Source organism: Vanessa cardui, chromosome 30, assembly GCF_905220365.1.
Source record: "Vanessa cardui chromosome 30, ilVanCard2.1, whole genome shotgun sequence".
NCBI classification, from domain to species: domain Eukaryota; kingdom Metazoa; phylum Arthropoda; class Insecta; order Lepidoptera; family Nymphalidae; genus Vanessa; species Vanessa cardui.
Window position 1 is genome coordinate 4265293 of NC_061152.1, and position 72089 is coordinate 4337381.

The 72089-nt window shown below is 37.0% G+C and overlaps 4 protein-coding genes across 4 annotated transcripts; 3 read left to right on the forward strand and 1 right to left on the reverse strand.

The window, feature by feature from the left end:
• Positions 1-2427: 2427 nt before the first annotated feature.
• On the reverse strand, positions 2428-5668 carry LOC124542212. Its single transcript, XM_047120157.1, has one exon. It carries the CDS (start codon positions 5471-5473, stop codon positions 2447-2449), a length of 3027 nt encoding a protein of 1008 aa, XP_046976113.1. The 5' UTR covers positions 5474-5668; the 3' UTR covers positions 2428-2446.
• A 295-nt stretch (positions 5669-5963) lies between these two features.
• LOC124542157 lies at positions 5964-11634 on the forward strand. Its single transcript, XM_047120092.1, has 3 exons — positions 5964-6096; positions 7656-10235; positions 11513-11634. Exon 2 carries the CDS (start codon positions 7928-7930, stop codon positions 10232-10234), a length of 2307 nt encoding a protein of 768 aa, XP_046976048.1. The 5' UTR covers positions 5964-6096; positions 7656-7927; the 3' UTR covers position 10235; positions 11513-11634.
• Positions 11635-23799: 12165 nt separating this feature from the next.
• On the forward strand, positions 23800-40757 carry LOC124542204 (heart- and neural crest derivatives-expressed protein 2). Its single transcript, XM_047120149.1, has 7 exons — positions 23800-23884; positions 25686-25793; positions 26438-26527; positions 27189-27373; positions 30305-30397; positions 32772-32912; positions 40301-40757. Exons 1-7 carry the CDS (start codon positions 23800-23802, stop codon positions 40391-40393), a joined length of 795 nt encoding a protein of 264 aa, XP_046976105.1. The 3' UTR covers positions 40394-40757.
• Positions 40758-52896: 12139 nt separating this feature from the next.
• Positions 52897-66641, forward strand: LOC124542160 (uncharacterized transmembrane protein DDB_G0289901-like). Its single transcript, XM_047120096.1, has 19 exons — positions 52897-52972; positions 54589-54622; positions 56747-57158; positions 57285-57459; positions 58216-58341; positions 58594-58719; positions 58846-59097; positions 59980-60105; positions 60232-60406; positions 60533-60735; positions 60988-61190; positions 61443-61869; positions 62122-62247; positions 62500-62552; positions 62679-62877; positions 63004-64011; positions 64264-64316; positions 64695-65271; positions 66028-66641. The coding sequence occupies exons 1-19, from the start codon at positions 52940-52942 to the stop codon at positions 66409-66411; spliced, it is 4692 nt and encodes a 1563-aa protein (XP_046976052.1). The 5' UTR covers positions 52897-52939; the 3' UTR covers positions 66412-66641.
• Positions 66642-72089: the final 5448 nt, after the last annotated feature.

The following is a 72089-nucleotide window of genomic DNA, read 5'->3' on the forward strand; positions in this document are numbered from 1 at the left end:
GTTTTTCTTCACCGCCGAGCACGAGATGAATTGTAAACACAAATTAAGCATATATATAGTGGTGCTTGCCTGGGCTTGAAGCCAAAATCATCGGTTAAGATGCACGCCTTCTAACTACTGGGCCATCACGGCTCTTCAACAATGTGTCAACTTATTAATAAATGTTTGAGGTTATTTTGGTGGGTTATGATGATGGTTTGGTGGGATTTGGTGGTTATATAAGTTTTTCGACAGTAAATGCGACAAAATAGTATGAAACGAAAGACAAAAAGCAAATACAATCTTCAATATTATTTATTATTAACACGTTCACTGCCACCTAAATTTTTCCTATGCTCATAGCGATGCCGCCATACATAATGCCGCGAACACGCTAGGCGTGTCCCCGGCATCGCTAGATAAATTGTATGGACAAGCGTAGCGTGTCCACTGGCACAGGAACAAAAAAATGATAATTTTTTTGTTAAAACGGTCTTTGTTAGTTAATATTTCTTGTGTTATGCAATAATTAAGGTGTTTAGAATAATGTTGTCAGTGTTTTATCCTGGAATTATGACAAAAAACCGCTTTTATGGTAAGTAAACATCATAATGTAATCAGTGGTTGTAAAACTATTTAATAAATTCCCACATATCATATTTATATTGGTGTCGAATTTGATATATACTTTTTATCGCGTTATGATTTAGTTCGTATTTCAATAAAAAAATTGTTCATGATATATACTGTTACCTGTTATCTACTGTTGTATCCCTGCAAAGGACGCGGGTCAGTTTGAAAGTAGCAAGGTATAATCAAATAAAATAAAATAGAACTTTCAATACAAATTAAAACAGAGTTTAAATTTCGCTTCATAAAGTGTCCCTAAAAATCCACCTTCTTTTTTTGTTTTCTCAAATACATACTTATTAATTTCTAAAATCAATTTTTATCTCACTTGTTTCGTTCACTTTCTTATTAGTTGCTAGAAATGTTCAAAGGTCATAGGATATCGATTCGGTGCACATGTCTTGATATAATAATAAAGAACAATTAAATAAGTAATAATTAATAAACAAATAATTAAAAAATAATCAAGCTTCTTGTAAGCTAAACTCGTTTTATTGTTTCATTACTTCAATTCTTGTAACACGAATTTGAAGTTGACATGAGTTTACATTTTTAAGGTAAATCAGCCTTATTTAGTGTTTAATTTTATATATTTGGTGTATGTATGTGGTAGTTAATGATTAATCGAACTAACATATAGGTACTTTGTAATACATAATCAGTATCAACATAACACAAAGTAAGACAATTTAGTATAAACTTTGTCATTAAATAGGAATGGCAGAATTACGGCTTATATAGTTTTCAACCGACTTCCAAAAGGAGGAGGTTATCAATTCGATTCAATAACTATAACTACATGATATAATCGTAAATCGACTTTTAAGTAGTCTAATATTTTTCATTTCATTTAACTTAGGAAGACTCTAAAAAATATGTTGAATACGCAAATATTTTTATTACTTTTTCGTGCATTTATACTTTTATACTTTTACGTCATCCTGTTCTTATAACACACGAATATTCTAATAGTTTTTTAATACAGTTTTGATTATAAGAGAAAATAAAATATGAGTTTGGTATATAAACATTTATTCGCCAACTTAAGATTAATTTAACATAATTACCGCAATATTTAAAAACCAATTAATACTCGATAAAATTTATTTGATAACACCGCACTAGTATACAATAATATTCTTTTAATATACGTTTTTATAAAACATAATTCAAAATTATCTTTTACGAATCTCAAATTCTTTCTGAACGATTTAAGTTTAGGCTTAAATAATCTTTACAAGCGTTACTCCATGATAATAAATGTAATAAAAAATTTAGAACAAAAAACTGCAGAAAATTCTAGGTCTCATAAATACCCATTTAAAAGAAGCTGTACAATTTATCTAGAATAGAATATTTGTTATGTTTCAATAGTTTACTTTCCTTATGAATTGTTTATTATTTTTATTATGTATGTTTTAATGGTACGGGGGAAAAACCATATCATAGTACCATAACCCTTTTTATACTGTAGTTTATCAATATGACAGATCAGTAGTGGCGCATTTACAAATCTGCCGCTAGTGGGCTATTAAATTTTTGGCGCCCCTACTTTTTTTTGCAACAATTATGATTTGTGTTGTATCGTCCTCATTACATCGGTTTTTTCCCGTTATTAGTATGATTATAAACTAGGTGATATTTCTGTCAGTTACTAGTTTATTTTTCCAATCCGCTATATAGTGACGAGTATACGGATTACGGACGTTTGTATGCATAATTATAAGTTTCTTTTTTTATTACTGTAAGATAATAACAAATTTGGGCTATATTTGCCGCCCCTCTTAATCTGCCGCCCTAAGCTCCAGCCTAATTAGTGCAAATTCAGCTGACTGGATCAATTCTTCTTTGTAGATTTTCTCTTCGCGGGCGTTTTATCCAAAACCTTCATAGCTTTAACTATCGCTTGTCCAAAATCTTGCATTTTCGGCTTGTAGCTGTATGACTTATTTTTATACGGATTCGATTTCGGAATATCCGAAACGCTCTTGTTACCCAAGAGGTGAGCCAAGGGATTCACGCTGACTAACTTCGTTCCATTCGGTAATGTTATATTCGTCTGTTTTGGCGGTTCGACAGTTGGCTGTTGTTTCTCGTGTAAGACCTCGTCGATTTTGACGATTTTATAGAAAGGCGCTTTGGGCGCCAGGTGACCTATCCTCACGTTATTATACGACAACAGATCTTTAAGAACGATTGTCCTTTTCAAATGATTTACTTTAGTTGGATCTTCTAAGAGTACTTCGCGCCCAACTTCCGGTATTAATTCAGATTTATTGCGGACCTCATCGTCGTAGGACTCATCGAAATAAGATCGATCGTTTGTTTTATTGAAATTAGCACTTTCATTTTCAAGGTTTAATGTTGGTGCTACATAATCACAATAAACTAATTTTATACTTACTTTGTGTTCTTGCCTTTCTTCCTCTTTGAACTTAACTGGCATTTTTAGTTGCGGACGCTGCGCTATCACCGTGGGTTCTGGTTTAAACTTTGTCATTTTTATAAGTGATCTCGTTTCATCTTTCTCAACCGGCCGTATGGAAAGGCTGTTGGATATGGATATCTTCTTAGCTGAAGGATCGTTTGCATCCGGTTTGAAAGTCTCTAGAAACTTTTTGACTGATATTTTGTCACTTTCGACCCTCGTTATCGTCGCTTGTGTGTTATTTGTTTCGAAGGGTACCCTCTGAATTGTCTTCGATATTATATTATCCGCTGCTTTAGCTGTCATTTCTTTGTCGCTCTTGCGTTTATCCAGTAATTTCCTGAGTGTTTCTGTTAATTTCGAACTGGAATGTTCAGTTTTCATGTGATCGTTAAGTTCATCTTTCGTTTTGAACTTTTCGAAACATTTCACGCACGTCTTGTGACCTTTCTTCATATGCAAACTCATATGTCGATGGTAGTTTTGGTATGTGTAACAGTTGCGATCACATTTGAAACAAATGAACTTCATTTTCTTCCGACCGTACTGTATGGCGTCCTTCGATGGTTTCCTACGTTTAATTTTCCGTTTTCTTGTACGTTTAGGTTTCTTGTTTACGATTTTCGATAAAGGAACATCGGAATCGTCCGACGAATCAGATACGTCGCATGTTTTCTGTCTCTTTCTAGATCGCGTCGGCTGAGCTTTCGTTTTACGTTTCTGCACGCGCGCTTTTCGTTTCACTTCCGTTTCCGTTTGATCTGCTTCCGTTTCTGTCACGGTCATGAAATCTGAATTAACATTAACTAGTTTGACACTGGGCTTTTCATGATTATCATTTGGATTAGTTTGATCATTATTCATTTGTATCGCAGCTTCATCTTCTACTTTACTATTCGATAATTCGCAAGATTCTTTTGTTTTTTCATTTCCAACAGCAGTTGTTTCTTTCAGATCTTCATTTACACTTGATTTCTCTTTATCTAAATCAGCATTTGTTTTTTCATTCACAATAGCAGTTGTTTCTTCAAGTTTTTCAGTTACTTCTGATTTCTCCTTTTCTAAATCTGCATCAACATTAGCTTCAGATTCTACTTTACTCGAGACTTCAGTAGCATTGATATTTTCATTTATATTTCTTTCACTATCTCCAATCTCCTCACTTTCATTATCATTCTCATTTTGTATTTTTTTTAAATCGTTTTCAGCATTATTTGTACACATTTCATTATCGCTCTCCTTGTTCGTTGATTCTGCAATATCCATGTTTCTCGGTTGGAATGGCTTCTCAGACTTTTTATCGGTGAAGAACACATGGTAATTGCTGTTGAACTCCACAAAGCCAACGCTTTTATGATCCAATTTTATATGAAGAGTAAAATTCTTACGTATCCTGTAATCTATATTACATATTTTGCACGTATATGGGTTAATATCTCTGTGTTTTGTGAAAAAATGCCCAAATAACAATTTCGGATGCTTAAAAACAATATTGCAATATATACAATTATATTTATAAAGGTGCAAGTTATGCTTATGAGATCTATCTATATGTTTTTTGAGTGCATTCAACCCGATGAACGGTCTGCGGCAGTATTTACAGTTCTCAAACTGTACAGGAGTTCGGTGCGAATGCGTTGTGACATGATGAGCGAATTTTTCCACAGAATCAAACAACTCATTGCACGGTATACACTTCATACTAGAACATTCTTTCAAGTGTGATTTCAGTTTTGTAAAATGAAAGTATTTATCACACTTCGGGCATTGCTTTTTTCCATTATTAACATCAGTTTCCTTCTTCTTGTGAGATTTACAGTGATGTTCGAGTCTGGACTTCCAGGCGTACACATTACAGCATGTATTACACGATAGAGATTTGCATTTGTTCGTCACAAGATGATCTATGTACTCGGAAACTTTTGGAGTTGATAATTCACACACAACACACTTGTATAAGTAATTTTCGTGCAAACCTTTGAAGAATTTACGTATATTTATGTTGATTAGTGACGACAGCTCCGGAAAGCAGTGCTGCAACATCAAACCGTCTTCACTATCGCGATGTTTTTCGTACTCATGGTACTCCAAGTCTTTTTTGTTCTTAAATACTTTTATACAGTTCGAACATGCGATTTTTGGATAGTAAAATGAACTTTTGTGTTTTTTCTCGTGTCGTGATACACTTTGGGCATCATTAAACACTCTAGTACAATATTTACAAATCTTCAAAGTACTTAAATGCGCATTCCTAATGTGTAATGAATAGGCTTCAATATCACTGAAAATACGGGAACAGAAGTCACAAAATCTATGTTTGCTGGTTTCGTTCAAGTGATATTGAATAATATGTAGTTTCAAGTCATCAATATCAAGGAATTCAGCGTAACAAATACCGCAAATGTTATCATTGTCCAAATCTATATATTCATCCATATTTATTTAACCTGATTATCTCCGCTTGTGTACGTTCATAATTATTACATGTCAATAAGTAAGTTTTTTATTAACATGGAATTCTTTCTTATTTCCTTGCTATTATTTTATTTTTTCATAAATATTGAATTTTATACATAAATCTCAATTGACAGTTTTCATTGACAATCGGAAAAATATTTCTTTTTTCAATTCATCTGTTAGCACAGAATAAACGGGTTTACGATCGCTTATTTTTTCAACGTCAAAATCAAAACAACCTGTTAATAATTATACAAAGAAATAATTTTCACTCTTTCTAAGTGCATAGTATTATTCCATTTTATTGATAACATTATTGATTAAATTTCAAAATTATGATAAAATACAAAATACGAATTATTTTAATTTGAAAATTACGTTCGTAATTCTAATCTATCTACGAAATATATATTTTTTTCAATATCTTTATTTACATGATATATAATATATATAATCTGTAGAAGTTGTCTATAGCGTACAGACTACAGTGGTTCCTATTCTCTATATCTAATATCTATCATGTCACCAAAAGACTGTCACCGAATGCCCGTACTGATTTTATAGGCGGTTTTCGCTGCCATGCACAAATTCAAGATTTACAGGTAATTATTATACATATCCCAGTAGTTATCTGCATCTAGAGCATATAAGCATATAATTCAAATATTAATTATTTGCACAATCATTATAACCTAACTTTTTGTATGTTCGTCGCTACTGGTTATTTTGATTGTAAATAATTATTTTATCGTAATTCAACTCATAAGTATATTTAGTTTCCTTTTAATAATACAAAATGTTAGTTAATCTTTTTTACATAGTGCTTAGAACAGGAAAACTTTGTGATTTCCATTTATTTGCGTTATCCTTTTAAGTAGGCTAAACGATATATAACGATACATTGTTTACTTAACTAGCTACGTGTAATGTTAATTTATAAATATATAACATCTATAATGTTTAATTTCAAAGATTTATGTGTTTACACAAGGAAAACATTCATATTTTTATTTTATAGTAAATATTATTGTAAGAAAAATACTTAAGATTGATTTATAACTGTGAGCTTCGTAAAGGAATATTAGTTATAAATATCATCACTTTCAATACAACAAAAGACAAAGATATATAAATATAATTTACCCTATAGCATATATATAATGCATATAATGTAAATTTATAATTTTTATTAGTATTAGATCCTTTGGAGAGGTTTTCTGTAGATTACCCTCAAAACAAAAAAATAAATCTTTACAATATTAGTACAGATTGAAATGAACATATATATTATATAAAAGCCTTTTAATATCCCACTGTTCGTTTAACATCTTCATTTGTCAGAGCATCTTCCATCATGCAGCTCCAGTGCTGGCTGATGGATACACAACTAACAGATTTTCACCTGTCACATGTTCGTTTCCTCACAATATTTTCCTAATAAAGATATGGAAATAGAAGATTATATTATATAACAAGTATTCTGATAAAAGAATTTCATTTAAAATGATATACCTTTGTTTAGCTAACGATTAGTCCTACTATATTAATATCATAAATAAACATTGTACTTTATAAATATTTATATGAATGTCTTGATAAGAAAACATTGTTTAATAAGATCTATTGCTTGATTAAAAGATTATGGGTGATACAAAGTGCCGAGTGCTCGTTTGTTGATATGACATTTATTTATGCATTCAAGTTTTGAACCGTCAATACTTTAACTCCAGTTGGTACTGTTTTAGCGGAATGGCCCCCAATATATTCATTTTTCCTAGGCGAGCAACCTAGCGTAGATTGATCAAGCTTGATTGATCAATTTGCTGTTGAATGTTGTTTATTTGACTGTTTTACTCTTATGGTTGGAATAGATTACAAAATATTAAACGACATTAGGAATGATTCCGCATAATTCACCTTTTACTGTCAGATCAATCTTAGATCATTATGAATAATAAGTAAGGTAGTTAATTTGTAAACTCTATCTTAAAAATTAACTATTTTTAAGGATATGAGGATTAATGGCATATTCCACGTTGTTTTAATACAATGTAAAGTGTGGGATTGTAAATATATTTATAGCCTTTTTTTGTAGTCTAGCCCGTTTCATCTCGTTGAAAGTAAATTTCGTATTTTAAAATATTTTTTGTTTGCATTACAGATCTTGAAATGCGGTGATAGTCTTCAGATCAAACCAGTTCAAAACAAATAAAAAATTCGACCCAACCTCTCTTGGATAACAAAATCAAAAACAAAGCACAAATTACAAAAAAAAAAAAAAAAACAATCGTACGGGCACCGCATCACGTCGAATTATTCGCGTGCGACATTATTCTCGGCGAAAACCGAGATTGGTCTATGAAACAGTTTACAGATATATTTTATTTTGTATAACCTTTACCGCGAGGGTGCGACTAATTATATAAATCAAATATGTCCGAATCAAATGACAGTTTGGATGTGTTGTGCGAAGGCGTGTCGGAACTCACCGTTCTTTCGTTCCGGAAGCTTGACGACGTGAAACGATTGGCCAAGCACTTCCGCAATGTCATAAACGATCCAAAAACGCAACAGAGTGCGGTTATTTTGCGTTATTTGAAGAACTTGGACGAAACACATCGCAAGATATTCCTCAAGAAACGTGAGGGCGTTGAAGTGGAGTACATATTTACGACGGAGAAGAAGAGCAGCTTGCAGAGGCAGCGTTTCAACAGCTTGCCCGTAAGCGATGTGCCGGACATACTTAAAACTGAGTTCTCGATCGCCGAGACAGCAAAACAGAGCCATATATGTACGGATTGTCAGGTCGAAATCGAGCTAAACGATGACGAACCTCTGCTGGAATCCCTTCAGAAACACTTCAATCTCGATGTCCATTTACCCAAGTTGAAAAGGGAGAGCATCGATGTGGCTGAACCAATTATTTTGCCGAAAATGTCGAGGCGTCTCTCCGCTATGGAGAGCGGTGATAACCCAGGACAAAGCATCGAACACATTATACAGTTAGTGAAGCCAATGGAAAAGTTGGAGAAGACATTCCTAAGTAAGTTGGAGACGTCGTTGATAAGAAACATGCCGGATAACTCGGAGGCAAGCATAGACGCAGCGATAAAATTCTATCAGACGTTGTACGATAAGCTCTGTCAAGATATGATGTCTATTGATTTTTCGACTCAAACGAGCTCGGTCGCGCCGATAATTATGAGCATCAAGGACAATGTGAATCAGAATTTCGCAGCTGACGCTAACAAGAACTTCGATAATGACGACGGCGACCAGAATAACGAGAGACCGCTCAAGAATCAAGTCAAGAAATATCGTTACTACGGACCTATAGAGAATTTAATTGTTAAGCTATTGACGAATCACAAACTGTTGACTCTAGTTGACGATCGTACAGGGAAACTTGCATTTTTTTGCATGGCGTGCGAATACTACACGTTAAGATTTCGTTACGACAGCGTCTTGAACCACGTGTTTAGCGAGACACATATACACAACCTCGCTTGCATTCTCGAATCAGACGAAAATATATCGCAGTTCGCTAAGAACGAACCGACCATCGAAAAGATTAAAAGGTTCAACGCCCATATGACCAAACAGCTTTTATGTGACTATGGAAGGAACACTCGTGAACAAGTGCAGGAATATTGTAATCTTTGCAAGGTTGTTCTTGAAACGAATGAAAAGTTAATCTTGCATATATTGGACGAGAATCATCTCTCTAGACTATCGGATAGGCTGTACCGGACGATGAAAACGAAGAATCTTGACGGCCCGGTGCCTGATGAATGGGGGCCGAAGAGTTTGGACTGGGCGAAGTTTTTGGCCAGTGTCGGCAAACCGCTGAATAATCGCGATCACGTCGTGATTGAGAACTTTATAAAACCGTCTGGGAAGATCGCTAATTACTGTTCCTGCTGCGACATGACCCTGCGCGGTCCGCGACAGGTTTTGTTCAATCACATCCGTCAAAAGAAACATTTGCGCAATGCGGCACCGCACAAATTATCCCTTTTGTACAAGAATCAGTGCCGTCCAGCCGAATATTTCGCGAGCTTCGGTAATTATTACGTTTGCGCCATTTGTCCGACTTACATCGCTCTGCCGTCATTCGCGGCGACTGTGGAACACTTCGAGAGCACGCTGCATATCGAGACGATATCGAAATTGATAAATACGGCCTTAAATTCTGACTACGATAAGAAATTGTTGGATATGAACAAAATAATCGTCGATGGCGGCTTCAAATGCGAACTATGTGATGTATCATTCGCTGATATCAGCGAAACAGTGACGCACATCCTTTCGAATTTCGAGCACCAGAATTCGATGGTCGAATCGAGAGTGAAATCGAACAAAGGTGACATCATCAGCATATACATGCAAGGCAATTATGTTTTGCACAGCGAAGGCGCGAGTTTCACGTGCGTTCCGTGTAAAGGCGTTTTCAATTCGATACGATCTCTGCTCTTCCATTTGGTGTACGCGGACCACTTCAAACACAAGCCGTCAGCTGAGAACGTCTTTCGTTTCTATTTGGAGTTAAAGCATAACGTGAATATGCTGTCGAGGAATAAATACGTTTACTACGATTTCGGTAAACTGAAGTGCGGTGTCTGTGACGCGGACGTCGACGACGGTGAAAACGCGAAACGTCATGTTTTGTCGCCTCGCCACCGGGATAATATGGGGGCCAGTTACGTTAATATTAATTTAGATGCATCTGCTATGGAATGAGGTTAGTATTTTGTGGATTACTGTATTGTTTAACTAGTGTGTATGGCAATGATATCTTACACACACATGGGCCGTTTTCTGTGAATATGTGTCCAAGAAAGAATTCTATTATGTTCGGTTTTATCTCACTTTCGCGTACATTGCCGGACTGTAATTTCCCCATGTTGGATTAAGGCCTCCTCTCCCTTTGAGAAGGTTCTGAGCCTATTCTAACATGCTGTTCAAATTCGGGTTGTAGGATACATATGTAGCAGAATTGAGTTTAAATTACAAATGCAGGTTTCCTCACGATGTTTTATGTTACCGCCGAGCACGTGATGAATTATAAACGCAAATTAAGAATACGAAAGTTTAGTGGTTTTCGTCAGTTTGAACCCGCAATCAATTTAAGGTTAAAATGCAAGCGTTCTAAAAACTGGACCATCTCGGCACTTTCGCATTGTATCCTGCATTTGTCGACAGTTTGACTGAAATCTATTCTCTTCAAGCGATCTAGTGCTGAATGTTTTAATATATTGCTTAGATGAGACTAATACTTATTGCTGCAGCGAATTTTTATTGTTGTTGATCTCTTTTTCGAATAAATTGTTTACATTAATGTGCAACCTCTTTAAATTTAGACTATTGATGTTAAATGTACAGTCAGACAAAGAAAACCTTCGTCACTTTTCAAATACATTCCTTTATCAAGTCGTAAACTCTTAGTACCTTTTGTAACTAAAGCACTGAACTGACAACTGAATATAAAATTAAACTTACATAGTATGATAACATGATTCCAAATAGTGTAACATCTTTGGACTACGTAGTTTTATATAAACATGAAATTTTTTAACGGTGTAATTAATCATTACAAATTTAAGTTAGATATGATATCTTCTACTGAATTGTCAAAATATGTCTGTCAGTTATAACGGATTTGAATCGTGTATATTAATTATTTTTGGCATCCCGACGTTTCGAGCACTTTACAACGTTCGTGGTCACAAACTAGTTATAACGGATTTGAATTGCGTACATTAATTATTTTTGGCATCCCGACGTTTCGAGCACTTTACAGCGTTCGTGGTCAAATCCGTTATAACTAGTTCGTGACCACGAACAGAGATTTGGTCGAGATGCCAAAAATAATTAATATACGCGATATCTGTCAGTGTCATATATTCTCGATCCAGAAGGCAGATTATCGCTCACACTGAGCACGCGAAAATAGATCTTAAGGACGAATCTTTTCCTACCCCTGTACTTGTTTATAAATGTTTTGTATTTTTCTTCCAGTTATGAATGTATTGCGACACCCTGCGTCGCTCGACCTCGAGTTTTAATCATGTTATACCAATATTCGCGGGTGGAGTTCTACTGAGTGAAATTTTAATAAATGAAATAATTTTCTAATTTTAGTATTGTTTTATTTACATGAACACATCCTTGATGATCGAATTTAGTTAATTCAGTATTTGAATTGACTTCAAAAAGGAGGAGGTTATCAATTCGTCTGTATTTTTTTTTATGTTTGTTATCTCAACTTTTCACTGGGTGGACCGATTTTGATATTTTTTTGTTTGAAAGGTAGTGTTTCCGGCTCCAAATATTACAATAACTATAACTACGCTATATAATCGTAAATCAACTTTTAAGTAGTCTAATATTTTTCATTTCATTTTACCTAGGAGAACTCTAAAAAATATGTGAAATATGCAATTATTTTTATTACTTTTTAGTGCATTTTTATTTGCTTTGTTTGAAGTCGGTTTTTCTTTTTGTTAAAATTTATATTTATATAGACTAGAGTTACAGGGTAACCCTAGCTTTCAATACGATTTTATGACATTTGATTCTGTATCATAATTTATATCTCATTATTATTGCATATTATTAATATAGCAGAGGCTATTGAATTTAGTTTATTATATATATATATATATATACAATTATTATTGTAATTAATTCAATCAATAATTTGTAAAACTGTAATTCATACTATTTTATACGGCACAGCATTTAATACATCACCTTAGAAACTTCAACACATATTAGTATTTGTTTACTATATTGTATATGTCTTACACATATAAATCTACCTCTTGAATCTTACTATTAAAAATAATGGAAGCAAATTCCGTTCTGTAATTTTAAAGATCTAAGCATACATAGGGACAGACAGAGGTCAGCAACTTTGTAATTATACTTTATATACCCCAAACTATTATGCCATGTGACATAACACTGAAAGTAACCAAAATATACTAAACGAGCAGTGTCAATATCAGTTAGCTGTCTAACTTTTCTGACCGCATATACTGCGGAGCTGATTTCCTGGAAAGGGCGATAAATGAGGACTCCACTGAAGTCTGTAGTCCCATGCCATTCCTTAAAATACCGTAGAATCGGCGTCAAGACGATCACCGTTTTAATATATATCATTTGCCTTCTAACATTGGGTAGGGTAAAATAATAATAATATTTAATTTATTTCAGACTTATTTTTAACTTAAGAACTATTGTTAGTACTTGAAATAAACATAAGAAAATAAAAAAAATAATTAATTAAAACTAAATAAAATTACATCAGTCAGGTGTAGTAGTAAACTAGACATTTTGTTTTTTGAACATTTTGAGTATTAACTGTAAACCAATATTAGATATATCTGTGACAATGCGCCGTTCACATCATAGTCTGTTTATTTCCAGCAATTGTAAATATAAAAATAATTGTAAATCTGGTTATTTAACAGAGAAATTTTGCGAAATGTTGACGTTTAAATTTTGACGATTTAAAAATTCTCGCGATCTGCTTGTATTGGTCAGTGGTTTGTAAAGTGTGAGCTCGCTGACAAAACAATTTAAACCTTGTCTACCTAAGAATAGAGCAGTTATAGTTTTTTAGGGTTTTTATTCCATAGATAAAGATTTTTATCAACCAAAAAAAAAGTGATTTTCATTTTATAAATAAAGTTTTGCGCAAAAAGTGACGTCACAAAGCTAGGGCATAGACTATAACATAGTTTATGGATAGCCCTAGTTTCTGCTTGCGGCGTCGCTTGCCTTTTGATAAGTGGAAGACTTAATATTAAATATGATATGAATTATAATTATCTATTCCATTCAATTCTTAGTTTGGCTTTTAGTTGTGCCGACAGGGCACAAATTATTTCGCCAATGTCACATAGGATGGAGAAGACACGAAAGTGATTGATTGGTACGGTTGAGAATTCTGTAAATTTCGCACTGCTGGGATAAGGCGTCCTCTTCCATTAAGGAAAGGGTGAGGGCTTGGAACATATTGTTGGTCGAATGCACATGTGGCAGAATTTCGATGAAATTAGACACATGCAGGTTTCCTCACGATGTTTTCCTTCACCGCCGGGCACGAGATGAATTATAAACACAAATTAAGCACATATATATAGTGGTGCTTGCCTGGGTTTGAACCCACAATCATCGGTTAACTAACCACTGGGCCATCTCTCGATCTCAGCTCGAGAAAATAAACACAATTAAACTTTAAAGCCAAGAATAGTAGTCGTAATTTCCCTGTTAATCCTTTGTATAATTATCTATGAACTACAGACGTATATCTGTTATTTTGTAAAATCATTATTGAATTGACTTTTTAATCTGACATTGACAGATACTCGTTATGGCGGCAAAATTGACGGATACCTTTTTCTCATTTGGCGTCGTATAAAATCTATAATAATTTTATGAATATGAAAGTAACTCTGTCTGTCTGTTGCTCTTTCACGACCAAACCGCTCAACCTATTTTGATGAAATTTGGTATGAAGCGAACTTGAACTCCATGAAAGGAAATAGGCTAGATACTTTTGCCTAACAGATGACAACCAACATTCTAAAACGGCGGGTGACTACTAGTATTAACTATAATTATTATAAAATACTATGGGATATAGAAAAGAGTCGAGATGGCCCAGTGGTAAGAACGCGCGCATCTTAACCGATGATTGCGGTTTCAAACCAAGGCAAGCACCGCTGATTCATGTGCTTAATTTGTCTTTATAATTCATCTCATACTCTGCGGTGAAGAAAAAAATCGTGAGGAAACCTGCATGTGACAAATTTTCATAGAAATTCTGCCACATGTGTATTCCACCAACCCGCATTGGAACAGCGTAGTGGAATATGTTCCAAACCTTCTCCTCAAAGGGAGAGGAGGCCTTCAGCGCAGCAGTGGGAATTTACAGGCTGTTGATGATGATATATGACTACAGGATACACAAGTAACATCGTTTATTTCTGAGTTAAAAGATTTTTCAATCACGATTACCTAAAGTCGTCAATACGCCACCAACCGAAGTAAGATGATGACTTAGATAATTGAATTTTAATTTAAAAATATATATATAGCTACGTATATGCCGATCAGGACCGTATTTAGGGGAGGGCAACCGGGGCAACTGCCCTGGGGCCTCCACATGAGAGGGGACTACAGTTTTCAGCAAGTTAACAAATACTGAGATATAGTCAAATTATAATAATGTTACTATTTAATATTTTAAAAGTTACCGATACAAATACGAAAAAATTCATAGCTTACTGATTGAAATAAAAAAAACTAATTAATTCATAATAATATAATTATTAGGATGTTCACGCTTCTGTTTGTTTAGGGCCCTCACTTCTTTGTGGCCCCGGGGCCTCCACATCTTTAAATCCGACTCTGATGCCGATAGCTACTTGAGTGTTGGACCTTCTTCCACATATTCAAAAACCGTTTAAAAATATATTAAGTAAAATCTTTTAAGTAACAATTATCATTAATCAAATCAAAAATAATTTTAAGAGCCTAAATTTTTAAAAATAATTTGTTACGAACATGTAAGTACTTAAAATAACGCCCAAGTGTAGTTAACGTTATATTATTTTTTAATTTTACTAAATTGTTGGTTCATAATTTATAAAACACATATTTTTTTTTTATATTTGTCAACCAAAATACATGTGAAGAAATTTTTAGGTTATAGCAGAAAAAAAATAAAGACTCCTAATATGTCCGTGATATTTTTTTTACAGCCAAGATAATTAGGCTGAATTTAAAAACATAAATTAAAAAACAAATCGACATAATATAATGTGTTAAACATGTCACTGAAAATATTAATCTTTAAGAAAAGTCAAATAAAAGAAAGTTATAAAAATATTCTAGGCATTCAAAAATGTTCCATAGCCATATTAAAGTTATTATAAATGCATTCAAGAACGATAGCGAATTGATTGAAAAATTGAGATTACAAATACTCCCATAAAATCTCTTTGCTCTGATTGGCTAACGAACCGACCAATGACGTGAGTTTCTATCCCTTTCCGTTTGGCTTGCTTTTTTCTTTTGTTTGAAATTAGAACGATATTTCATTGCCTCTACTAAGGCAGATATTTAGAGCTTTTCTTTTTATGTATGTAGGGAAAATTATTAAAGACTTTTTACTAATAATACCATTAGCTAAGAACTATTAAACTTGTAAGCGATTATACACGGTTAGTAAATCTTTTGTGTATTGAATACTTACGCTTTTAAACCGGGATCAATAAACGTTCGAAAGAGAAAAAGTGAGCTGCGATGGCCCAGTGGTTAGAACGCGTGTATCTTAACCGATGATTTCGGGTTCAAACCAAGGCAAGCACCACTATATATATATGTGCTTAATTTGTCTTTATAATTCATCTCGTGCTCGGTGGTGAAGGAAAACATCGTAAGGAAACCTACATGTGTCTAATTCATCGAAATTCCACCAACTCGCATTGGAACAGCGTGGTGGTATATGTTCCAAAGCCTCTCCTTAATGGAAGAGGCACCTTAGACCAGCAGTGGGAAATTTTCAGGCTGTTACTTTACTTTTAAACGTTCGAAAATATTCAATTGTAATATTTATAAGATTCGTTACGGAATATTTGTGTGCTATAAAAATTTTACGAATTTTTAGACGATTGCAAACTTCGGGAATAAAACGATTAGATCCAAGCTACATCATGATAAAAAATTACAATTTGTCGTAACTCCATGATTTCAGAAAATTTCGATAGAGTCGGAATAGTATCGGAAATATACCTACTGATACCTAAATGTCTAAATTATCAGTGTTTCTTTACTATATTTTCTTTTTTTTTATGCTTTTGGTTTAAATATGATTCAAGAGGAAGATTTATATGTATAATAGGTATCTACCTACATGTATATTTTGGAGGGAAATACTGATAAAATCAAAATCAAAATAAACTATTCAAGTAGGCTTTTACAAGCACTTTTGAATCGTCATTTAACAATTAAGTGAAGCTACCACCGGTTCGGAATGTAGATTATATCGAGAAAAACCGGTAAGAAACTCAGTAGTTACCTACTCTTTTTCAACATTTAAAAAAATACAAAGTCATGTTAGTTAATACAATTATTTAAATTAATATATCCTGCCTGGAAGTCAACAGGTTTTAATTCTACGCTTTTTTATCATCTACAAAATCTTATCGAATAATACGTATGCCTTTTTTACCAATGTATTTCGAAAGCCAGGGGGGCTTCAAATCTTTCCAAATTTTTTTCTAATTTGGTATTTCAACAAATCATTATTTTCAAGAATAATGAAAGTTTCTTTGTCTATTCTAACAAATGCGTGTTCTGTCTAATTCATAGGGGCTTCATTAACCTAATGTGCCCAGGGGCCAGGGCCTCCAATAGAGACGTCCCTACATCTTAGACATAGTTAATGTTCCTTACAGAATTGTCTATGGGTGGTGGTGAACACTTACCATCAGGTGGTCCATTTGCTCGTCTACCTTCTACTAATCTACTAATATTATAAATGCGAAAGTTTGTGAGGATGTGTGTATGTTTGTTACTCTTTCACGATAAAACTACTCTACAAATTTGGATGAAATTTAACAGTAATATAGGTTATACATCAGAATAACACATAGGCTACAGTTTATAACGATTTTATGTAATTTTAGTCATAATATAACGATATAAGTAACCGTGTGAAGCGTTAGTATATCATAAAATTAAAATCAAAATAAACTTTATTCAAGTAGGCTTTTACAAGCACTTTTGAATCGTCATTTTACAATTAAGTGAAGCTACCACCGGTTCGGAAAGTAAATTCTACCGAGAAGAACCGGCAAGAAACTTAGTAGGTAGTTACTGTTTTTCAACATTTAAAAAATACAATCATATTAGTTAAATATAATTATATATGTATGTAATGTATCCTGCCTGGAAGTCAACAGGTATTAATTCCAAGCTTTTTTATCATCTACAAAATCTTGTATCGAATAATCTAGGCACGAGGTAGCGTGTCAGCCAAGTTCAGGTATATGCTTTACCTACCAATGTATTTGTTTGTAAAAACAAACGATTAGCATTTACTAAACGCCAAAGTTAAAAATATCTGATTAAAACAAACTCGTTGAATCGATTTTGATGATTTCTTAAAGAATGAAGCTAGTTGTACCCTTCACATCTGATGACCAACCCCTAAAACAGGGGGAAGGCCACTAGCTGAAAATATATCACTTCATAATACGGATAATCTATCTCTTTCATTCTTATGAATGCTTAATATATTCCGTCTCTTTCTTACCAAACTCCGCCCTGAAGAGGCGGATCCTCTTACAAATTCAGTTTAACAGTGATTCTCGCAACATAAGGACGTGTCTGGAGTTAATTCGCATAATAATACGTATATTTTTGTGTCAATATTTCGTTATATTTAAAAATAGAATACGTTTTTGTGTAATTAATTAAAGATTGTGTGATGTGATTTTGTTTTTGTGTCTGTGGTTTCAAATAAAAAAGTAAGTTTGTTTTTTTTTTGAATAACTGTTATATTACCCTTTTTAAGGATTTACTAATACTTCGAATTATTCTAAATTATTTTATATATTGTTTATTTCAACCATCTACAGTTTGTTACGTATCAATTGGTCATAAGTGTCATAGCTTTACTATGAATAGTTTGTTGTTTTAGATTTAAGAACAAAGAAATAAAAATTATTAGATACTAGCGACCCGCCCGGCTTCGCACGGTGCAATTCTGATACTAGTAGATACTACAGAATGTCTTAAGACATTCAAAGTTTTTCATTCTTTAGACAATACACACCGTTACGTCTTACAACATTAAAAACTAAAATAACCTGAGTTTATCTACTATATTGTGCGTGTATTATATATATACACGCACAATATAGTATAAACTTAAACTTTCCTCTTGATTCAATCTATCTATTAAATAAAAAAAATTAACAAAACGAAAAACCGACTTCAAACGAAACACTATTAACAAATGAATATGCAGTAAAAAGTAATAAAAATAATTGCGTACCTATTCAAAATATTTTTTAGAGTCCTCCTAAGTGAAATGAAATGAAATATTAGACTACTTAAAAGTCGGTTTAGTTGTTGTTATTGTTGTATATGTAGTTATAGTTATTGTTATATTTGGAGCCGGTGTCAATAAAAAAATTATCATAATCAGTTAAAAGTTATGAGGTAACAAACATAAAAAAGAAATACAGACGAATTGATAACCTCCCCCTTTTTAAAGTCGGTTGAAAAACATCAAAATCCGTTGCGTATTAAAGATCAACACATAGGGACAGACAGCGGTAAGCGACTTTGTTTTATACTATGTTATGATTATGATATGTCATATAGAAGATCATCTTATAAGCTATTCGAATCGAAGTAGGAATAAAGATTAAAAACCTGCGATTAACGTATTTCATGCGTTTTGTTAATAACTATATGTTGTGCTCTACTATATGTTTATGATTAATATATCTTTATTCATAACAGGACTAGATTTAATGGTCTTTAGACCCTGGGGGCAAAAAAAGTGACCCTGGAGAAAAAGAGAATACGCTCCTAATTATTAAAGTGCATAAAGTAAAGTAACAGCCTGTAAATTTCCCACTGCTGGGCTAAGGCTTCTACCATGGAGGAGGCTTGGAACATATTCCACAACGCTGTTCCAATGCGGGTAGGTAGAATGCACATGTAACAGAATTTCGACCTTTCCTTCACAAAGCGCATATTAATTTGTTTTGAAATAGTATGTTTGTATTCGGTTTTTGTTAAATACTAGCGACCCGCCCTGCCTTTACAAGACTGATACTAAATACACTACAGAATTTGTTTATTTATATCACATAAGAAACATCTAAAATCATCAGTGTATCTTTACTATGTTGACTATGTATTACATACGAAAACCTTCCTCTCGAATCAATTCATCTATTAAAAAAAACGTCATCACAATCCGTACAAACATAGTTACTTGGTGGATAGGGCTTTGTGCAAGCCCGTCTGGGTAGGTACCACACACTTATCAGTTATTCTACCGTCAAATAACAGTACTCAGTATTGTTGTGTTCCGGTTTGAAGGGTGAGTGAGCCAGTGTAACTGCAGGCACAAGGGACATAACAACTTAGTTCCCAAGGTTGATGGCGCATTGACGATGTAAGGAATAGTTAATATTTCTTACAGCGTCATTGCCTATGGGTGATGGTGACCACTTACCATCAGGTGGCCCATCTGCTCGTCCGCCAACTTATACCATAAAAAAAGGGACAGAGAAAGCGACTTTGTTTTATACGATTTTGTTTACTTTCATAAGACGCCAAAATAATTTAACAAGGAAGTGAAAATATTTCCATAAAACATTGTGATGATGAACTTCAAATATACATAAACGAGTAATAAAGTATCCGTGTGTTCGTAACGTAATATAAACATTACGAACGAATGTGGTCCACACGTGTAGAGTTACAGTTCCTTAATAAAAATTACGAGTTGCCAGACTGGAGTTGCTATCGGAAGTAACATGAAATGATATTCGTATATGTCAATAAATCCTTCTTTTTTCTTGGTATAGGTTGGCGGACGAGCAGATGGGCTACCTGATGGTAAGTGGTCACTATCACCCATAGACAATGACGCTGTAAGAAATATTAACTATTCCTTACATCGTCTATGTGCCACCAACCTTGGGAACTAAGATGTTATGTCCCTTGTGTCTGTAGTTACACTGGCTAACTCAGCCTTCAAACCGGAACACAACAATACTGAGTACTGTTGTTTGGCGGTAGAATAACTGATGAGTGGGTGCTACCTACCCAGACGGGCTTGCACATAGCCCTACCACCAAGTATTCTTGGGGCAAGGTATCCGTTTCTATAATAAAATTTCAAAAGGAAAATTCAAATCTAATAAACTGTCATTGTCTTGGGAACGAGTGGTGTTTTATACACAATCCTTCTCCTCAAATGGAAAGGAGACTTTCACCCAGCAGAGGGAAATTTACAGGCTATTATTGTTGTTGGTATACAACCGATGTAACGAAATTCGGATATCCTATGCCCATGCCGTAACGGAAGTGAAGTGAGAGGCAGTTGTTGAAAAAGAGACGTTAGTAGCAGTGTGAGGTACGGGTTGAGGAGAATTGGATAGTTAAAGAGAATTGCGTGGGCTATACCATAAAATTCCGCAGACATTTTTAAGTTTGCCGTTTCGTAAAGTCAAATCGTTTGTAAGAAATACATTGGTAGAAAAAGCATACATATTATTCGATACAAGATTTTATAGATGATAAAAAAGCGTGAAGTTAATACCTGTTGACTACCAGGCAGGATATACTAATTTAAATAATTGTATTTAACCATCATGACTTTGTAGTTTTTAAATATTGAAAAAGAGTAACTACTGAGTTTCTTGCCGGTTCTTCTCGGTAGAATCTACTTTCCGAACCGGTGGTAGCTTCACTTAATTGTAAAATGACGATTCAAAAGTGCTTGTAAAAGCCTACTTGAATAAAGTTTATTTTGATTTGATTTGATTTTATAAGTGAAGCTATCACCGGTTCGGATTGTAGATTCAACCGAAAAGATTCGGCAAGAAACTCACTAGTTACTTTCCTAACATTTGAAGTACTTGACTGTTACTATGACTGTTAAATAAATATATATTCATATATGAAAGTCAACAAGAATTTTTAACAGATTTCAAAACTGAGGAGGTTATCAATTCGTCTGTATTTTTTTATATGTTTGTTACCTCATAACTTTTCACTGGGTGAACCGATTTCTATAATTTTCTTTTTGTTTGAAAGCTAGTGCTTCCCATATGACCCCATATTAATTTGGTCTAAGTCTTAAATTAACATTATATATGTTCGCGATAATTGGATGACTCAAAATCACGCCAAACAAATTTTGTTGATTCTTTTTTTATAAGAAAGGAGGGTAGTTTGGAGAAAGTTTATATTCTGAGCATGGGATCCGAAGTAAGGGAACTCTTCAATTCTTAGGAGCACGTTAACGATACTCGACCGATTATTTTATAGGGTACTTGGTGGTAGGGTTTTGTGCAAGCCCGTCTGGGTAGGTACCACTCACTCATCAGTTATTCTACCACCAAGTAACAATACGCAGTATTGTCGTGTTCCGGTTTGAAGAGTGAGTGAGCCAGTGTAACTACAGGTACAAGGGACATAAAATCGTAGTTCCCAAGGTTGGTGGCACGTTGACGATGTAAGGCATAGTTAATATTTCTTACAGCTTCATTGTCTATGGGTGATGGTGACCACTTACCATTAGGTGGCCCATATACTCGTCCGCCAACCTACACATAAAAAAAGATCATAAATGTTGCAAAAAAACGTAGGGGTGGCAAAAATTGAATAGCCTACTAGCCTACTAGCGGCAGATTTGTAAATCCGCCACTGCTGAGCACACGAAAATAGATCTTAAGGTGACGAACCTTTCCTTACGACTGTACATACATGTGTACTAGTTAAATCTTTAAATCAAGCACGTTATCTTTATAAGAATAAAATAACCTTTTAAGATTCAATACTTGGAGATGAAAGGCTGGTCTATTTTAAGTGAAATGAACAAGTTATTATATTGAACATTTGAAGTGTTTCATTGACTGCGACCCACTGAACACGAGAATAAAATAATCTATATAATAAAATTGGAGTGTCTGTTTGGAAAATTACAATAGCTCTTTTTTACTCAATGCATATGTATGTAATGTATACACGTTACATATACCAAAATATTTTTTTTACAATTTTTGTCTGTTTTGTTCCGGCTAATCTGGACGGCTGGACCGATTCTGACGGGACTTTCACTGGTAGATAACTGATATAATAAGTAACTAAGGCTATAATAACAATTTTTTTCTGTTAAACCCAATCGCGTACAAGGTCGTCACACAGCTAGTAGGAGATACAAATCGTTTGTTTTTTAACCGACTTCAAAAAGGAGGTTATCAATTCGTTTTTCTTTTTTTTTATTTCTGATTTGATTTGATTTTGAATCTGATTGACAAAGTATATTGTCGTATAAAAGTTAATTTGTAAAAACATATTTCTTAAAGTATTATATTTAGCTACTTATAGTAACAGTCTGTAAATTTCCCGCTGCTGGGATAAAGCCTCCTCTTCCATTAAGGAAAGGGTTTGAAACATATTCCACCACGCTGTTCCAATGCGGGTTGGTGGAATGTACATGTGGCAGAATTTCTATAAAATTAGACACAGGCAGGTTTCTTCACGATGTTTTCCTTCACCGCCGAGCACGAGATGAATTATAAACACAAATTAAGCCTATATATATATATATATATATATATATATATATATATATAGGCTTAATTTGTGTATATATATATATATATATATAGTAGTGCTTGCCTGGGTTTGAACCCGCAATCATCGGTTAGAATGCACGCGTTCTAACCACTGGGTCATCTCAGCTCTTAGTTATATTGTATATCTAAATATAACAATAATTGCAACTAAGTACATTATATAATCGTAAATCGACTTATAAGTAGTCTAATACTTTGCGTGTCTTCTTACATAGAACAACTCTAAAAAATATTTTGAATACGCAATTATTATTATTACTTTTTAGTGCATATTAATCTGTTTTGAAATAGTGTATTGTTTGATGTCAGTTTTATTTTGTTAAAATTTTTGCATTCTCGTTGGAAAAAATCTATTACGCGTTTCCCCCACGTTAAGTGGTGAGGTGGTATGTGTCACTCGCTGATGGTGAGAAGCGCTGGTACCCTAGCTAGCTAGCCACTACTTCATTTCATCGTTTTACTTATTAACTATCCTTTGCGGATATCTAGCTTCATTACACAGTATAAAACAAAGTCGCTTACCACTGTCTGTCCCTATGTATGCTTAGATCTTTGATACGCAACGGATTTTGATGTAGTTTTTTATAGAGTGATACGAGATGAATGCTTTTATAAATAATATATAGTATAGTAAAGATATATAGATTGATTCAAGCGTAAGGTTTATATGTGTACATGCACAATATAGTAGAAAATGACTGAAAAACTGTGAACATTGTAAGCCATTCTGTAGTGTTTTTAGTATCAGCATTGCAACCGTGCGAAGCCGGGGTCGCTTGTAAATTTAATTAAGATTTTATATTCGACGGTGGTAGGTGGTAAGTGGACGGTACCTAGATGGTGATGCAAGAAGTCCTACCACTCGCTGATTGTCCGTTTTGATATTGTTGCAGATCAAATGTCCAGTTATGGCAGCACTTCACCATCTGACGAAGGATTCGAGAGATACGAGCCACCGTTCTACTGTCCACCATCGCATCAAGGTATTTTCTTTTGGTTTTATGCTACCACCACCTGATGGTAAGTGGTCACCACCGCCCAAAGACAATGGCGCTGTAAGAAACATTAACCATGACTTTCATCACCAATGCACCAACCTGGGAACTAAGATGCTATGTCCCTTGTGCCAGTAGTTACACTGTCTCACCCTTCAAACCGGAACACAACAATACTGAGTACTGTTGTTTGGCGGTAGAATATCTGATGAGTGGGTGATACCTAACTGAGCTTGCACAAAGCTTGGTTTGGTTTTTTCTTGAATAATAAAAAAAAACAAAATCAAAATAAACTTTATTCAAGCAGGCATTTACAAGCACTTTTGAATCGTCATTGAACAACTATATTAAGTGAAGCTACCACCGGTTCGGAAAGTAGATTCTACCGACAAGAACCGGCAAGAAACTCAGTAGTTACTCTTTTTCTACATTTAAAAAATACAAAGTCATGTTAGTTAAATACAATTATTTAAATTAATATATCCTGCTTGGAAGTCAACAGGTATTAACTGCACGGTTTTTTATCATCTAAAAAATTTTGTATCGAATAATATGCTTTAAGAAAATGCTACCCTCACAGTCCATGATGTTCTAGTAAACAGATATGTCATTAACGCGCAAAAAGTGAAGACTAGAAAATGTCCTAATTGGGACGTTTGCCTTTAGTCTTTTTCATCATAATTATGCCAGTAATACGTTATAATACATCATAATTATCTAGTAATACGTTTTGCGTAATTAAAACATCTAGTTATCCCTTTTACTTATTGTTTTTTCAAGCTATCCTTTTTACTTGTAACGAAATGTAAAATAAATGGTCCCCGGCGCGGCACACTTTTTTCTGTTGTTTAGTATGGGTATAACATATCTGTTTATTAGAATATTATTGCTCACAGTACTTACAAATCATTAAATTATCGTTTAAGATGCCCGCGTTCTAAACACGGGCCTGTTCGGGTCATAAATAAATGATATATAGGTACTTTTAGTTTATTGGTCACATTATTGTGTCCTAAAATTATTTCAAAATTAACATATAGGTAGGTACTTTATTCAAGTAGGCTCTGAAAGCACTTTTGAATCGTCATTTAACAACTATATTAAGTGAAGCTACCACCGGTTCGGAATGCAGATTCCACCGAGAAGAACCGGCGAGAAACTCATTAGTAACTCGTTTTAAACATACTGTCATTTTAGTTAAATGCAATTATATATGTATGTATGTAATATAGCCTGGAAGTCAACAAGTACTAATTCCACGCTTTTTTATCGTCTGTATAATCTTGTATTGAATAATATGCCTTCTTTACCAATGTAGTTTTTCAAATGATTTGAATTTATGACATAAATAAGTTAATAAATAAAAAAATTATCAAAAAGAAAAACCGACTTCAAAGAAAACAATATTTCAAAACAAATAAATATACACCAAAGTGATAAAAGTAATTGCGTATTCAATATATTTTTAGTGTCCCCTTAAGTAAAATGGAATGTAAAACATTAGACTACTTAAAAGTCGATTTACGATTATATAACGTAGTTACAATTATTGTTATATTTGGAGCCGGTGTCAGTTCTTGGCTGGCTTGGTTTTTTTACGATAACATACTGGGTCAATCTAATCTAAAATGGGACCACAAGGGATGCACTTGCTTTCTAACAAAAAAAAAATATCAAAATTAATTTACCCAGTAAAAAGTTATGAGGTGACAAACGTAAAAAATACAGACGAATTGATAACCTCCTTTTTGAAAATGTGTACTTTATGTATTTTTTTTTCTATTCCTAGGTAGCCCAATGGACGGTGGAGTGTACTGGCCGGCAAATAGCGAAGCACACGAGTTCGATGCCCAGGATATGTACCATGACAGCAGCCATTACATAAGCAGGAATTATGGTGCGTTTTTAAAAAGTCTGTTTTACTTTTAACCAGCGACCCGCCCCGCCTTCGCACGGGTGCAATGATACTATTTATTTTATTTGAACTGTCAAAGTAACAGCCCGTAAGTTGCCCACGGCTTCCTTTACCATTAAGTAGAGGGCATGGAACACATTCCACCACGCTGTTCCAATGCGGATTGGTGGAATGCACATGTGGCAGAATTTCAATGAAATTAGACACATGCAGGTTTCCTCACGATGTTTTCCTTCACCGCCGAGAACGAGATGAATTGTAAAAACAAATTAAGCACATATATATATAGTGGTGCTTGCCTTGGTTTGAACCCGCAATCATCGGTTAAGATGCACGTGTTCTAACCACAACGCCATCTCGGCTAAAACTTGCAAACTGACAAACTTCTAAAATTTATTATTGTTTCTTTTCTATATTCTCCACGTATCATATACAAAAACCTTCCTCTCGAATCACTCTATCCATTAAAAAGAAGCACATCAAAATCCGTTGCGTAGTTTTAAAGATTTAAGCATACAAATGGATATAGGGACAAAGAAAGGGACTTTGTTTTACACTATGTAGTGATGTTTCCTTGTATTTTCCACTTTGATGATTGAGGATATAATAAAAAAAACTTGTTGCAGGTTACGACGAAATGCAGCTATCAAGCAACGAGCCCTACGAAATCTATCACAGTAACATGATACACCACAATTACACGCAAAACAACCCAGGTAATGATAGTTATATAAGGGAATATAGTTTAAGACTTTGATACAAAATTTTATTCACAGACAAACAATAATAACACAATATTTATTTAATATTTATACTGGCAACAATTTTGTTAATTGTGACTTACTAGTACAATACAACAACAGCCTTCCCACTGCTGGGCTAAGGCCTCCTCTCCGTTTGAGGAGAAGGTTTGGAACATATGGCCACTCTGTTCCAATGAATGTTGGTGGAATACATATGTGGCAGAGTTTCTATGAAATTAGAGACATGCAGGTTTCCTCACGATGCTTTCTTTCACCGCCGAGTACGAGATGAATTATAAATAAAAATTAAGCACATATATATAGTGGTGCTTGCCTGGGTTTGAACCCGAAATCATCGTTTAAGATGCACGCGTTCTAAACACAAATTAAGTACGTTAAAATTTAGTGGAATTTAAAAGTAAACTATGATTCGTCGGGCCTTTTTATTAAGAATATAATCTAATTCAATTTTTTTTGTGGTATATTTTGCTCAGATTTCAAAGTGGTTGGAAAGCGTGCATCTAAATAATAAAATAAATAAGTTTTGAGATCAATTTCGAGATACTTCACAGTAAATGATTTAGGGAGTATTTCCAAGTCATCACAGCAATACAATCTTTATAATTATTCCTAGGTATGGATTGTGAGATGCAAACACTACCGCGCTACGATCGGGCGCCGCCATCTTTTGTCAGAGTTGTCAAAAGGAGAACAACAGCGAATAAGAAAGAGAGGAGACGTACACAAAGCATTAACACCGCTTTCACTGACCTGAGGGAGTGCATCCCAAACGTACCCCCAGACACAAAACTATCAAAGGTAAGTTAAAGTTAATTTAAGTAATAAAAAATGACGACCTCCTTGGTCGATTGTGTACACCGGTTTTATTGGGTACGCCACTCCGATATCCCGGGTTCGGTGTAGAAAAATTAGTTTTCTGTGTAGTCTTTGGTCTGATGTTTGTGGTATCGTTACTTCTGATTTTCCACAACACAAGTGCTTTAGCTACTTACATTGGGATCAGAGTAGTGTATGTGATGTTGTCCAATATTTATGAAAATAAAAAGGTATCAAAAATCAACGACAGGGCGATTTTTAAGACATTTTCTGCCGCACAAACGCTGTGGAATCAGCTTTCGCCGACGATTTTCAACCGACTTCAAAAAAAGGAGGAGGTTCTCAATTCGACCCGTATGTTTTCTATGTTTGTTACGCGATAACTCCTCCAATTATGAACCGATTTGAACAAATCTTTTTTCGGCGTATAGGTAATACCTCAAGGGTCCCATTTAAATTTAATGATAATAAAAAACAACCCCCAAGGGTGGAAAATTGGGGATGAACTTTTTTATACACAATAAATAATATCTCCGCCGATTATAAACCAATTTGAACTATTTTTTTTTGTGTTCACGCATTTGAAGTCTGTTTTATTTTTTCCAAACCGATACGACTTGGGAACCTTAAAAAAGAGCGTAAACTTTCTTTAAATGCCGGTAACGCATCTGAAATCCCGGTGTTGCCATTCCATGGACGGTGGTAGTCACTTTCTATCAGGTGAGCTTCTTGTTCGATTACCACTTTACTACATAGTATACAACGAAGTCGCTTTCTTTGTCCCTATATCCCTATGTATGCTTAAATCTTTAAAACTACGCAACGGATTTTGATGCGGTTTTTTTAATAGATAGAGTGATTCGAGAGGAAGGTTTTTGTATATAATACATAGACAATATAGTAAAGAAACACTGATAATTTTAGAAGCTTCTACTGTGATGTCATATCCATGGGCGGTTTCATATAAATTAATAAGTTACATAATTGATGAAATAAAACAATACATGTACTGTAGTAATAAAAATACTAAAAGAATATATTTATAAATCATTGTAATCAGTGGCAGATTTACCAATAGGCTAAGTAGACTGGAGTCTAGGGCGGCAGGTTTAGAGGGGCGGTAAACTTAGCCCAAATTTGTTATTATCTTACAGAAATAAACAAAAAATCTTTTAACTATATGTATACACACTACGTCCGTAATCCGTATACACGTCACTACACAGCGGGTTGGAAAAATAATCTAGTAACTGACAGAAATATCACCTAGTTTATAATCATACTAATAACGGGAAGAAACCGATGTAATGAGGACGATAGAACTCAAATCATAAATGTTGCAAAAAAAGTAGGGGTGGCAATAATTGAATAGCCTACTAGCGGAAGATTTGTAAATCCGCCAATGATTATACGCAGAGGACCAGAGATAAAAGATCTCTGGTGGAAAACACAGGGGACAGAATTTGAGGTGTCCAAAAAGTGCGAACGCTCCCCACAATACTTTTTTTGACAATGCGAAAAATAAATTGTCAATTATTGTAATCAGTATATATTATGAGTTTAGAAATGGTTATTTATTAATGAAAGTTGAAAATAATACTTAATTTACTTGAAAATCCATGAATAAAAATTGATTATTGTAAACGTTTGTCACGTGACACAAAACGGGCCTCATTGGCCGGGCTTATTATGAAGTCACTTGCTTGTCAACTTTGCTTGCGTACTATATGTACCACAGATTAAAATACAGGCCACTCACGTCACCGACCCCATTGCAGCGCCATATTGTTAAAGTAGCGTTTCGCGTGCTATTTCAATGTGGAATTTTTAAAATGATATTCTTCGGCAAATATGTACTAGAAATAAAACAACTTTCACTGGGTTCCTTAATCTCTACTATGTAATATTAAATGGAATTTAAAAACCAGTCAAATAGCCTATCCCTAATATCTGGTGTACATATACAAAAGTCAGTCGGAAGCTAAAATATTCTAAATTTATATTAAACTAGAGATCCGCCCAGCTTCGCACGAGTGCAATGCTGATACTAAATATACTACGAAATATCTTACAACGTTTACAGTTCACAATACAAACCGGTCTCTCTTCCGGTTAATCTCTGGAATGGCTCGACCGATTTTAATGGGACTTTCACTGGGAGATAGCTGATGTAATAAGGAGTAATTTAGGCTCTTTCAATTTTAGGAATGTGTATTAAATAATACTAAAGTGACGCTGCAATGAACAAATACCGTTCAGTACTCCGCAGTCATGTCGGGTGCCTCCCACCAATGACGTTACTATTTATATTAATACTATAAATGTGAAAGTAACTCTGTCTATCTATCTGTCACGAGCAAACCGCTGAACCGATTTTCATGAAATTTGCTATGAAGCAAACTTATATGTATATTAAAATATATATATACAACAATAACAACAGCCTGTAAATTCCCACTGCTGGGCTAAAGGCCTCCTCTCCCTTTAAGGAGAAGGTTTGGAACATATTCCACCACGCTGTTCCAATGCGGGTTGGTGGAATACACATGTGGCAGAATTTCTATGAAATTTGTCACATGCATGTTTCCTCACGATGTTTTCCTTCACCGCTGAGCACGAGATGAATTATAAAGACAAATTAAGCACATGAATCAGCGGTGCTTGCGTGGGTTTGAACCCGCAATCATCGGTTAAGATGCCATCTAACCACTGGGCCATCTCTGCTCTTATAAATAATATATATAAACGATTACATTTTTTTTTTCAATTCAAATATCGCGGGCGAAACTAGTTCATACATAAAACCATATGAAATTACAAAATTTACAATACGGACCTATTGATATTGATTATGTTTTAAAGTAGAATTTACATTAAATATATCTGTCTCACTTTAACTTATACGATTGTCAGATGGTGCGACCGAGATCGCAGAGCATCAATACAGCCTTCTCTAAGCTTAGAGATCGCATCCCAAGCGTCCTACCTGACACAAAGATGACTAAGGTTTGTGGTCATAAATCCTAATTTAAATGATCGTTGGTCAAAATTTGATTGATTAAAATAATTAAATATGTGTTCTTATGGTGATACTAGCTGTGCCCGCGACATTGTACGCGTTTTTTAACAAAAAAAATATTGTAGCCGAAGTTACTCCTTATTATATCAGTTATCTGTCAGTGAAAGTCCCGTCAAAATCGGTCCAGCTGTTCCAGAGATTTGCCGGAACAAACAGACCGACAGACAAAATTGTAAAAGTGTTATTTTGGTATAGATCGTTTAAAAATACTTTTTACGCCCATTTCTAAATGCGACTACAATATCATTCAAATCAAAATCAAAATAAACTTTATCCAAGTAGGCTTTTACACAGGGGCGTAGCTACCGCCGTATCTGCCGTATCAATTATACGGGGCCCCCGGGCCACGGGGCCCCCAACTAGCGTAAGCAAAAATTAATAAAATCTTCCCAACCTCTTTTTTTATTTCACAAATGACAAAATTAAAAAAAAATAATACTTATTCCCGCGTAATGGCCTCTGCACACTGTGCGCGAACGACGGGCGTCGAGCGATATCTAATGATAGCTCTGCTTTTAAGAACGGTTCCGGGGGAAGCGAAGTTCTCATTGGACTCATTGTCCATAGAAGCAGAAACTTTAGAAAAACTAAAGTCATCATCAGCTATAAATAAATGGGAACATTCACTCTATAACTAATAACTATTCACTGTAGAACATGCTGTGTGTGCTGTGCTTTGTTACAAAGAGTTTCTCGAATTTGCTTGTTAATACTTTATTTAGGCTGTTTTACAAAATGTCTTACTTTTAACTTAGCTATTGAACTGTTTGTTTCTAAATTTTATCTTAATATTTAATTTCTATTAAGCAAGTTAAATAAGTTAGTATTTTATTTTCATTGGATGTTTTTTTTTAGTTTTTTGTTTTTAAGGTATTTTTGAGGAAAAAGGCAATTAAAAAAAATCGTTTTCCATCCCGAATTTTTAAATTTGGACCGATAATTATTATTTAAATATTGAAAAATTTCCATTGTTTAATTTTTTTTTATAAATCAGAAGACAACAGTTGATTTAAATGATACTTTTTTAAAAATAAATATTTGAAGTTGCATTTTCCACCTATGTCATAAAAATATATAAAATATTTAATTTAAAATTTTAGTTACCGAAAAAAAAGCAAGGAGAATGTGTATTTAATTTAAATTATTTATAAAAATTTTGGAAAAAGTTACAGACAGATAATTATGATGAATAAATATTTCTATTAATTTTATGCATTTTTTTGTGAGAAATCTTTACCCTTCCTAAGGGCCCCCAAACAAATTTTTATACGGGGCCCCGCTAAGGCACGCTACGCTTCTGCTTTTACAAGCACTTTTGAATCGTCATTTTACAACCAAGTGAAGCTACCACCGGTTCGGAAAGTAGATTATACCGAGAAGAACCGGCAAGTTAATATTTATGACATTAAAATACAGTCATGTAACTCATGTTACACAATTACAATTATATATGTATGTAATATATCTTGCCTGGAAGTCAACAAGTATTAATTCCACGCTTTTTTATTGATGCATAATCTTGTACTGAATAATATGCCTTCTTTACCAATGTATTTTTACAAACGATTTAAATTAAAAAAAAAATATTAGTTTTATTACATAACACAAAACAAATGAATTCAAAACAAACAAATCGCTCTTCAATTCCCGAGTGAGACTCGAAGTGAAATCGCTCAGAATCTTATTACTTAAATCTTTGTTGATTATTTTATGAAAAGCTAGTGACTCGACCCGGCTTCGGTTGCAATGCTGATACTAAATATACTGCAGAATGTCTAACAACGCTCACAGTTTTTCAGTAATTCTCTACTACATTGTTCACGTATTATACATATTAAACGACCCATTATATTAAAAGACCCGCTGAGTTTCTTTCGCCGGTTCTTCTCAGGTCAGGGTGTTCCCTTTTCCAAACCGGTGGTAGTGTTTATTTGACAATCAATAAGTAAGTGTAATGCTTCTATATTGAATAAAGGAATTTGAGTTTGAGTTTGAAACTTCCTCTTGAATCAATCTATCTATAAGTAGTAATATTTTTTTAAAGTAGTAGTAAATATAAACATCTAAACATACATAGGGAGAAACAGCAGTAAGCGACTTTTTTATACTATGTAATGATATTATTCTTATTAAGAAGAGAAGGCCAGCAGTGGGAAATTTACAGGCTGCTGTTGTGGAATCATTTACAGTACAAGCGAATACTCCTTTCGATGATTCGAGCCCCCTAGAGCGCTAGGCCCCCAGTGGATAAAGCCGCTTGGATCAAGTTTCCATGTTAATCAAGGAAATCTTTGTCCACAGATTAAAACGCTCCGCCTCGCCACATCTTACATCTCCTATCTCCTGAAAGTCCTGGAGACGGATGGGGAACCAGCTGGTGGGTTTCGAGCTGAGTTACATCACACCCCCCCAAGGAGGAGGAATGCTGAGCACACGTCACAGGTTTGTGATACAGTAAAATCTTTTGAAAGAAGCGTAGTTTTCAGACGATCATTCCTTCTCTTTTCTTTCTATCTGTCTCTTTCTATTTAAACGAATTAATAAAATAGTAGTTGAACTATAACTAATATTTGGTGTCGAAACGCTTGGCCCTTGGAGTAGTGGTGCAAAAAGCTTCATCAAAAGTATAACACCTCGCCTCATTGCCTCCGCTGGTGACAGGAGGGCTGGTTCGTTTTTTGCCCAGAGGATCGGAATCGCGATTCAACGGGGTAAATGCTGCTAGCATTCTTGCCACCATTCCACGCGGTCAAGATTTATTAACGGCACTGGACGAACTATTTCTGAAAGGTTTTTCAAAAACCTAAAAACAATATATTATCGTTCAATTTAAAAAAAATATATAATAAATAACTTATATATTTCTAGGTCTTATAAATTATAATAAATTATAATTTAAATAAATGTCAAAATCTAATTAGAAAAGGTTTTTTTATCGTGCATATTTCACTTGGTGGTAGGGCTTTGTGCAAGCCCGTCTGTATAGGTACCACCCACTCATCAGTTATTCTACCGCCAAATAACAGTACTCAGTATTGTTGTGTTCCGGTTTGAAGGCTGAGTGAGCCAGTGTAACTACAGGACATATCATCTTAGTTCCCAAGATTGGTGGCACATTGACGATGTGAGAAATAGTTAATATTCCTTACAGCGTCATTGTGTATGGGTGATGGTGACTACTTACCATCATGCGGCCCATATGCTCGTCCACCAATCTATACCATAAAAAAACCACTTTAGTGCATATTTGCATGCATATTTTGGCGTTTTGATAGTGCAAATAATCCGATGTCTAGCTGATCAAAAACAACCATATGTTACATCTTTACAATTTTACTTTCGACTACAACGGTATTACTCTTAAAATCAAAGCATTCCATTTGTACAACATTATATATAGATAATTTTGTCTGTACGTCTGGCGCCCGGTGCACTTGAACGCGTTCCCTTGTGAAATAAATTTCAAGTGGATTCTTGCATCTGAAGTTTGATAAGCTTAGAAATGGCGTCGAACTATTTATAAATGCCCTAAGATACAATAAGGATTTGTAGATAATTTAGTTTTGTTTTGTTTCCTGAGTGAACTCACAATAATATTCTATTTGACTGGTTTTTAAAATTCAACAACAACAACAACAACAGCCTGTAAATTCCCACTGCTGAGGAGAAGGTTTGGAACATATTCCACCACGCTGTTCCAATGCGAGTTGGTGGAATACACATGTGGCAGAACTTCTATGAAATTTGTTTCCCTTCACCGCTGAGCACGAGATGAATTATAAAGACAAATTAAGCACATGAATCAGCGGTGCTCGCCTGGGTTTGAACCCGCAATCATCGATTGAAATGCACGCGTTCTAACCACTGGGCCATCTCGGCTCAATTTAAAATTCATTTTAAATTGAGCTTCTTATTTAGTCCTCTACTAAATAATGTAAAATGAATTTTAAATTTAAGGAACCCAGTAAAAGATGATTTTTTTCATTACTAGTACATATTTGCCGAAAAATATCATATTAAAAATTCCATATTTAAATAAAAAAAAAATGAAATGATGAAAACGCTACTTGGACAATGTGGCGCTGCATTGCGGTCGGTGACGTCACTTGTCTGTATTGTAATCTGTGTTACATATAGTACGCAAGCAAAGTTAACAAGCAAGTGACTACATCATAAGCCCGGCCAATCAGGAACGTTTAGTGTCACGTGACTAACGTTTGAAAAAATGCATTTTTATTCATGGTTTTTGAATAAATTAAGTGCTATTTTCAACTTTCTTTAATAAATAATCATTTCTAAACTCATAATATATACTGATTACAATAATTGACGCTTTATTTTTCGCATTGTCAAGTAGCCTATTGCTGCTTGAAAAGTATAATTTACAATAAAGATAGGATTATATTATAACAGTAGCTGTGCCTGCGACCTTATACGCCTTTGAATATAACAAAAGAAACATTATTGTAGCCTAAGTTACTCCTTATTTTACAGTTATGTGCCAGTGATAGTCCCATCAGAATCTGTCCAGCCGTTTAGCCGGAATAAACGGTCACACAAAACTTGTAAAAATGCTATTTGGGTATGTACACATACCCAAATAGTGCCAATGCATATGTACGTATACACAGTACACTGTGTATACGTACATATGCATTGAGCATAAAAGGGCTATTTTAATATTACAAGCAGACACTCCAATTTTATTACACGATATGATATATGTATAGATAAATAAATAAATTGAAGATTAGAAGGAAAATTGACAAATTTTCCCGGAAAGGCTAAGAAAGTAGGCATGGCTGTATTCTCTGTAATAATATGCAATGTAAACCTTCCTTTTGAATCGATCTGTAAATTGATGTAACCTCAACAGCCTGTATATTTCCCACTGCTGGGCTAAGTCATTTTCTCCCTTTTAAGAAGTGGATGGTGGATTAATATCTAGCAAAATTTCGTTGAAATTAGCCACACGTAGATTTCCTCACGATGTCTCAAAATCAATACCAAAATATACTTTATTCAAGTAGGCATTTACAAGCACTTTTGAATCGTCATTTAACAATTAAGTGAAGCTACCACCGATTCGGAGAGTAGATTCTACCGAGAAGAACGGGCAAGAAAATCAGTAGTTACTCTTTTTCAGCACTTAAAAATACAGTCATGTTAATTAATTACAATTATATATGTATGTTTTCCTTCACTGCCGAGCAAGAGATGAATTATAAACAAATATTATTGAAATAAAACTAGTTATAACGGATTTGAATCGCGTATATTAATTATTTTTGGCATCCCGACGTTTCGAGCACTTTACAGCGTTCGTGGTCACGGGTAGACTAAGGTGGCATTTTTTCTTCAAATAGAACTAGTTTTATTTAAATGTGTAATAATCGCGAAAATTTAAGACAACATTAAACAAATATTATGCACATATATATAGTGGTGCTTGCCTGGGTTTGAACCCGCAACTATCGGTTAAGATGCACGCGTTCAACCACTGGGCCATCTCGGTTCGAAACGCATTTTATCTCTTAGTATAAGTTTTATGTATATCGCTTTAGTATTTTATTTAGTTAAGTATTACAAAAATAAAGTCATTTATGAGTAATTATAAATTGTTTCCCAGAGTTAATGTATAAATTACTGAATAAACTAAATGGAATAAAATCAGTGTTGTAACAAAATGAGTGTTGATCTGAGGCCCCCCACGAGAGGGGCCCACGATAGTGATTCACATAACGACGACTTAAAGATTTAATGCAATACATGTATTTATTAATGCTTTCTAAGTAACCAAAATAACAACTAACAGAAGTGAAATTGTTCAGATGAAATAAAATAGTCATAAGGGGGCCTCAGCTTCTTTGTTACCCCAGGGCCTTTGAATTCGGCCCTGTATTAAATACAAATGTATATAGTATAGCGGTATATCAAACTCTCCTCGTTCTATTTGTGTTACTCCGACATTTTATAGGGCCACGTGTTTTTCCGATATTAAATTAGCGGCAATAAACTGCGTCTGTTTCGTAGCGAGATAAACGTGTAATTTGATTAAATATATCTCGTGGTTTCAAGTAATGATAATATCAAGAGTTGCCATATGAATAAAATCAGTATTAAAAAAAAAGATGTTGAATTTTTGTATTGGAAATTCGAAGGGGTTGGTTTCTGAATCGCGCTAACGATTGGTTCGTTTCATTGTATATAGGGTCTCGATACTAATTATACGATAGTTCTTTGCCGACTCGTCGGCGCTTAGGCGTGCGACGATGAATGTACAAGTCATTCCTTCCTACAGACTACAGTCGACGATGGCGCCCTAAGTCGAGGTCCGGCTCTCACAGGAGGCACCCTTAGGATGCGCGTATTCTGAGCCCTTCAGTGGGCTCCCATCATTAGGCTCGAGACCTACCTCGCCCGGTGACGCTGTAGATGCCAATAGGGCCAACAGTAGTACACAGTTCGAAAATAAATGTATATATATATATATATATATATATATATCACAATCCCTTACACAATCCCTTAGTACTTAATACATGAAAGTATAGCCCTCATTGGCACTGTAGTCCGATGCATTGACGTTCTAAGGACGTACTAAGCGCTTCCGTCGATGCTATCACATCGGCGAACCCCGGCGGGGTCCATTTCCCTCGTACATTATATACTGTCCGCGCTTAGGCGCGTGACGGGATCCTGAGCACACACTGTCCTCCCTCCAAACGTCGACGGCGTCCTAAGCCGAGGTCCGGTCTCACAGTAGGCACCCTTAGGACGCGCGTACTCTGAGCCCTATAGAGGGCTCTCAACATCCGGCAGAGTCTTCTGTGACTCGCGCCCCCGCCCGGTGTCGCTGTAGAGGCCAGTCTGGCCAACAGTAACTGACAATTCGAAAAAAAAAAAACGATTTAGTAATTTTTGTGTAATATTAATACAGTGTGATATGTCAAATGACACTTACATTAAATACTAAGTGTAGCAAGTCAAATATTATACCTATAATATAATACACGAGCTGAGATGGGCCAGTGGTTTGAACGCGTGCATCTTAATCAATGATTTCCGGTTCAAACCCAGGCAAGCACCGCTTTATAAAAGTGCTTAATTTGTGTTTTAAATTCATCTCGTGCTCGGCGGTGAAGAAAAACATTATGAGGAAACCTACATGTGTCTAATTTCAAAGATATTCTGCCACATGTAAATGCACCAACTCGCATTGGAGCAGCGTGGTGGAATATGTTCCAAACTCTCTTACTCCTCCTCTTCTTAACTCCTCCTTAATGGGAGGGAGGCCCAGATGTGGGAAATTTACAGGCTGTTACTTAATACAAGGTCGTACATTAGTGATTTATATCTTATTTAAGGAGTTTTTAATGTTAATGTGACTATGTAGTAATGGTCCATTGCCCTGGTCATATAAATCTAACTCAAAGGAGATAAGCCAACTACACCAATGCACAGGGATATACCATCTTCCAATACCCAAACTCCAACTGACAGAAACAAAATTAAGAAAAAAAATTCAATTTTTTTTTATTAGTCAGACTTGCGATTTGAATCTAAGATCTCAGGATATCCGGCTTTCTATTCAAAAAGAACAATAATAAAAAGCAAATTATTGTTATATATGAACATTTATTTTTATTTATCTCGTGCTAAGGAAGTGTTAGGGCATTAAAAAAACCAGATGCCGATACGCAGACGGGAAGACGTTAAACATTGTTTACGAAACGAAAATGTAAGCAATCAGGTAAAAAAAAAATGACCTAGTTCAAACTTCGTGTAAATATTTCGTTCCTTTTTACGGTATTCGAGGAATTCTCTGGGTTTTTTTTTTAATTCACCTGTTGATGTGTGTGTCAAAAGTTATAAACAGATTTCATCCGGTTTGTACTAAAATTGGTGTTTATAGGTTAAAATATTTTAATTATCTATATTTAATATAATAAATGCGAAAGTAACTCTGTCTGACTGTCTTTTGTTTCCTGATGATTCTCGAGCCCTTAAACCGATCGAAGTCTCGGGCGTCAATATAGATAATTAATTTAATCATAATAATCGCATTTTTTATTATGGCAGTATGTATTGCGGTTTTAGTCCAAAAAATACAGTTAGACAAATAAATTAGAACATACTTCTTTAATCTTAAGACATTTTAATGCTGTCAAAGACTTTCTGTAGAGTTTTTTAAGATTATAGGCTATTTGACGATGCGAAAAATAAATTGTGAATTGTTGTAATCAGTGTATATTATAAGTTTAAAAATGGTTATTTACTAACGAAAGTTGAAAATAAGACTTAATTTATTCAAAAATCAATAAATAAAAATGCATTTTTTCAAACGTTTGTCACGTGACACAAAACGCTCCTGATTGGTCGGGTACCACATATTAAAATACAGGAAAGTGACGTCACTGACCCCATTGCAGCGCCATATTGTCAAAGTAGCGTTTTTGCGCGCTATTTAAATGTGGAATTTTTAATATGATATTTTTCGGCAAATATGTACTAGAAATAAAAAACACGACTTTTACTACTGGGTTCCTTAACTTCTACTAAATAATATAAAATGGATTTTAAAAACCAGTCAAATAGCCTATTTTATGTCATTTGTTCATATGAACCAATTTATCTTAGTAAACTATATTTTAAACAGTATATAAATATATAAACAAACTATGTTCTCCCTTCGTTCCGAAACTATAAATTAAAACAATATAAAAAATCCACATCAATCACATTAATCGCTTTCGCGTGAATTCAAAATAAACAATTTATGCAACTATGTAAAATACTATTAATAGATTTTATATTTTTTGTAAACTAAAGATTTGTAAACGGTTTAAAGTTATGAAAAAACTGTAAACGGGAGCTCTTGAACTTTTTTTTTTCGTTTCGCGTCATCTGCTTGCAATCATGCGTTTAACAAAAAAAACATGTAACCTTTTTTGTATTATCTGTTGTATGCGGTTACACGGATTTTTTATGACGCATTAGAAATTGATATTTTTAATCTGTTATTGATTGATATTTTGTTACAAGATTATCTGTGTCTGTGATAATAATGACATTAGTGTTTTTTTTAACAATACTAATATTATAATTTTACTGAAAAAAGTGACTTTATCTTTAGTGTTTACTATTTATTTATCTATCTGCCTGTTAATACCTTTTTTTAAATTTAATTTTAATTGTTTTTAAATTAATTAAAAAAATACTAATATTTCTATTATCTTCTTTTAAGCTAAGGGATCAGGATCCTGCGACTTTTACATCGCTAAAACATTGCGCCATTGCGCTTTAAATGAAATACCTATGATATTATTTATAAATATATAATAATAATATATATATAAATTTTTAATTGTGTTATGTTATCTGTATGAATAGGAAGACTATTCAGTGCACAGAAGGGATCCTCTTAGCGGTTTTATGTAGAATCTACATTCCGAACCGGTCGATGGTAGCTTTACATTTTTTATTAAATGTAAAATGACGATTTAAATGTGCTTCTAAAAACCTAAAAAGTAAGTGGTCACCATCACCCATAGACAATGACGCTGTAAGAAATATTAACTATTCCTTACATCGTCAATGTGCCACCAACCTTGGGAACTAAGATGTTATGTCCCTTGTGCCTGTAGTTACACTGGCTCACTCACCCTTTAAACCGGAACACAACAACACTGAATACTGTTATTTGGCGGTAGATTAACTGATGAGTGGGTGGTATCTACCCAGACGGGCTTGCACAAAGCCTTACCACCAAGTATCATATTTAAGTTCCCGCCAATTTTCTATGTTTGACATTTGTTTTCTTTTCACAGAACTCTTCAGAAAAGAAAGGCAAAGGACGCACCGGTTGGCCTCAACACGTCTGGGCTTTAGAATTAAAAAGTGAACAGAATTTGCAAACATAACTCAAATTAATATTGAATTGTAAATACAATTATAGTCAAATTATATTAATTTTAGAACCACTTTAATATTATTGATTTTTTTTTGTATGTAATATCTCAAATCATATTTTAAGTTACTAGTGCCCAAATATTTGGTTCAATTTATGTAAGCCTTACAGAGTTTTTATTGTTAGAACACATTCGAAAATTTTGTTTTATTTTTCTGGAATAGTAATACAACAATTTTTTTATCTGTGATTCTTAATTTTTCACTTTAACATTGTTATGATCTTATACCGTAAGTATTTACTAGTTTGAATGTAAATAAAGTTTAGTTTAAAATTTAATTGTGTATGTACATAATATAAAAAAAATAAAATAATTTAAATAAATATTATCATAATATGGTAGATAATCTTTAATGTAATTGAAATTTAAATAAAGATTTATGTTAAGTTCCTGAGGGCAACACTTAGTCGATGAAAAAAAAACAAAAATTAAAAATGAAATAGTATAAATTAGTATTAATCTCTCTTACATTCTAAATTTAAAATAAAAAAAAAATGTTTGTATTTAATTTCAATGTTTAACTTTTCCTTATTTTTTTGTGTTAAATTCCACCATAAAAATATTATTCATCTGAAAAGACCTCAGACTCGAATAATAAAATACAAATTTTATTGCTTTGGCTGAATATAATTAAGCAATTGACACGCTTACTGAATAATACTGCATACATTTTTTTTATCAAACTAGCCTAAGAAATAAATGTCAGCTTTAAGAGTTAATTATATTTAAGCATTTTTATATTATTATATCGAAAAAAACTTCGCGGGACTTCGATTAAAAAACGGGACGTCTTATAATATTGTTTATTCCATATAAGTATGTAAGAGTTAATGTATATTTTTACGTCTAGTCTCTACTATTATTGAATATTATTTAAGTTTCGTATAGTTAATTATCAATGCCAAAAATATGTGCCAAAAATAAATAAATATTAAGTTATAGTATTCTTGTTTTTTTATTATTACCTATATTTTTTTATAATCTGTAGATTAAATATATAAGCAGAACGCATCTATAAAAATTAGCCAGCAGTTAGACCCTGTACAAGTTAGTTTGATCTTTTTGACAAATGTAATTTTTTCTGATCGAAATAACTTTGCAATCGGCACAATTAAAAGCCATTAAACCAAGAATTGAATTGAATTGAACTTTGCAATGACATACATATTTTTTTTAATTTAATGATTTTTAGAAGTTAAAAAAATATTTTATGGATATATATATAACACAAAAAACTCTAACGATTTAATCCTTAGCTTAGCGTTTTCCGAAAATATTAAGACTTTTTTAAGGCTTCAAAGTAAAATGTAAAAAGAAATACTGAAAATAATAGACGTTTGTACAATGTTTGTTTGTGACATCGGTAGGGACAGGAATAATAGACAAATATCGATTACAAATTATCATTGTTAAATTATAAAAATAATTATTAAACATTATTATTATAGGTTATTAGTATTTATGAAATTTAGTATACTATATTAAATATATAAAAAAAAAATCGAATCCCCATAAATCCGCTCGATCACGTGGTCGATTTTCTATGGGAAGTCTGATTATTTTATTCACTTCGGGTGCCTGGGTTTGAACCCGCAATCAGTTAAGATGCATGCAATCTAACCACGCGGCCATTTCTGTGATAAAGGCAGAGGGATTAGCAAATAGGATACTTGATAGTAAATAGTCACCCCACTCACAGTAACTAGAACTGTAGGAAACATTAAATCTATCAATCAGGGGAGCTAAGATTTTTTTTTATGTCATAGGTTGACGGACGAGCATATGAGCCTCCTGATGGTATGTGGTCACGATCACCCATAGACAATGACGCTGTAAGAAATATTAACTATTCCTTACATCGTCAATGAGCCACCAACCTTGGGAACTAAGATGCTATGTCCCTTGTGGCTGTAGTTACAGCGCACTCACCCTTCAAACCGGAACACAACAATGCCCAGTACCTAATGTTTGCTCGTTTGGTGACAGACTATCTGATCCCACTGGTCAGATATTCCGTCACCAACTTGTTACTTACCCAGACGGGCGGGCAGAGCCGTATCATAAAGTAATTTATTAAATACTGGTAGACGCCCGCGGCTTCGCTTGCTTTTTTGGTTGTCATGTGTTAGGCAAAAAAAGAGAAGGAACAAAAACAACTTTGTTACTCCTGTTACTCGACTGCATAGAGTCAGTAACTCCTTTGTGGGGCAATGTGTACGGTTTTACAACAGGATTCCAAAAAGCGTTCAAAATGCCTCTGTTGCCAAATTAAAAAAGATATTAAGGAACGCTTGTGTGCAAAAGGTTTTTATACAATTAATGAGTTTATGATCGATAGCACACCTTGGGGATGAAACCATAGTCTCCTGGCTATTACATTTAATTTCAATTGTTTATTGTATAATACATGAGAGAAAAAATAAATAAAATAAAAAAACCCGCTGAGTTTCTTTCGCCGGTTCTTCTCAGGTCAGGGTGCTTTATTTTCCGAACCGGTGGTAGTGTTTCAATTGACCATCAATAAAAAGGTGTAATACTTCTATATTGAATAAAGCAATTTGAGTATGAGTTTGAGTACATACATACAAACATTTCATTTAATGAATGACAATCAACGTCGATGTTCTTTATTCATAACTAGGTATCGCGCGCGGCTTCGCTTAAGGGACTACTTATCATGTGTCAGGCAAAAAAGTAGCCTATGTCCTATTTCTTGGAGTTCAAGTTTGCTTCATACCAAATTTCATCGAATTCTGTTCAGCGGTTTGGTATTGAAAGAGCAACGGACAGATAGAGTTACTTTAATAATTATAAATAAATAAATATGAGACAACATCACATACATTACTCTGATCCCAATGTAAGTAGCTGAAGCACTTGTGTTATGGAACATCAGAAGTAACGACGGTACCACAAACACCCAGACCCAAGACAACATAGAAAACTAATGGTAATCTACATCGACTCGGCCGGGAATCGAACCCGGGACCTCAGAGTGGCGTACCCATAAAAACCTGTGTACACACCACTCGACCATGGAGGTCGTCAAAATTATAAAATTAATATGGATATAGATTGAGCCCGATTCGTATTCTGAAGCAATTAAGAAGTAGTTCCAAACTGTTCTGAGAATCTGATGATTGTTATAAAAGTTTGCTATTTTTGTCTAACGTACAAAGCTTATTTAATTGTATGTCGACAACAACAACAAGAACAACAGCCTGTAAATTCCCACTGCTGAGATCCTCCTCTTCCATTAAGGAGAGGGTTTGGAACATATTCCACCACGATGTTCCAATGCGGGTTGGTGGAATGCATCTGTGGCAGAATTTCGATGAAATTTTTCACATGCACGTTTCCTCACGATGTTTTCCTTCACTGCTGAGCACGAGATGAATTATAAAGAAAAATTAAGCACATGGATCAGCGGTGCTTGCCTGGGTTTGAACCCGCAATCATCGGTTAAGATGCACGCGTTCTAACCTCTGGGCCATCTCGATTCAGTAGAGTTTGTCAGAGTATGTCGATTATCTAGAAAATATTTTACAGACAGATATATATGTTAGATGTTTTTTTAGTGAAAATGATAGGCTAGATACAATTTTAAAAATGATAGTTTAAGTTTCAATCAATCCATTCATCATCCATTAGGCAAAAAGCGTTTTGACTTCAGGCGATCTTGCCTGCTCTTTCTATTCGTCTCATTTTCACTGTTTATGGTTTTATATATTGCAAGCGACTCTTCTAGAAGTTTCTAATATGATTTCGTAAATAAACAAATAGGCTGTTTGACTGGTTTTTAAAATCCATTTTATATTTTTGAGTAGAAGTTAAGGAACCCCGTAACAGTTGATTTTTTTTACTTCTAGTACATATGGCGCTGCAATGGGGTCGGTGATGTTACTTTCCTCTATTTTAATCTGTAGAAAAGCAAGGTTTACAAGAAAGTGACTTCATCATAAGCCCGGCCAATCAGGAGCGTTTTGTGTCACGTGACAAACGTTTAAAAAAATGCATTTTTATTGATGGATTTTTGAATAAATTAATTATTATTTTCAAGTAATCACCAACCACCACCAACCATAACCAACTAGTAAATAACCATGTTTAAACTCATAATATACACTGATTACAATAATTTACAATTTATTTTTCTTATTGTCAAATAGCCTATTCTGTATATATTTAGTATCTGTACTGCATCCGTGCGAAGCCGGGGCGGGTGGCTAGTCGTTTCATAAGATGTAGTAATATTGATTATTATATTTAATTCAGATGGTATATTTATATCTGACAATTATTCTAATAAGATTAAACTTATGTGAGTTAAATATATACTTTAGGAATTTTCGAATTCTCTGTAATGTTTTTTTTTAAATCTATTTTAAGCCAGAGCAGGTTGTTCATTAGTTTATCAAGAGTTTCCGCTGCACGCCGGGCCATGTGTTTTTTGAACGTGTGCTGTGTAGGGCGACCATTATTTTAACAAATACTCGTACAGGTAATTAAAACAAAACAAGCATCACAATTGAGAACATACGATTGTCTAATTCGAAATAGCAATCTTTGTCAAGAATATCTTTTTTAAAAAATAAACATTAAACTGTCATTTCAAAGAATTTTTTTTCTAGGTAAAGGATAAAAGTTATACGTCCAGAAACCTTTTATTTTTGTTATAAGAGGTTTTATATATTATTATTTATCAAATTTATTATTAATAATAAATAGCGACCCTCCCCGACTTCGCACGGGTGCAATACTAATGCTAAATATGTGCTATCTCCCTGCATTTTAAGTCTGTTATATCTTCAAAAATACTCATTTAAATTACACGATGGAAAGGGTCATTTTGATCTATATTAAATGCACAATGTATTTGAGGTACTTAATTGGATAAGTGTTAATGCTGTATTCCTTAAAGTAGCTCCGAAAATGAGCCGTTATTTCTCGTAAAATGTAAACGATAAGAAATGTTTACTGTGAATTATCCCTAAGAGATAGACATATCCTATCTCGGCCTTTTTAGAAGGCGTGTCGAATACTATAGTACATTATTTTGATCTCGTAGGGCCAATCACTTAAGAAACCTGTTTAGTAAAAGTGTCTACTATATTGTATATTACATGTATTAAAAATGTAAACTTTCTCCTTAAATCAATCTATGTATTGAAAAACCCATCAAAATCAAAATTTCGAACATGTTACAGATTTAAAACGCAGGGACGTAGCGGAATGTATTGTCTAATGAATGAAAAACTGTAAACGTTGTAATACAGTTATATTTCAGTGGCGAATTTATAAATTTTCCGCTAGTAGGCTAGTAGGCTATTCGATTGTTGCCGCCAGTTCTGACTTTTAAAATTCGATACGTTTGTTTAGTTGACAATCACAATTAATTCTGAAAATGAAAATTTATGATTTGTGTTCTATCGTCCTCATAACATCGGTTTTTCCCGTTATTAGTATGATTATAAACTAGGTGATATTTCAGTCAGTTATGGATTAACGTAATATGTATACATATAATTATAAGTTTTTTTTTTACTGTAAGATAAACACACTTTGAGCAAAATTTGCCTTCCCTCTAAATCTGCCGCCCTAGGCTCCAGCCCAAATAGCCTATTGGTAAATCCGCCACTGGTATATTTAGTATAAACATTGCACCCTTGCAAAGGCTGGGTTGCTATTTACATAATATAGCGAAAACAAATTCGATCAACGATTTGTACAAAGACATATCATGTTTTTTTATTCCGGAAAGTTCTAAAACCATAGACACAATACTATGGTATAAAAATAACAGATAATTTGTTTTATAGATCAATTTCGAATGCGATACATTCAGCTTTGATGTTTACAGATAATCAATTTGCAATAAGTCGAACCACAGATTATTAAGAAGTTAATAGATTTAAAAATAACATCTTACATTGTCTGTTTTTTATCACTGGCAATACGTAACTGTGTAATGACGTTTGTGGTTATTGGGTGACAAGTTTGTTTTGATTGTCTTTGAGTGTTTTATGACGTTCTTTTTAAACCAAAATAAAAAATTAAAAATAGATGTATTTCGTCTACTGTATAATAAAATTCCGCAGACATTTTTAACTTTGCCGTTTCGTAAATTTAAATCGTTTGTAAAAAATACATTGGTAGAAAAAGGCATATTATTCGATACAAAATTTTATAGATGATAAAAAGCGTGGAGTTAATACCTGTTGACTTCCAAGCAGGATAAATTAATTTAAATAATTGTATTAACTAACATGACTTTGTATTTTTAAATGTTGAAAAAGAGTAACTACAGATTTTCTTACCGGTTCTTCTCGGGAGTATCCACTTTCCGAACCGGTGGCAGCTTCATTTAATTTTTAAATGACGATTCAAAAGTGCTTGTAAAAGCCTACTTGAATAAATTTTATTTAGACTTTTTTGTCAATACCTAAGAGATTTTTTAGAGAATAGAAAGAAATTCACCAATAGTAGAGAAAGTTAAAGGATACCGTTTTAGTCTTTTTTTATGTTATAGGGGGCAAACGAGCAGGAGGCTCACCTGATGGACAGTGACTACCACCGCCCATGGACATCTGCAACACCAGGGGGCTAGCAGGTGCGTTGCCGGTATTAAAGGAGAGAATAGGCTCTATTCTTGAAGGAATAAACTGCCGGCGAAAGCTGGTTACAAAAAGTGGTTGTGCGAGGCAGAAAATGTCTTTAAAATCGAAAGAAATGAAAGTCTACAGAAAACCTTCGTAAAAATAAATAACAGACTATGTTCCACGACTGGTCTTAGGCCTCTTCTCTTCAGGAGAAGTTATTAAGCTTATCCTTCATACACATATGGCAGAATTTTATCGAAATTAAACCCATTCAAATCAATAAATAAATAAATATGAGACAACATCACATACATTATTCTGATCCCAATTTAAGTAGCTAAGCACTTGTGCTGTGGAAAATCAGAAGTAACAATACCACAAACACCCAGACTCGAGACGACATAGAAAACTAATGATAATCTACATCGACTCGGTCGGTAATCGAACCCGGGACCTCGGAGTGGCGTACCCATGAAAACCGGTGTACTTACACTCGACTACGGAGGTCGTCATTCAAGATTCCTCACGATGTTTTCTTTCAACGAGCACGAGATGAACTAAAACTACTATTAATTAATTTACTTGCTGGTAGGGCTTTGTGCAAGCCCGTGTCGTTACCACCGACTTATCAGATATCTACCGCTAAACAGCAGGTACAGGTTTGAAGGGTGAGAAAATGCAACAGACACAGAAAACATACCATCTTAGTTCTGGGAACTGTTGGTTCTGGGAACTGGGAAGGTTGGTGGGTCAATGGCGATGTAAGGAATGGCCAATATTACTCATAGTGCCCATTTGCTCATCCGCCTCCTCTTATCATAAGTAATATCTATTTTTTGAATCAGATACCTTATTTACTCACAAAAGCTTTCCTGTGTCAGCACGTGCAATCATAGTTAAGATGCACGATTTCTAACCACTGAGCCATCACAGCTCTCTAAGTAACGCTGTATACATTTTTTACTTAACTAGTGACTCGCCCCGGATTCGCGCGGGTGCAATACTGATGCTAAAAATACAGCAGAACTTGTTTATTTACGACATCACATTAGACACATCTAAAATTGTCAGTGATTCTTTACTATATTGTCCATGTATTATATACAAAAACCTTCATCTTGAATCATTCTATCTATTAAAACCGCATCAAAATCCGTTGCGTCATTTTAAAGATCTAAGCATGCATACAAAGAATAGAGTCGATGAATAGAGCCCGCGACTTTATCTGCGTTTGAATAGGCTATTTGACAATGCGAAAAATAAATTGTGAATTATTGTAATCAGTATATGATTATGAGTTTAAAAATGGTTATTTACTAACGGAAGTTGAAAATGATATTTAATTTATTCAAAAATCCATAAATGAAAATGCATTTTTCAAACGTTTGTCACGTGACACAAAACGCTCCTGATTGGCCGGGCTTATGATGATGTCATTTTCTTGTTAACCTTGCTTTACTACTATATGTACCAAAGATTAAAAAACAAGAATGTGACGTCACATACCCGATTACAGCGCCATATTGTCCAAGTAGCGTTTTTGCGCGCTATTTAAATAAGGAATTTTCAATATGATATTTTTCGATAAATATGTACTAGAAATAAAAAGATCAACTTTTACTGGGTTCCTTAACTTGTATTTAATAATATAAAATGGATTTTAAAAACCAGTCAAATAGCCTATTTAACAGAAAGTTATTATTTCGTTTGTGGTTTTTACCATATCTTATTAACTTTGTATTAGGCAGCGTTTGATATTTGCGTCGAGATGGCCCAGTGGTTAGAACGCGTGCATCTTAACCGATGATTGCGGGTTCAAACCCAGGCAAGCACCGCTGTTTCATGTGCTAAATTTGTCTTTATAGTTCATCTCGTGCTCAGCGGTGAAGGAAAACATCGTGAGGAAACCTGCATGTGGAAAATTTCATAGAAATTCTGCCACATGTGCATTCCACCAACCCGCATTGGAACAGCGTGGTGGAATATGTTCCAAACCTTCTCCTCAAAGGGAGAGGAGGCCTTTAGCCCAGCAGTGGGAATTTACAGGCTGCTGTTGATATTTGCAGTTGGTACCTGCGGTGAAGGTGGAGCGGTGGCATGCTCTGTTCTGGATAGTATTCTGACATTGCATCGTACCCAATGACATTCTAATAAACAGATATGTTATACCCATACTAAACAACAGAAAAAAGTGTGCCGCGACGGGGGCCGTTTATTTTACATTTCGTTACAAGTAAAAAGTATAGCTTGATAAAAACAATAAGTAAAAGGGATAACTAGATGTTTAAATTACGCAAAACGTATTACTACGTAAAACGACTAAAGGCAAACGTCCCAATTAGGACGTTTTGTAGACTTCACTTTTTGCGCGTTAATAACATATCTGTTTACTAGAACATCATTGATCGTACCCTAAGAAATAAATATTAATTGTCAAACGAACTTACCTTTAAGTGAAATTAGACCACAATTATGTGAGCAGCTTCATTCGAAGCGATTTACAATCACAATATGTTAAAAGTAAATCGCAAAGAATGAGGCTGCGAAACATAATTAATGGTCAAACGAACTTACCTGTAAGTGAAGTTCAACCACAATTATGTGGTAAGTAGTAAATATATACCATCGCGGACTTTTTTCAAGATCTTTTTAATATGTTCAATATTGTAGTACATTCTTTTGATGTATCTTCAGCCAGCGTTTGCAATTCAAACGCAAGAAATCTGTTTATTTATGACATTACAAGTAACCTCTAAAATTATTAGTGTTTTTCTAAATACATCTTGAATCAGCCCATTTATATTTAAAAAAAAATATCAACATTCGTTGCAAAGATTTAAGCATCTATAGGGACACACAGTAAGAAGCGACTTTGTTTTATATCATGTAGTGATTATATCTAATTAAATTCAATTCTTGGTATGGCTTTTACCGATAGGGCACAGATGTGATTATATCTATATTATAGATGAATAACTGTCAGTTGGTAAATTAATGATTATTGTATTATCATTTTTTTTAATCTGGCAACATTAAAATTGACAGATCTTTTGGCGGGAATAATGATTCTCGGCTATATATTTCAATGCGAATTTAGTAAAAGATAATTTATAATTATTAAAAATCTAAGAAATATCATTTTATTACTGATTAAAAACAAGTTAATAAAAGTTCTTTCTAGAATTGATTGGGCCCAATACACATGTGAAGTTAGCACTCCAATCAGTCCTAGGGTCAACCAGCGTGCTATAATCTTTGCAAATAATCATAAATAAATAAATATGAGTTTAAATCTATTCCATTTTATGTTTAAAATAAGTTTTAAAGTTATTAACTTTTAAAATGGTATTTAAATTTATTATTTAGTTGGTTTATAATCTAGATTGATATATTATCTGTTAACCAAGCACAGATGTTATAATATTTACAGTGTATTTAATAAATAGCATATTAAAATTACATAAAAACGTTTGTTCAAATAAAACACTGTTTAAATTAACGAGCGCTGTTATTGAACTCGTCTGTTAATTAATAAAAGTAATAATATATATTATTAATTTATGTTTCGAAATTTTTATGTTTATATATTGAATATATTAACTATATTACCATGACAGTAATTATTTACTTTGTTCTCCCATTTGCTGTCGAAACGCTTGGCCCTTTGAGTAGTGCAAAAAGCATCATCAAAAGTATAACACCTCGCCTCATTGCCTCCACTGGTTGGCTGGTTCGTTTTAGCCCAGAGGATCGGAATCGCGATTCAACGGGGAAATGCTGCTAGCATTCTTGCCACCATTCAACGCGGTCAAGATTTATACAGTAACTAGTTTTAATTCTTGTGTAAATAGATATGTTTGCCATGACAGTAAGCCTTTAGTCTTATATACTAGTGTTGGGCGTGATAATTCGCTATTGAGACCGCTCAGTTTGGCTACTTACCGACTTTCGAGCATCAGCTCACGATCAGATGAACCAAAACAGCGATCTGACTTTTGTTTATTCAAAAAAGGACAAATCATTCGCTTATTTTGATACTGTTAGTGCAACAAGAATAATTAAAATGTTTGGACTCCAAATAAAAGATAAATGAAATGAATAATATAAGAAAATTGGATGTCGCTTTGGTAAACGTAGTGTAGGACGTCCTCGGGCACGGTGGAGTGACGATATACGCAAGGCGGCAGGCAGGAGCTGGATGCGAGTAGCCGAAGAAAGACAACAGTGGCGTGCATTTTGAGGATATGTCCAGCAGTGGACAAATATGCTGATGCAGATAAATAAATAAATATGAGACACAATCACATACATTACTCTGATCCCAATGTAAGTAGCTAACGCACTTGTGTTATGGAAAATGAGAACTAACGACGGTACTCCTGCCCTTATCGCAATTTTATTTGGGATCGGCGCAGCATGTTTTCTCCTTCCATATTTCTCCGTTTGGGGTCATCTCACAAGTAACATATAATTAATATTTGATCGTTTTCTACCTCTATATCCACCCACATCCATGCTCAAGGCCCTCCTCACAATATGTTCCTCATTCTTTCGCATTACATGTCCATACCATGACAGCCGCCTTCCACATAACTTCTCGGCTATCGGTGTCACTTTTAAATTTCCTCTTATGTACTCATTCCTTACTCTATCCATTCGCGTAACACCACACATTCCTCTCAGTTATTGAGATACATTAATCCCTGATCATGTCTTCTCTCTGAGGAACAGTTTTAAGAACCAGAACAAAATTATTGTAGGGAAGTAAAGATGCAAATATTTAACTGTTATATTAAATGATGACTAACTAATATATATGTCGCAGTCATGTCAATGAATCTGATATTTAATTGTATGACTAGGGCGTTCATTGAATGAAGAAATTTGAGTGAATGACTAACGGACAACTCGTCAATTTGGTTAATGTAACGTTCGACGTCTTTAATGAACGTAATTCAGCATAGTCGATGAATGGGATACAGCTTTGTAATCTGTTTTGTAATTGTAATTTGTATCGTTACGGAGCGACGCTCGTTTCATATTGCGTATATGATTTACTATTACGTATATTATATATGTGAAATATGAAACGAGAGAGAAGATTTTGACGACTTAAACAAGTCACATATCAGTTTGGGATGCATGTCAGTCACCTCCTCGTGGTGCACCCTGGGCAACGGGGCCGGCTTGAGGTTGCTCGTCGGCCAACGACTGGCGACTGGCGGGAGGGATGCCGCGGGGCTGCTCCTGGTACGTTTCTGGTCGGCGTCAGGGCGGACGATGTGAGTGGCCTCGTTGGCTAGGAGGGAGTGGAAGGGCTCTCTACTCGAACCTCTCAGGTGTTTTACACCGGCGCTCAGTGGCGGAGCCAATTGTCTTTTCCGCCGCAGGGCGTCAGCTTTTTTCACGCCCAGCCTCCAGTGGCGGACTCGGGGGAGTGAGGAACTAGTTAGGACAGGGTATTAGTTGAGTCCCACATACGTATCCCGCATGCGTAAACGCTTTTCCTACTCGTTAAAACAAAAAAAAAGCTAAATTAAAATCACCTTACTGATTTACTATTCAAAGGGCTATGTTTCAATGCGCTGACTAGTTTGACGTTGAGTGTTGTTGAATCAACTCAAGTCAATTAAATGTCGCCATTCAATGAACACGCTAGTTATTCAATCAAATAGCAGATTCAACCAAATAACTGCGGCAGATATATCTGTTTTCAATCTATATTTTTTTTTATTTAATGTAATGTTTATTCAGCCGCGGTAGTTAATTAATATTCATGGTAATTTTTTTTTCAACCCGATCATTTGTTTTTATTTCATTATTTTTAAAGTCTATTGTTATTTTTGGAATAAAAGCTTGAGTCTTCGCCTCTAATGGCACAACGGAGGTGGATAGCAAGATGGCGCCGTCTGTCATACTCCTTGTTTTGGCGGTAAGTTTTTTTTTTTAATTAGACGTTTGTGCCAAGGCGCACTTAATATGTTTCAAGTGACATTGGTGAAATAATCTGTGCCTTATTATTACAAATAAATACCATAAAAATGTTTTTGTTTTTATTTGAAATGTTTGCTAAACGCTATAAAGGTTTTTGTACAATTTATTCGTTTTATTATATGTATTTATATTGTGAGTGGTTTTGGAATAATATATAGTACGACACAACTTAGATGTCGCATCGGCAAAATTTGTAAAACCGATCACATCCGAATTGAGTACGCTATCCCAAATTATCAATATTTATTTCTCATGCGAATATGATCTTTACACAAACGTAATAACTTGTAATATCATATGACTTAATTTATTCGTCAATTTGACGCGTCGCTTTACACGCACTCGCTGTCTCGGGTTGAACTGACGCGGGAATCTATAGCGACGAATAGCGTCGAATGGCGCGATAGGGAGCTATTTCTATTGGTTGTGTAAATCGACAGTAATCGGTTTTATTTTCATTCCATTGGATTTTCCGATGCTACATCTAATTTGTGTCGTACTATATGTACGAATGTATTTGATACATCCCTATGCTGTATTGCCCGTTCTAACCCTTTAAATGAATGTCGCTATCATCCCTGTAAAGTACGAAAAATTAAATGATGTACATAGTATAATTCACTAACAATATTTCTGATTGCTCTTATAGACACCTTTTTTGGGATTTTAAAATATTGACATGCGTTAATTAAAAAAAAAAAACTTTATAATCTTTTACTGCGCTTTAAATATACAGTCTTAGATGTAAGTATACTCAGCCAATAGGCCGATTTACTAATAGGTAAATTTGCGCCAACGTAACTGGTTCTATAGTATTTTTTTTATTAATCAATAATTACGTGCACAGATAATTAAGACTTTGTTAATATTTTTTTCTGTTTAATATATTTAACACCGCTTTCCTCTATAAGCGTGATTTCGTGGAAAGAAACGGAAGTATGTAATCGGTATCGGGATATTTAATTTGCCAATGAGCACGTTTGATGTTACGGCGTTGGCGTCTAAAGACCCATTTTCCAATGTTTCTCATAAACAAACAGTCAGCTGTTACGTACAAGTCACTGAGGCTTTCACACGATTTTTCGAAAAAAAAAAATACAAAAATCTAGCTACCCGTTTAGGTTATTTAAATATAATTACCTAACGACCTTCCTCGTCTCCGCATGGGTGCAATGCTGATACTGAATATACAACAGAGTTTGTTTATTCACGACATCACATTAGTAACTTCTAAAATTATCAGCGTTTCTTTACTATATTGTCCATGTATTACATACAAAAACCTTCCTCTCGAATCACTCTATCTATTAAAAAAAGACCGCATAAAATCCTTTGCGTAATTTACAAGATCTAACCACTTACCAGCAGTTGGCCTATTTTCTCTTCAATATCACAAGCAATAGAAACAAATTCGTAGTGAATCCTATTTTTGTCGATAAGTTTTGTGATACATTAAAAAAAGAATTAAACCTCAGGTGGACTTGAAGCATCATTTCTTTTCAATTTTTTTTTATCTGTCAAAATGTTAATGTCATATTTTTTTTTATTTCACAGACCGTAACAGCGGTTGCATGTTTACCAACTAATCGTAAGTATAACACATTCACTATATATAAAGCTGTTTAGTGTAAAATTGACTATTTATTGAGTGTTAGATGAGCCAGATGAGAGAAAGAGGTCTAAAGCCCATTACATAATGAAGAGATAAGGAATAAGGAATAAGGAACAAGGAATAAGAAATAACGCAATACAGCGATGACAGCACTGTTAATCAATTCGTAATTCAAAAATAAGGAATAATAAATAAGAAATGAGAATAATATTTCCGTCGCGGTGGGTTTCTTATTTCTCATAGCCAGCCAATCGCAGGGCGTGCTAATAACAATTAGTTTTTGTTTTTGACACTCGTGCTTCGTTCTGTTATAACCCTACATTATTACCTCCTCAGAGTCAGTCCTACTCCAACCTCCGATTCCGACGGTCGCGTTCAATAATTAATACTGTTGTTTTCGCACACCAGCTGCAGGTATTCAGCCGCTGTGATTGGTTGAATATTGTTGTATTGTGTTTTGGTTACTGTGCTACTCCTTATTCCTTGTTCCTTATTCCTTATCTCTTATACCCTATTTTTTTCATTGTGTCATGGGATTTATACGCCTCGTATCTCTTGCGGTGCTAAGATAAACATAGCTGTCTCTGTCGTGCGGAGGCCGTAACGTCTATTTGATATATTGTAGGAAAGAGATAAATATATTTATATGATGCCATTACATTAAAAACCGCATAAAAATCCGTTGCGTAGTTTATATTATCTTAGCATAAGACAGAGAGACAGCAGGAAGGGATTTTTTTTATAGTGAATTATAAGGAAAAGCAAATAACTTTTGATACACGTAACGCTATGGAATCTCTTTACCTGATTCGCACGATTACAATTTATAAGTAAAAAACGTAGGAAAGGTAACTCTTTTTTATGGCAGGATATATGAGATAGAATAACGTCTGAGGGGTTAGGGTAGTCCAATAACAAAGAAGCGTAAAGGTACGTACAGTTAGCGCGTACACTGCTACGCGTATAGTACGACACAACTTAGATGTAGCGTCGGCAAATTCAATAAAACCGTTACTCACGATTTACACAACCAATATAAACAGTTCCCTATCGCGTCATTCGACGCTATTCGTCGCTATATATTCTCGCGTCAGTTCAACCCGAGACAGCGAGTGCATGTAAATCGACGCGTCAGAGTGACGAATATATTAGGTCATATAATATTACAATTACGTTTACGTAAAGATCATGTTCAAATAAGAAATAGATATTGATAATTCGGAATGGCGTACCTATAACCTAGTTCGGATGTGATCGGTTTTACGAATTTTGCCGATGATACATATATCTAAGTTGTGTCGTACTATACCCTTTCCCCAAGAGCGTACGGACTTGCCGTTGCGGACACGCGTTAACTGACCACTCGTATCAATGTACGCACTATCCGTACGCACCTTTACACTCTATGGGGCTGAAACCTGCACCAATAAGTTTCTGCAGTTTAACCGTTAAGAGCTGAGATGGCCCAATGGTAGTACAACGCGTGATCCTAACCGATGGTTCAAACCCAAGCACCTCCGAATATTCATGTGCTTATTTATAGAACTTATAATTAATCTCGAACTCGGCGGCGAAGTTATCTAACATATGAGCAATATTACATATATGTGCATCCAATCAAATCAAAATAAACTTTATTCAAGTAGGCTTTCACAAGCACTTTTGAATCGTCATTTTACAATTAAGTGAAGCTACCACTGGTTCGGAAAGTAGATTCTACCGAGAAGAACCGGCAAGAAAATCAGTAGTAACTTACAACATTTAAAAAATAAAAAGTTAGGTAGTTAAATACAATTATTTAAATTAATATGTCCTGCTTGCTTGCTGCTTACTGCACGGTTTTTTATCATCTATAAAGCCTTGTATCGAGTAATACGCCTTTTTTCCAATTCCTTTTTTCATAAACGATTTGAATTTACGAAAAGGCAAAGTTAAAAATGTCTGCGGGATAATTCTTCTAAAGTAACACTTACTCATTCATTGGGCTATAAATAGAAAGCCATTTATACCCCAACAATATTAGTATAAGTATAGCCTTAGGGCTATTAGGATGACAAAATAAGATCCAAGTTATACCAATTATACTTTGTATAATTTCAGACGCAGTGATATCTCAGGTAGCATGTGAACCCAATATTCGACGAGGTCCCATCATTCACTACAAACCCTCACCAATACGTAGAATACCAGAAGTGTTGTATCTGATCGACGCTGAAGATCTGAAGAGGAACAGTTTACAACATCCTCTAATTCAATACATAGACCGAAGCAGAATCTCTGGCACAAACTATGGTCAGTCCTACACCCAGACCAGTAGTAGCGGTAGCACAGACAGCTCGTCAAACAGCTATAACGGAGGAGCCCAGTCTCAGTCTCGTACCGTAACCCAGTCTGGCAGTAGCTCTGGCACGAACTACGATCAGTCCTACACCCAGGCAACTAGTAATGGTAACACAGACAGCTCGTCAAGCGCCAATAACGGAGGAGCCCAGTCTCAGTCACGTACCGTAACCCAGTCTGGCAGTAGCTCTGGCACGAACTACGATCAGTCTTACACCCAGGCAACTAGTAACGGTAGCACAGAAAGCTCGTCAAACAGCTATAACGGAGGAGCCCAGTCTCAGTCTCGTACCGTAACCCAGTCTGGCAGTAGCTCTGGCACCAACAATGGCGATTCCTACACCCAGGCAACTAGTAACGGTAACACAGACAGCTCGTCAAACAGCTATAACGGAGGAGCCCAGTCTCAGTCACGTACCGTAACCCAGTCTGGCAGTAGCTCTGGCACGAACAATGGCGATTCCTACACCCAGGTAACTGGTAACGGTAACACAGACAGCTCGTCAAACAGCTATAACGGAGGAGCCCAGTCTCAGTCACGTACCGTAACCCAGTCTGGCAGTAGCTCTGGCACGAACAATGGCGATTCCTACACCCAGGTAACTGGTAACGGTAACACAGACAGCTCGTCAAACAGCTATAACGGAGGAGCCCAGTCTCAGTCACGTACCGTAACCCAGTCTGGCAGTAGCTCTGACACCAACAATGGCGATTCCTACACCCAGGCAACTAGTAACGGTAACACAGACAGCTCGTCAAGTGCCAATAACGGAGGAGCCCAGTCTCAGTCTCATACCGTAACCCAGTCTGGCAGTAGCTCTGGCACCAACAATGGCGATTCCTACACCCAGGCAACTAGTAACGGTAACACAGACAGCTCGTCAAACAGCTATAACGGAGGAGCCCAGTCTCAGTCACGTACCGTAACCCAGTCTGGCAGTAGCTCTGGCACGAACAATGGCGATTCCTACACCCAGGTAACTGGTAACGGTAACACAGACAGCTCGTCAAACAGCTATAACGGAGGAGCCCAGTCTCAGTCACGTACCGTAACCCAGTCTGGCAGTAGCTCTGACACCAACAATGGCGATTCCTACACCCAGGCAACTAGTAACGGTAACACAGACAGCTCGTCAAACAGCTATAACGGAGGAGCCCAGTCTCAGTCACGTACCGTAACCCAGTCTGGCAGTAGCTCTGGCACGAACTACGATCAGTCTTACACCCAGGCAACTAGTAACGGTAACACAGACAGCTCGTCAAACAGCTATAACGGAGGAGCCCAGTCTCAGTCACGTACCGTAACCCAGTCTGGCAGTAGCTCTGGCACCAACAATGGCGATTCCTACACCCAGGCAACTAGTAACGGTAACTCAGACAGCTCGGCAAACAGCTATAACGGAGGAGCCCAGTCTCAGTCACGCACCGACACAGATTCTGGCAGTAGCTCTGGCACCAACAATGGCGATTCCTACACCCAGGCAATTAGTAACGGTAACACAGACAGCTCGTCAAGCGCCAATAACGGAGGAGCCCAGTCTCAGTCTCGTACCGTAACCCAGTCTGGCAGTAGCTCTGGCACGAACTACGATCAGTCTTACACCCAGGCAACTAGTAACGGTAACACAGACAGCTCGTCAAGCGCCAACAACGGAGGAGCCCAGTCTCAGTCACGCACCGACACAGATTCTGGCAGTAGCTCTGGCACCAACAATGGCGATTCCTACACCCAGGCAACTAGTAAGGGTAACACAGACAGCTCGGCAAACAGCTATAACGGAGGAACCCAGTCTCAGTCACGTACCGTAACCCAGTCTGGCAGTAGCTCTGGCACGAACTATGATCAGTCTTACACCCAGGCAACTAGTAACGGTAACACAGACAGCTCGTCAAGCGCCAACAACGGAGGAGCCCAGTCTCAGTCACGCACCGACACAGATTCTGGCAGTAGCTCTGGCACCAACAATGGCGATTCCTACACCCAGGCAACTAGTAACGGTAACACAGACAGCTCGTCAAGCGCCAATAACGGAGGAGCCCAGTCTCAGTCACGTACCGTAACCCAGTCTGGCAGTAGCTCTGGCACGAACTACGATCAGTCCTACACCCAGGCAACTAGTAACGGTAGCACAGAAAGCTCGTCAAACAGCTATAACGGAGGAGCCCAGTCTCAGTCACGCACCGACACAGATTCTGGCAGTAGCTCTGGCACCAACAATGGCGATTCCTACACCCAGGCAACTAGTAACGGTAGCACAGACAGCTCGTCAAGCGCCAATAACGGAGGAGCCCAGTCTCAGTCTCGTACCGTAACCCAGTCTGGCAGTAGCTCTGGCACCAACAATGGCGATTCCTACACCCAGGCAACTAGTAACGGTAACACAGACAGCTCGTCAAGCGCCAATAACGGAGGAGCCCAGTCTCAGTCACGTACCGTAACCCAGTCTGGCAGTAGCTCTGGCACCAACACTGGCGATTCCTACACCCAGGCAACTAGTAACGGTAACACAGACAGCTCGGCAAACAGCTATAACGGAGGAACCCAGTCTCAGTCACGTACCGTAACCCAGTCTGGCAGTAGCTCTGGCACCAACAATGGCGATTCCTACACCCAGGCAACTAGTAACGGTAACTCAGACAGCTCGGCAAACAGCTATAACGGAGGAGCCCAGTCTCAGTCACGCACCGACACAGATTCTGGCAGTAGCTCTGGCACCAACAATGGCGATTCCTACACCCAGGCAACTAGTAACGGTAGCACAGACAGCTCGTCAAGCGCCAATAACGGAGGAGCCCAGTCTCAGTCACGCACCGTAACCCAGTCTGGCAGTAGCTCTGGCACGAACTACGATCAGTCTTACACCCAGGCAACTAGTAACGGTAACACAGACAGCTCGTCAAGTGCCAATAACGGAGGAGCCCAGTCTCAGTCTCGTACCGTAACCCAGTCTGGCAGTAGCTCTGGCACCAACAATGGCGATTCCTACACCCAGGCAACTAGTAACGGTAACACAGACAGCTCGTCAAACAGCTATAACGGAGGAGCCCAGTCTCAGTCACGTACCGTAACCCAGTCTGGCAGTAGCTCTGGCACGAACAATGGCGATTCCTACACCCAGGTAACTGGTAACGGTAACACAGACAGCTCGTCAAACAGCTATAACGGAGGAGCCCAGTCTCAGTCACGTACCGTAACCCAGTCTGGCAGTAGCTCTGGCACGAACTATGATCAGTCTTACACCCAGGCAACTAGTAACGGTAACACAGACAGCTCGTCAAGCGCCAACAACGGAGGAGCCCAGTCTCAGTCACGCACCGACACAGATTCTGGCAGTAGCTCTGGCACCAACAATGGCGATTCCTACACCCAGGCAACTAGTAACGGTAGCACAGACAGCTCGTCAAGCGCCAATAACGGAGGAGCCCAGTCTCAGTCACGCACCGTAACCCAGTCTGGCAGTAGCTCTGGCACGAACTACGATCAGTCTTACACCCAGGCAACTAGTAACGGTAACACAGACAGCTCGTCAAGTGCCAATAACGGAGGAGCCCAGTCTCAGTCTCGTACCGTAACCCAGTCTGGCAGTAGCTCTGGCACCAACAATGGCGATTCCTACACCCAGGCAACTAGTAACGGTAACACAGACAGCTCGTCAAACAGCTATAACGGAGGAGCCCAGTCTCAGTCACGTACCGTAACCCAGTCTGGCAGTAGCTCTGGCACGAACAATGGCGATTCCTACACCCAGGTAACTGGTAACGGTAACACAGACAGCTCGTCAAACAGCTATAACGGAGGAGCCCAGTCTCAGTCACGTACCGTAACCCAGTCTGGCAGTAGCTCTGGCACGAACTATGATCAGTCTTACACCCAGGCAACTAGTAACGGTAACACAGACAGCTCGTCAAGCGCCAACAACGGAGGAGCCCAGTCTCAGTCACGCACCGACACAGATTCTGGCAGTAGCTCTGGCACCAACAATGGCGATTCCTACACCCAGGCAACTAATAACGGTAGCACAGACAGCTCGTCAAGCGCCAATAACGGAGGAGCCCAGTCTCAGTCTCGTACCGTAACCCAGTCTGGCAGTAGCTCTGGCACCAACAATGGCGATTCCTACACCCAGGCAACTAGTAACGGTAACACAGACAGCTCGGCAAACAGCTATAACGGAGGAACCCAGTCTCAGTCACGTACCGTAACCCAGACTGGCAGTAGCTCTGGCACCAACAATGGCGATTCCTACACCCAGGCAACTAGTAACGGTAACTCAGACAGCTCGGCAAACAGCTATAACGGAGGAGCCCAGTCTCAGTCACGCACCGACACAGATTCTGGCAGTAGCTCTGGCACCAACAATGGCGATTCCTACACCCAGGCAACTAGTAACGGTAACACAGACAGCTCGTCAAGCGCCAATAACGGAGGAGCCCAGTCTCAGTCTCGTACCGTAACCCAGTCTGGCAGTAGCTCTGGCACGAACTACGATCAGTCTTACACCCAGGCAACTAGTAACGGTAACACAGACAGCTCGTCAAGCGCCAACAACGGAGGAGCCCAGTCTCAGTCACGCACCGACACAGATTCTGGCAGTAGCTCTGGCACCAACAATGGCGATTCCTACACCCAGGCAACTAGTAACGGTAACACAGACAGCTCGGCAAACAGCTATAACGGAGGAACCCAGTCTCAGTCACGTACCGTAACCCAGTCTGGCAGTAGCTCTGGCACGAACTATGATCAGTCCTACACCCAGGCAACTAGTAACGGTAACACAGACAGCTCGTCAAACAGCTATAACGGAGGAGCCCAGTCTCAGTCACGTACCGTAACCCAGTCTGGCAGTAGCTCTGGCACCAACAATGGCGATTCCTACACCCAGGCAACTAGTAACGGTAACACAGACAGCTCGGCAAACAGCTATAACGGAGGAACCCAGTCTCAGTCACGTACCGTAACCCAGTCTGGCAGTAGCTCTGGCACCAACAATGGCGATTCCTACACCCAGGCAACTAGTAACGGTAACACAGACAGCTCGGCAAACAGCTATAACGGAGGAACCCAGTCTCAGTCACGTACCGTAACCCAGTCTGGCAGTAGCTCTGGCACGAACTATGATCAGTCTTACACCCAGGCAACTAGTAACGGTAACACAGACAGCTCGTCAAGCGCCAACAACGGAGGAGCCCAGTCTCAGTCACGCACCGACACAGATTCTGGCAGTAGCTCTGGCACCAACAATGGCGATTCCTACACCCAGGCAACTAGTAACGGTAACACAGACAGCTCGGCAAACAGCTATAACGGAGGAACCCAGTCTCAGTCACGTACCGTAACCCAGTCTGGCAGTAGCTCTGGCACGAACAATGGCGATTCCTACACCCAGGCAACTAGTAACGGTAACACAGACAGCTCGTCAAGCGCCAACAACGGAGGAGCCCAGTCTCAGTCACGCACCGACACAGATTCTGGCAGTAGCTCTGGCACGAACAATGGCGATTCCTACACCCAGGCAACTAGTAACGGTAGCACAGACAGCTCGTCAAGCGCCAATAACGGAGGAGCCCAGTCTCAGTCACGCACCGACACAGATTCTGGCAGTAGCTCTGGCACGAACAATGGCGATTCCTACACCCAGGCAACTAGTAAGGGTAACACAGACAGCTCGGCAAACAGCTATAACGGAGGAACCCAGTCTCAGTCACGTACCGTAACCCAGTCTGGCAGTAGCTCTGGCACGAACTATGATCAGTCTTACACCCAGGCAACTAGTAACGGTAACACAGACAGCTCGTCAAGCGCCAACAACGGAGGAGCCCAGTCTCAGTCACGCACCGACACAGATTCTGGCAGTAGCTCTGGCACCAACAATGGCGATTCCTACACCCAGGCAACTAGTAACGGTAACACAGACAGCTCGGCAAACAGCTATAACGGAGGAACCCAGTCTCAGTCACGTACCGTAACCCAGTCTGGCAGTAGCTCTGGCACGAACAATGGCGATTCCTACACCCAGGCAACTAGTAACGGTAACACAGACAGCTCGTCAAACAGCTATAACGGAGGAGCCCAGTCTCAGTCACGTACCGTAACCCAGTCTGGCAGTAGCTCTGGCACGAACAATGGCGATTCCTACACCCAGGCAACTAGTAACGGTAACACAGACAGCTCGTCAAGCGCCAACAACGGAGGAGCCCAGTCTCAGTCACGCACCGACACAGATTCTGGCAGTAGCTCTGGCACGAACAATGGCGATTCCTACACCCAGGCAACTAGTAACGGTAACACAGACAGCTCGTCAAGCGCCAACAACGGAGGAGCCCAGTCTCAGTCACGCACCGACACAGATTCTGGCAGTAGCTCTGGCACCAACAATGGCGATTCCTACACCCAGGCAACTAGTAACGGTAACACAGACAGCTCGGCAAACAGCTATAACGGAGGAACCCAGTCTCAGTCACGTACCGTAACCCAGTCTGGCAGTAGCTCTGGCACGAACTATGATCAGTCCTACACCCAGGCAACTAGTAACGGTAACACAGACAGCTCGTCAAACAGCTATAACGGAGGAGCCCAGTCTCAGTCACGTACCGTAACCCAGTCTGGCAGTAGCTCTGGCACCAACAATGGCGATTCCTACACCCAGGCAACTAGTAACGGTAACACAGACAGCTCGGCAAACAGCTATAACGGAGGAACCCAGTCTCAGTCACGTACCGTAACCCAGTCTGGCAGTAGCTCTGGCACCAACAATGGCGATTCCTACACCCAGGCAACTAGTAACGGTAACACAGACAGCTCGGCAAACAGCTATAACGGAGGAACCCAGTCTCAGTCACGTACCGTAACCCAGTCTGGCAGTAGCTCTGGCACGAACTATGATCAGTCTTACACCCAGGCAACTAGTAACGGTAACACAGACAGCTCGTCAAGCGCCAACAACGGAGGAGCCCAGTCTCAGTCACGCACCGACACAGATTCTGGCAGTAGCTCTGGCACCAACAATGGCGATTCCTACACCCAGGCAACTAGTAACGGTAACACAGACAGCTCGGCAAACAGCTATAACGGAGGAACCCAGTCTCAGTCACGTACCGTAACCCAGTCTGGCAGTAGCTCTGGCACGAACAATGGCGATTCCTACACCCAGGCAACTAGTAACGGTAACACAGACAGCTCGTCAAGCGCCAACAACGGAGGAGCCCAGTCTCAGTCACGCACCGACACAGATTCTGGCAGTAGCTCTGGCACGAACAATGGCGATTCCTACACCCAGGCAACTAGTAACGGTAGCACAGACAGCTCGTCAAGCGCCAATAACGGAGGAGCCCAGTCTCAGTCACGCACCGACACAGATTCTGGCAGTAGCTCTGGCACGAACAATGGCGATTCCTACACCCAGGCAACTAGTAAGGGTAACACAGACAGCTCGGCAAACAGCTATAACGGAGGAACCCAGTCTCAGTCACGTACCGTAACCCAGTCTGGCAGTAGCTCTGGCACGAACTATGATCAGTCTTACACCCAGGCAACTAGTAACGGTAACACAGACAGCTCGTCAAGCGCCAACAACGGAGGAGCCCAGTCTCAGTCACGCACCGACACAGATTCTGGCAGTAGCTCTGGCACCAACAATGGCGATTCCTACACCCAGGCAACTAGTAACGGTAACACAGACAGCTCGGCAAACAGCTATAACGGAGGAACCCAGTCTCAGTCACGTACCGTAACCCAGTCTGGCAGTAGCTCTGGCACGAACAATGGCGATTCCTACACCCAGGCAACTAGTAACGGTAACACAGACAGCTCGTCAAACAGCTATAACGGAGGAGCCCAGTCTCAGTCACGTACCGTAACCCAGTCTGGCAGTAGCTCTGGCACGAACAATGGCGATTCCTACACCCAGGCAACTAGTAACGGTAACACAGACAGCTCGTCAAGCGCCAACAACGGAGGAGCCCAGTCTCAGTCACGCACCGACACAGATTCTGGCAGTAGCTCTGGCACGAACAATGGCGATTCCTACACCCAGGCAACTAGTAACGGTAGCACAGACAGCTCGTCAAGCGCCAATAACGGAGGAGCCCAGTCTCAGTCACGTACCGTAACCCAGTCTGGCAGTAGCTCTGGCACCAACAATGGCGATTCCTACACCCAGGCAACTAGTAACGGTAGCACAGACAGCTCGTCAAGCGCCAATAACGGAGGAGCCCAGTCTCAGTCACGTACCGTAACCCAGTCTGGCAGTAGCTCTGGCACGAACTACGATCAGTCCTACACCCAGGCAACTAGTAACGGTAGCACAGAAAGCTCGTCAAACAGCTATAACGGAGGAGCCCAGTCTCAGTCACGCACCGACACAGATTCTGGCAGTAGCTCTGGCACCAACAATGGCGATTCCTACACCCAGGCAACTAGTAACGGTAACACAGACAGCTCGGCAAACAGCTATAACGGAGGAACCCAGTCTCAGTCACGTACCGTAACCCAGTCTGGCAGTAGCTCTGACACCAACAATGGCGATTCCTACACCCAGGCAACTAGTAACGGTAACACAGACAGCTCGGCAAACAGCTATAACGGAGGAACCCAGTCTCAGTCACGTACCGTAACCCAGTCTGGCAGTAGCTCTGACACCAACAATGGCGATTCCTACACCCAGGCAACTAGTAACGGTAACACAGACAGCTCGTCAAGCGCCAACAACGGAGGAGCCCAGTCTCAGTCACGCACCGACACAGATTCTGGCAGTAGCTCTGGCACCAACAATGGCGATTCCTACACCCAGGCAACTAGTAACGGTAACACAGACAGCTCGTCAAACAGCTATAACGGAGGAGCCCAGTCTCAGTCACGTACCGTAACCCAGTCTGGCAGTAGCTCTGGTACGAACTATGATCAGTCCTACACCCAGGCAACTAGTAACGGTAACACAGACAGCTCGTCAAGTGCCAATGACGGAGGAGCCCAGTCTCAGTCTCGTACCGTAACCCAGTCTGGCAGTAGCTCTGGTACGAACAATGATCAGTCCTACACCCAGGCAACTAGTAGCGGTAGCACAGATAGCTCGTCTAGCTCCAATTACGAAGTAGCTCAGTATGACAATAGCTTTGATACTAGAAGTGAAGGTGACTACAGGAAAAACTTCGGTGGTGTAGCGTTCCGACGTGGCAGACTACCTCATTATTACGAAGATGTTTCGTTCAATAAGAATTTTCAAACTTCGAAACATACCGCGAGTAGTTTCAAAACAAACTACGCTTCCAGAGTTTTAGAAAAAGCGATCGAGAGCATGAACGATCCCTCAAAGAGGGTTGTCTTTGAAAATAATTTCAATGAAATCGCAAGGACGAGTAGCGAGGCCCACCAAGAAAGCTCGGAGAAGTTCGAAGAAATTCGCCGAAATTATAGAGGTAGGGCTTAAGAGTACTGGTGGACTGAAGGATTATCCAAAGGCATCATTTTAATCAATCCAAACTCTTAGAAATTTAACTCTAATGAAGACACACTAGCAAGACCCAAAACTCGAAAATTACTGAAAATTACGAAACATTCTTAATTGATTCTATTTCGATGTTGCTATATTTTTTGCATGGAATACAAATTTGTAATTTATTATTGCTTGTAATAAATAAAATTTGTTGTTGAAACTTTTTTAAAAACTAATTTCAAAAATAAAAGTTATGTTTTAATTTTAAATATCGAATTTTAAATCCGATCCTTTTACCTTTCGTTTAAAATAGTACCAGCTGAATCTACGGCTTTGCTTATACCAAATTTATAAAACACGAACTTCCAAACCTATTTTTAGCCCCTTAGGGATGGAGTTTCGTAAAATCTGTTACCTGCACCCTATGTATAAGGAACCTATCTGCCAAATTTTAAGATTGTAGATGTTATGGTTTGTAAGATTTAGAGTATGGAATTTCGCCTCTAAATATAGATTACATTTTACTGTACAATATGGTACGAAAAATATGATCACCTTATATACTATTTAATACTTTGTGCACAATATTTACTTTGTGCAAACGCGTTAGGCTATCACATCCACATCAGCTGGTAAGCAGAAATTTTTGATAAATCATTGTATTTTCAGATATAAGACAACAACTATCTTTGTTACCAATATGATGGCGCGTTAGTGTTATAAGGAACATTAATTATGGATTACAGCCCCAGTGCATGTTCTACATTTCAAAGGAGATTCCATTTTATCCTCCACTCTGAATAAAACAGCAGTTGTTCCCAATACAAAGATAGTATATTAATTTGTATTACTTGGTGGTAATGCTTTGCGCAAGCCCGTCTGGGTAGGTACCACCCACTCACCAGTTAATCTACCGCCAAATAACAGTACTCAGTATTGTTGTGTTCCGGTCTGAAGGGTGAGTGAGCCAGTGTAACGACAGGCACAAGGGACATAACATCTTAGTTCCCAAGGTTGGTGGCACATTAACGATGTAAGGAATAGTTAATATTTCTTACAGCGTCATTGTCTATAGGCGATGGTGACCACTTACCATCAGGTGGCCCATATGCTCGTCCGCCAACCTATACCATAAAAAAAATACCAGACTTTATTATACATAATTTCTTTAAAACATAGTGTGATTTAGAACCACGAATAAAATGAATTAAGACATCTATTGCTAAATATATTTATTAACATAAGAATTAAAATCGACCCTCTGGGCTAAAACGAACCAGCCCTGTCACCAGTGGAGGCAATGAGGCGAGGTGTTATACTTTTGATGAAGCTTCTTGCACCACTACTCCAGTGGCCGAGTGTTTTCGACAGCAAATGGGGTAAAAATAATTGGAGAATTTATTGCTACGAAGTAAAAACTAAATACACAAATCTTAGAACATTATACACGCCCCCTATTTAGATGTCTAAATCAGCGGTCGTCAACCTCTTGGTAGGCAAGGGCCACAATGTGGCAAAATAAAGTATAGGCGGGCCGCAAACATGATATTAACCTAAGAAGCCCAATATATGTACCTCCGCATACAACAACAACAACTTTTACAAGCACTTTTGAAACGTCATTTAACAATTAAGTGAAGCTACCACCGGTTCCGAAAGTAGATTCTACCGAGAAGAACCGGCAAGAAACTCAGTAGTTACTCTTTTTCAACATTTAAAAAAAATACAGTCATGTTAGTTAATACAATTATTTAAATTAATACATCCTGCCTGGAAGTCAACAGGTATTAATTCCACGCTTTTTTATCATCTATAAAATCGTGTACCGAATAACGCCTTTTTTACCAATGTATTTTTTATAAACGATTTGAATTTACGAGATGGCAAAGTTAAAAATGTCTGCGGAATTTTATTATAGAAATGGATATCTTGCCCCAAGAAAGATTTATTGACTTTGCGGAGTCGGAAACTTGGCGTTATAAGGTTATCCTTACATATGTATAGCTGTTACAAGCTTATAACATGTTATAAGCTTATCCTTATATAACCGTGCATATTGAAACTGCTGGGCTAAAGGCCTCCTCTCCCTTTGAGGAGAAGGTATGGAACATATTCCACCACGCTGTTCCAATGCGGGTTAGTGGAATACACATGTGGCACAATTTCTATGAAATTTGTCACATGCAGGTTTCCTCACGATGTTTTCCTTCACCGCTGAGCACGAGATGAACTATAAAGACAAATTAAGCCCATGAATCAGCGGTGCTCGCCTGGGTTTGAATCCGCAATCATCGGTTAAGATGCACGCGTTCTAACCACTGGGCCATCTCGACGCATAATTAGTGTTAATTAGTCATATTCCATAGAAAGTAGAAAAACACTAATAAAAATTGCTAAAATATACAGAATTTAATTCATACACATTCCATTATGTTTATATGTTTTGGCTTTATAGCTATAAAAATAAGAGAAAAAAATAACTACAAAGTATTTAAATAGGAAACTGATTTTACACAAATTTTAGTGTGATACTGACCGCTGGTCTAGATAGTCAATCAACGCTGACAACGCGTCGAAAAATAGGAACTATTAAATAAATATGAATCATTCGTAGTGTTACTGTCTGAATAGTATGATATGGTAGGCCAATAAGAAAATAATGTTATCGCCTGAATTGTCTTTATAGCAACGCTTAAAGAGGAATCACGTTAACAAGAGACGCTTTTAACCCAGAGACACACAAGAAACTATCCTTTATCACAAGACTTGACAAACGAAGCAGTGTTATAAATGTGAGGACCTCCGTGGTCGAGTGGTGTGTACACCGGTTTTCATGGGTAAGCCGCTCCGAGGTCCCGGGTTCGATTGCCGGCCGAGTCAATGTAGACTATCATTAGTTTTCTATGTTGTCTTGGGTCTGGGTGTTTGTGGTGCCGTTGTTACTTCTGATTTCCATAACGCTAATGCTCTAGCTACTTACATTGAGATCAGAGTAATGTATGTGATGTTGTCTCATATTTATAAAAAAAATATATATGTGAAAGTAACTCTGTCGTTTGTGGCTCTTTCACTACCAAACCAATGAACTGAATTTGATGAAATTTGGTATGAAGCAAACTCGAACTCCATGAAAGGACGTAGGCTACTTTTTTGCCTAGCACATGATAAGGAGTCCCTTAAGCGAAGCCGCGCGAGATAGCTAGTTATGAATAAAGAACACTAACGTTTATTGTCATTCATTAAATAAAATGTTTGTACGTCTGTACTCAAACTCATACTCAAATTGTTTTATTCAATATTGAAGTATTACACCATTTTATTGATGGTCAATTAAAACAGTACTACCGCTTCGGAAAAGAAAATAACCCTGACCTGAGAAGAACTGGCGAAAGAAACTCAGCGGGATTTTTATTTTATTTTTTTTTGTTTCACATATTACATAAATAATTTTATATGAAATTAAATAGCCAGGCGATCGTTTCATTCCCAAGGTGTGCTATCGATCATAAATTCATTAATTGTATAATAACCTTTTGCACACAAGCGTTCCTAATATATTTTTATTAATTTGGCAACAGAGGCATTTTGAACGCTTTCTGGGATTCTGTTTTAAAACCGTTTACATTGCCCCACAAAGAAGTTACTGACTCTATATAGTCGAGTAACAGGAGTAACAAGTTTGTGTTTGTTCCTTGTACCAATGCTATGAGTATCACATTTTCTCATGAAATCATTAATATTTTTTCGTACATACATAATTTGCAGAATATATATTGAGAAGCAACAGTTAATACCTTGATTTCTTTCAATTTATTATATATATACTCACAAATGCGTTCCATCTTTTCTGTGTAATTGAAAATATGTAGTTTTCAATTGCAATTTAATAATCATCATCATTACATAGTATAAAAACAAAGTCGCTTACATTACGCTACATGGACAATATAGTTAAAAACACTGACAATAACTGACGGCTGTCGTCGAGTAGTATGTGTAGTACGACAAAAATTAGATGTAACATCGAAAAAAGCAATGGAATACTGAAGATTTACACAACCAATAAAAACAGTTCCCTATCGCGCCATTCGACGCTATTCGTCGCTATAGATTCACGCGTCAGAGAAAGCAAGTGCATGTTAATCGACGCGTGAAATTGACGAATATATTAGGTCATATGTTATTACAAGTTATTACGTTTCTGCAAAGATCATATACGCATGAAAAATGAATATTGATAATTTGGGTTAGCGTACTCAATTCGGATGTGATCGGTTTTACGAATTTTGCCGATGCGACATCTAAGTTGTGTCGTACTATACACCGGTTTTCATCGGTACGCCACTCCGAGGTCCCGGGTTCGTCCGGCGAGTCGATGTAGAAAAAAGCATTAGTTTTCTACGTTGGCTTGGGTCTGTGTGTTTGTGATTCGTTACTTCTGATGTTCCATAACACAAGTGCTTTAGCTACTTACACTGGGATCAGAGTAATGTATGTGATGTTGTCCAATATTTATATTTATTTATTTTATTTTATTTAGACACTATATTTAGTATCAGCGTTGAGAAAGCTGGTCGGATTTCTAGAAACCGATAAAAAATATTTCAAATCTGAAACCATCATTGAATATTTATGGGTTTAAATTGTGCTTATAATTAATGATAATTACAAAACTGGATTATCACGTGTCACATTACCGAATCCAAAACAGTGCGCCCTAATCGACTAAAAAGGGGCGAATTGTCTTATTCATTTTAGATAACCGCATAATTTCATCCCTTAATAATAATTATAGATAATTTGATTTCTTTTATCATTATATCTTTCAACCCTCAGCACCCCATGTTAATGCATTCACGCCCCTTCTGATATTTTAATCTGTAAATGACATTGGATGACGTCTGTCAAAATAACTGTCAAAATATTTTGATATATTATATTGGGTTTCTGATTCGATAGAACAACTAATTTTTTTATGGTATAGGTTGGCGGACGAGCACTTACCATCAGGACCATTGATGGTAAGTGGTCACCATCACACATAGATAATGGCGCTGTAAGAAATATTAATTATTCCTTACATTGTCAATGTGCCAACCAACCAACCTTTGGAACTAAGATGCTATGTCCCTTGTGCCTGTTGTTACACTGGCTTACTCACCCTTCAAACCGGAACACAACAATACTGAGTACTGATATTTGGTTATAGAATAAGTGGTGAGTGAACCAGCCAGTGAGAGTACCTTCCCAGACGAGACAGGCTTGCACAAAGCCCTTCCACCAAGTGAATGAATAATTCTCAAAGAAAAATATAAAATCATTATCATTACCTACATAGTATAAAACAAAGTCGCTTAACGCTGTCTGTCCCTATGTATGCTTAGATCTTTGATACGCAACGTATTTTGATGCGGTTTTTTATAGATAGACTCCAGAGGAAGGTTTATATATACAATACATAGATGCACAATATAGTAAAAACTGATAATTTTAGAGGTTTCTGAAATGATGTCATTATTAAACACAGCTTTTTGCGCTTACATAGCAAACGCTAGCTGGAACCTTACGAGATAGATCAAAACAATGTACCATCATATTGTTCCCCGTTAGAAGTCTGAAAGCCGAGATGGCCCAGTGGTTAGAACGCGTGTATCTTAACCGATGATTGCGTG

Bases quoted from the DNA above. Each gene is read 5' to 3' on its own strand.
- LOC124542157 (XM_047120092.1), top strand. From the start codon at position 7,928: ATGTCCGAATCAAATGACAGTTTGGATGTGTTGTGCGAAGGCGTGTCG.
- LOC124542204 (XM_047120149.1), top strand. From the start codon at position 23,800: ATGTCCAGTTATGGCAGCACTTCACCATCTGACGAAGGATTCGAGAGA. The intron at 30,398-32,771 runs GTTTGTGGTCAT...CTTTGTCCACAG, and splicing joins CTGACACAAAGATGACTAAG to ATTAAAACGCTCCGCCTCGC. The intron at 32,913-40,300 runs GTTTGTGATACA...TTCTTTTCACAG, and splicing joins ATGCTGAGCACACGTCACAG to AACTCTTCAGAAAAGAAAGG.
- LOC124542160 (XM_047120096.1), top strand. From the start codon at position 52,940: ATGGCGCCGTCTGTCATACTCCTTGTTTTGGCG. The intron at 58,342-58,593 runs GCAACTAGTAAC...TCTTACACCCAG, and splicing joins ATGGCGATTCCTACACCCAG to GCAACTAGTAACGGTAACAC. The intron at 61,191-61,442 runs CCAGACTGGCAG...TCGTACCGTAAC, and splicing joins TCTCAGTCACGTACCGTAAC to CCAGTCTGGCAGTAGCTCTG.
- LOC124542212 (XM_047120157.1), bottom strand. From the start codon at position 5,473: ATGGATGAATATATAGATTTGGACAATGATAACATTTGCGGTATTTGT.